At 45.5% G+C, this 72,089-nt stretch overlaps 2 long non-coding RNA genes across 2 annotated transcripts in view; one reads left to right on the top strand and one right to left on the bottom strand.

Moving 5' to 3' along the window:
* Nucleotides 1–422: 422 nt before the first annotated feature.
* On the top strand, nt 423–44,575 carry LOC141987488 (uncharacterized). Its single transcript, XR_012639551.1, has 3 exons — nt 423–519; nt 41,396–41,502; nt 44,504–44,575. It is a non-coding gene; the product is annotated as an uncharacterized LOC141987488 (long non-coding RNA).
* Nucleotides 44,576–56,360: 11,785 nt separating this feature from the next.
* Nucleotides 56,361–72,089, bottom strand: part of LOC141987492 (uncharacterized) — a 30,983-nt gene continuing 15,254 nt past the window's right edge. The window contains exons 2-3 of the long non-coding RNA XR_012639552.1: nt 67,993–68,184; nt 56,361–56,671 (exon numbers count right to left, since the gene is read on the bottom strand). This is a non-coding gene — a long non-coding RNA (uncharacterized LOC141987492). The remainder of the gene's footprint in view (nt 56,672–67,992; nt 68,185–72,089) is intronic.

Consider the following 72,089-nt stretch of genomic DNA (forward strand, 5'->3'; position numbering starts at 1 on the left):
AGCATTTGTCCAGCTCTCGAGGAACCGGTGAAGTAGGAGTTGGCAAGTACTGATTATTTAGTAGCTTCTAAAGTACATAGAACAGGCTTCCCTTTAGCGAGTGAAATGTTAGTTTAAAAAAATGTTTAACTAACTTGGGTATAAATTACTGGAGGGAAGTTCACTAACTCAAACTTGTGAACTGTGCAACCCTGTGATAGGTCTGTGAGCACTTGTGCTCCGAGTGTAGATCTTCAAACATGCTCAGTGTTGACTAACTCACTGATGCCAGTGGAAAGACTTCCATTGCCTTCAAAGAGCTTTGGATCAGGCACTAATTCCAATTTGACCATTTGACCAGTCTGGTTTGTTATGATAAACGACAGTGGATTTAAGTCGCTTCGTGTGTTCCAATTTCCAGGTGAACTCAGAACAAGCCCAAGATTTATCAAGGACCTGATTCTAGTCTTCCTTGGATTGGAACTCCATGATGGTGTCCTGAGGGGGCGAAGGATTCGTCTTGTAATGCTCCCCATTGAGGTATGTTATGTAAATCCCTATGCAGCCCTAGTTAGGTGTGTAGCTTGCACCAACAGGTTTCAAGTGTAAAAGGAACACTTCAGATCCTGGCACATCTGCAGCCTGCGTGTTAGTCCAGTAAATATTAATCTCCATTGTCTAGTCATTAATACCTGATGCATTTGTTTACATCCCTAATTAAGACACTGGATCACATCCCAATCCCTTTGATGTCAGTTTCAAAAATGTCCATACACTTCAATGGGACCACAATTTGACCCATTTTTCAGGGCAGCTGTGCACAAGTCAGCAGTTTTGTTTCACAGGGAGTTGGGAAATATTTTTCTCGTGGACTCTTATTCCCCTTTGGTCTGGAGCTTGAATGAACCCAAAAACTTAAAGAAAAGCTCATCTGAAGCTGCTGAGGTTTGCATGATTTCAGACTGAGGCCAAAAACTGGAGAAGGTTCCCCCAAACTAGATTCATGAAGCTGGCCTTGTAGGTACAGTTTTGTAAAGCATAGCTTCTTGTTAGCACAGTGAACTGCTCCCTGTTCTCAGCACTAACCCACCACTTACTCGCACAGAAGTGATCTCGGCCACTGTTGCTTTAGCTCAGACATGGCTCTTCTTTTAAAAATCACATGCATCCAACTGAATGTTGATTAGACCAGGACCATGGGCAAAGGAAAAGGTGGGCCAGATACAAAAGGAGAAAAGAACGAGATCAAAACTAAAACACAATGTAAAAGGAGGGTCGCAGAGACCCAGTGGACCAGGGAACCCAGTTCCAACACATGTTTAGGGGAAGCCATCACTGAAAACTACTATCAGCATTACTTCAGTTTCCTAGGCCCGGATTCCCAGTGGTACATAGGCTCCTAACTCCCACTGGAACCTCCTTGAGGGGAGTCAATGGGAGTTAGGTGTCTAAATACCTTTGAGGCTCTGGGCCCGAGTGTAGGCAGGGCAGCAATGACAACATGTTGCCAGCTTTTCCTACCCACCCACAAGGTCTTCTAGGTGGAGCATGCTACATTTATTGACAGGATGATATGACGAGGTTGCCTGCAATATCAGGGGACTGGACTTGATGATCCAGGAGGCTTCTTCCAAGTCTTCGTCCTATCTTCCTGAGTTCTCCCTCAAACCCTTTGTGCTTTCTCCTCTGCCTGCCATATGAGTGAGGAGAACTTCTTGACAAAATCCATCTAACTACCGCCTTATTCACCGCCAGATCCCACCTTAAAACTCTCCTGTGCTGGGATGCCTGCAAGACCTGGCCCAGCCAACGGCAAGGCAGGTGGTGGGACATGATCATTGCTCACTGTGCCAAGATTGGCTTATTCTTCGATAGCCCCCATCCTTCAACTCTCCCACACCACGGCTCTCTTTGTTTGGGCTGTCCACCTGTCGGGACAAGAACTGTCATTTCACTGTTCGTACAGCGCCTAACACCTGGGCTGGGATTGCAGCCATTGGACAACACCAATACTATGAACGAACAAGGTCAGCAGAGCTTTCCTACTGTCACAGACAGCCTGGCTGGGGACACAACAGAGTTCATTTGTCACCGTGCGCGGTGACTTCTTTCATTTATCTTGTCACACCTCTGCCAGGAAGTGACTCACTTGGTTTCCCCTCAAGGAGGCTGCTTTCTGACACAGGAGGGTTTTTTATTTTATTTTAATTTATCTTGATGATTTATTTTTCCTCTTCATTGGTACAAACACAGTGACGAAACCTCAACAAATCGTTGCTCGAATCTCCTTCCGTTCATGCAGCCTACACAAATCCTGCCTAGTGTGAAGGGAACAAGAGAACTCCCACTGTCACCCAGATATGACTTAGGCCCAGTAATAGACATTCAGAGGCAGAGGATTAGCCAGAAGGACCAAGGCTCCAGTTCAAAAAGGCACATACCTAACTTTAGGCACATGGAGTAATCCCATTGCTCTTAAAATTAGGCTCATGCTTAAGGACATTGTTAAAACAAGACCCTACAGGACGGGTATGCAAAAGTGTTCAACTTTCGAGAAGAGTTTCGCACCCAGTCGTACCCCTTTGAGAGCAAGGAGGCGAACACTTCTAAAAATCAGGCGGATTAAAGAACCCAGTCTCCACTTATTAGTAGACACATCTGCCCTTTCCGAGCAGCACTGATGAGATACAAGAGCAGTAAAAACAGTGAAACTCCGGGGTTTGGTTCGGCGAAGAAAGAACGTTGTTTCGCTGCCATAGAAACTTACCTGGCAACTGTTGCCTGCAGAATTCTTTTGAAAAATGGGTCTGTAACAGATATAAAACGGGGAGTGGCACTCGATAAAGCAAAGCATGAGCAATCTGATGAATCAAATTTCACTTCTTCTGTTTGCCAGTGACCTTACCACAGATCATATTTCCCTCCTTGTTCGGAGTAAAAGACTGACTCATTTCTGTGACTCATTCTTACTTTGTTCACAAGCCACACACTGTTAGCACCGGCCATTCAAAACGTGAGCTCTCGGGATTGGATGCAGAGATCATACAGTGTGAAAGAGCTCAAACCTGATGACCTGCCACGAAAGCTGTTTCGACAAGGTTTTTGCAGGATGGGGAGAGGTAAATGAGCTGTTTTGTTGCTTTGATTGGCTGGCTGAGTTTATTTATTTGTATATGATTATTTAGTGCCTCGAGCTGTATTTTCATTGTATGATGGACAGCCTAATTAATCTTGCTCACAGCCTTGTTTCTGTCCTCTGACTTCATGAAGTACAGTTGTTACTCCCATTTCCAGTGTGCATATTTGTGACTGCGAATTTCAAATCTGCTTTCTTAGGGCATTGTTTTAATTGATTATTTCAGAAAAGGATCCTGTCAGCAAACTCATTGCTGGAATAAGCATGCAAAATGAACCCCAAAGAACAGAGACTGTGAATTTATTTAAAATTCCAGTGTATCTCCATGTGATGTATTTTATAGTCATCACCATGATCTTATCTGTCTCTTGCTTTATATTGCCTGCCACCTTCACATGTGAGCACTGACGGTAGCTGATACTGGAGTGAAAAGTCATTCCCTTCTAGTCTGTGTTGGAAGTGGCAGAAAGCCATTACCGCCTGACACTTGTTCATTGACCTAAGGAAAACGAGTTGGGGATATCAGTTCATCGCCCAGTGGACAGACATCTCAATGCCAAAAACTCACACCAGTGATTAGCGTCTTTGTTATAAACCCCCTTCAAGAGGCCAGGGACTGTATTGGCCTGGAGAACAATCTCTCCCTCACCACTAGAAGCACGTTTCTTTCCAAGTCATGTCTGAGCATGCCCAGAAAGCTGGAACAGCCACTGCCTATCCTGGACTGTGGTGCAGATAAATATTATTCTTTGTAGGACCCTAGCACCTAGGAGCCCCAGTGATGGACCATGACTCTATTGTGCTAGGCGGTGTACAAAGAGTGAACAAAAAGATGGTCCCTCCCGCTAAGAGTTTACAATGTAGCTATACGACAAGAGACAATGGGTGGATACAGATGGGAGCAACCAGGACTACCCCTTTGGGACATACAGTCCTGAAAAAGCCTGCAGCTCTTTGCAGCATGACCTGAAAGTTGCTCAGCAAACTCGGGCTCTGGTGGACCCAGGAAGGAAGCAATTTCCAAAGTTGTTATTCCCATAAACCCAGGAGTCCCCATTGTGGTAAGCACTGTACGTGCATATCAACAGAGGCAGTCCCCCACCCCCAAAGAGCTGACAAGTGTAATAGGCCAGACAGAGAAAGGGTGGGAGAATGGAAGTATTAGTATCTCCACATTACAGATGGAAAACTAAGACATTAAGTGATTTCCACCAGGTGACAGAGGAAACCTGCAGCAGAACCAGGAAATGGATCTAGATCTCCTTAGCCCTAGTCCACAGCTTTAATCACAAGACCATTTTTCTTCAAGGGGCTGTGGGCCCTTCCGTCCAGACCCTTCCTAAATAAGCCAGGACCAGGGGTCTATTAACTCTCACACTTCAAAGTTGCCTGAAACTGTCTCGGATAAATAGAGAGAATATCAGTCTCTGAGTTGTCTATATGGCACCTTCCAATACCACTACATTCACTCATTAAAATGGAGCCACGTTCCACAGAAATAGCCCAACACGTTGTGATACTGCAAAGACTCTTGTCCCTGTGCTAGGAATTTTGTTGTGGGTTTTTAAAGGTTGGTTTGAAAGGCTCAAGTCAAAGAAAAATATCAGCTACCAAAACAGGAGGTATCATTTTAAAACTCTGTAGTCACCCAACAAGATATATGAAACTGAAAGGGAATATTTCAAGTAAAAGCTTAAATCAACAGGATAGAGATTGGAAGCTAAGTAGGCTAGGTTATCTGGTACACTCCAGCTACTTTGTGCCACTCTGAGTCTGGTATCATTGGAGCAGTCTGGTTAACCTTTAATTTTTTTCAGTGTAAAGACCTCCCTCAGCTAGTCATCATGGATACAGTGTATTGGCACTTGCTGGGACACACCTGTTCTTTGGCCAAAAGTTTTGTCCTGGCGCCCTCTAGTGCCGCATGGATTTTAAAACCTGATTGTTGTAACCTGTGTGTTCCACAAATGAGGACTGGGCCCAAGAAGCATGGCATTAGCAAACAGCCCCAAATCAGTTATGAGTCGAGATGGGCCGTAACCAGAACTTTCCCTCCAAATCACCCCAAACCTGTGGCAGTTTGTCAAAGCCTTTGACAAGGTCCCTCACCAAAGGCTCCTAAGCGAAGTAAGCAGTCCTGGGATAAGAGGGAAAGTTCTCTTGTGGATCAGTCACTGGTTAAAAGACAGGAAAGGAAGCAAAGGGTAGGAATAAAAGGTCAGTTTTCAGATTGGAGAGAGGTAAATCGTGGTGTCTCCCACGGGGTCTGTACTGGGACCAGTGCTGGTCAACATATTCATAGATGATCTGAAAAAAGGAGGAAACAGTGAGATGGCAAAATTTGCAGATGACAAAATTATTAGGGCTGTCGATTAATTGCAGTTCACTCATGTGATTAACTCAAAAAAATTAATTGCGATTAATAGCAGTTTTAATCGCACTGTTAAACAATAGAATGCCAACTGAAATTTTATTAAATATTATGGATGTTTTTCTGCATTTTCATATATATTGTATTCTGTGCTGTAATTGAAATCAAAGTGTGTATTTTTTATTAAAAATATTTGCACTGTAAAAATGATAAAGAAATAGTATTTTTCAATTCGCCTCATAAAAGTACTGTCGTGCAATCTCTTTGTCATGAAAGTACAACTTACAAATGTAAATTTTTTTTTGTTATATAACTGCACTCAAAAACAAAACAATGTAAAACTTTGGAGCCTACAAGTCCAGTCAGTGCCGCTACTTGTTCAGACAATCGCTAAGACGAACAAGTTTGTTTACATTTACAGGAGATAATGCTGCCCTCTCCTTATTTACAATGTCACCAGAAACTGAGAACAGGCGTTTGCATTGTAGCCGGCATTGCAAGGTATTTACATGCCAGATATGCTAAACATTTGTATGCCTCTTCATGCTTCAGCCACTGTTCCAGAGGACATGCTTCCATGCTGATGATGCTCGTTAAAAAAATAATGCGTTAATTAAATTTGTGACTGAACTCCTTGGGGGAGAATTGTATGTCCCCTGATCTATTTTACCTGCATTCTGCCATATGTTTCATGTTATAGCAGTCTTGGATGATGACCCAGCACATGTTGTTCATTTTAAGAACACTTTCACTGCAGATCTGACAAAATGCAAAGAAGATACCTGTCAAGGTTCCTTTCCCCACTCTGAACTCTAGGGTACACATGTGGGGACCTGCATGAAAGACCCCCTAAGTTTATTCTTACCAGCTTAGGTTAAAAACTTCCTCAAGGTACAAACTTTGCCTTGTCCTTGAACCCTATGCTGCCACCACCAAGCATGTTAAACAAAGAACAGGGAAAGAGCTCACTTGGAGACATCTTCCCCCCAAAATATCCCCCCAAGCCCAACACCCCCTTTCCTGGGGAAGGCTTGATAAAAATCCTCACCAGTTTTCATCAGTGAACACAGACCCAAACCCTTGGATCTTAAGAACAAGGAAAAAGCAATCAGGATCTTAAAAGAAGAATTTTAATTAAAGAAAAAGTAAAAGAATCACCTCTGTAAAATCAGGATGGTAAATACCTTATAGGGTAATCAGATTCAAAACATAGAGAATGCCTCTAGGCAAAACCTTAAGTTACAAAAAGACACAAAAACAGGAATATACATTCCATTCAGCACAGCTTATTTACCAGCCATTTAAACAAAAAGAAATCTAACGCATTTCTAGCTAGATTACTTACTAACTTAACAGAAGCTCTGAAGAGCATTCCTGACTTGGTCCCGGCAAAAGCATCACACAGACAGACAGACCCTTCCCTCCCCTCCCCGTCCAGCTTTGAAAGTAACTTGTCTCCTCATTGGTCATTTTGGTCAGGTGCCAGCGAGGTTATCCTAGCTTCTTAACCCTTTACAAGTGAAAGGGTTTTGCCTCTGGCCAGGAAGGATTTTATAGTTCTGTATACAGAAAGGTGATTACCCTTCCCTTTATATTTATGACAATACCAATGTGAGATTTCTAAAAATAGCTACAGCACTCAACCCAAGGTTTAAGAATCTGAAGTGTCTTCTAAAATCAGAGAGGGACGGGGTGTGGAGCATGCTTTTAGAAGTCATGAAAGAGCAACACTCCAATGTGGAAACTACAGAACATGAACCAACAAAACAAAAATCAGGCTTTTGTTGGTGGCATCTGACTCAGATAATGAAAATGAACATGCGTTGGTCCTCACTGCTTTGGATTGTTATCAAGCAGAACCCGTGATCAGCATGGATGCATGTCTCCTGGAATGGTGGTTGAAGCATGAAGGGACATCTGAATCTTTAGTGCACCTGGAAGGTAAATATCTTGCAACGCCAGCTACAACAGTGCCATGAGAACGCCTGTTCTCACTTTCAGGTGACATTGTAAACAAGAAGTGGGCAGCATTATCTCCTGCAAATGTAAACAAACTTGTTTTCTGAGCGATTGGCTGAACAGGAAGTAGGACTGAGTGGACTTGCAAGCTCTAAAGTTTTACATTGTTTTGAATGCAGTTTACATTTTTGAATGCAGTTATTTGTACATAATTCTACATTTGTAAGCTCAACTTTCATGATAAAGAGATTGCACTACAGTACTTGTATGAGGTGAATTGAAAAATACTATTTATTTTGGTTTTTTACAGTGCAAATAATTGTAATAAAAAGAAATAAAGTGAGCAGTGTACACTTTGTATTCTGTGTTGTAATTGAAATCAATATATTTGAAAATGTAGAAAACATCCAAAAATATTTAAATAAATGGTATTCTATTATTGTTTAACTGTGCGATTAATCACGATTAATTTTTTTTAATCACTTGACAGCCCTAAAAATTACTCAAGATAGTTAAGTCCAAAGCAGACTTCAAAGAGTTACAAAGGGACCTCACACAACTCAGTGATTGGGCAACAAAATGGCAGATGAAATTCAATGTTGAAAAATGCAAAGTAATGCACATTGGAAAACAATTCCAACTATACATATAAAATGATGGGGGTCTAAATTACCTGTTACCTCTCAAGAAAGAGATCTTGGCGTCATTGTGGCTAGTTCTCTGAAAGCATCCACTCAATGTGTAGCAGCAGTCAAACAAGCTAACTGAATGTTAGGCACCATTAGGAAAGGGATAAATAATAAGACAGAAAATATCATAATGCCTCTATATAAATCCATGGTACGCTCACACCTTTAATATTGCATGTAGATCGGGTCACCCCATCTCAAACAAAACAGACTAGAATTGGAAAAGGTATAAAAGGGGAGCAAAAATGATTAGGGGTATGGAACAACTTCCATATAAGGAGAGATTTAAAAGATTGGGATTTTTCAGTTTGAAAAGAGACCACTAAGGGGGGGATATGATAGTCACTTTCTTCACACCAGCCAAGATTCTATAGATCTCTAAGAAAGTGTTATTTACTCCTTCTCTTAGGAGTAGGGGTCACCCAATGGAATTAATAGGCAGCAGGTTTAAAACTAATAAAAGGAAGTATTTCTTCACACAACACATAGTGAACCTGTGGAACTCATCAGCCAATGTTCTGAAGGCCAAAACTATAATAGGGTTCAAAAAAGAATTAGATACATTCGTGGATCTAGGTCCATCAATGGCTATTAGCCAGGATGGTCTGGGATGCAACCCCATGCTCTGAGTGTCCCTAGCCTCTGTTTGCAGAAGATGGAAGATGATTGCCTGTTCTGTTCACTCCCTCTGGCGCACCTGGCATTGGCCATTGTCGGAAGACAGGATACTGGGCTAGACGGACCATTGGTCTGACCCCGTCTGGCTGTTCTTATGCTCTTAGATAAAATTTGGATAAAATGGAACCTGGGTTTCGATAACAAAAAACAAAAGCTTACTGATGAGGTTTCCCAAGACCAAAAGCCACCTCACAGTCTGGCTGTTATAGAAAGAACAAAACTAAAACTTTTTACGTGACTGACCTTCCCCTCCCTGAACTTCGGAAGTTTAAATACAATGGAAACACCACTAGTTTTCCTTTTACAAATCCCAAATCGAGACTCCTGGGCCACCTCCTGGTTATTATACAATAATAGCAAGCAAGAACAATTGTATTGCTTGGCTGGCTGGAGTCGGACAGAACACACAATGCATTCTGGGGAATATAGTTTCCATCAGGTAGGGAGGCAGAAAGCTAAGTGCTGTGTAAATGAGGTCAAGACGCTGAAATGCACCACCTTTGCAGGTCTTATTGCTAGGATGTAATGTAATGGTGACATGAAAATGGTGATATCTGCATGCTTAGGACCTGATCCAAAGCTCACTGAAGTCTGTGAAAAGCCTCCAATTGACTCCAATGAGCTATGGATTAGGCCCTCGATAAGCATTATATACGAGAATATCAACGAGGGCAGGGCCAGATTAACCTTTTGAGGGCCCCGGTGCTCGGACTCTGGCCCCACCTCCCTGCATAGCCTCTTCCCCCTGAGGCCCTGACCTCCATGCCACCCTGAGGCCCCGCCCCCACAGCCCCTTCCCCCCAAGGCCCCGCCCACCGCTCTCACATGGAGGAGCGGCGGAGAGGAACGAGCAGCAAGTGGGTGAGGGGGAGAGGGCAGAGAGGAGTGAGCCATGGAAAGGGCCTCAGGAGGGAAGAGGCCAAGCAGGGGCGGGGCCCCGGGGCAGAGCGGAGGGGCAGGATCCCAGTCTGGACACCGGGGCCCCTTCTGAGTGTGGGTCCACCGCCATGGTGCCATTGACACCATTGTAAACCCAGTGCTGACAGAGGGCCATTCAGAAAGCTGTGCTGTTCTCCAGGGGTTGTGCCTGCTCTAACATGTAAGATACTCTGCCCCATCTCTGTGTATCTCCTTGTGGAGAGGAGTCCTGTGAAACAATATTATGCTGGGCCCTCGTATGAAGCCTGATGCACGTCTGGGTCCCCAAAGACTCACCAAGTATTAAGAGTCCTTCAAGAATATGGTTGGAGCTGGTTCTCTCCCGTTTGCACATTTAAATGCCTACATCTCAGGGGGCTGTGTCCAAAGAACCCAGACTCGTGGTGAAGGAGTGACACCGCCAGCCCAGCTGTGCTCAAATCCTGTGGTAATGGGGGTCCAATCGTATGAGGATTTGTCTTATCTCGGTGTCACCACGGGCCTCATGCGCTCGTCACAAATGCACAGGCCATCAGATCAAGCTCTCCTTTATCCAATTCCCTCAACATTCAGCGAGAAAATGGAGAAGTGGCTCTAGCTTTGATCCATCCCTCAGGTAGACAGATTCAGCTATGCACTGTAACATGGGTACAGCTTCTACTACCTCAATGACAGCAGCATCCCTGTAGCTGAGAGCAGGGTTTGGCCTGGGCCCTGTCACTATCCGGGTGCATGGAGAGGTATAAAATTGGTTTGTTTTATTAGAATTTGTTACTTCTGGTGTTTATATCCTAGAGCTTTGGAGGAAACAAAGTCCTTCCTGTATCTGGAGCCTCAGGGGTCTAAACTGACACACCTGTCACTGGACATCATCTATTGTCCACGTGCCCCTCTGGTCTCATTCCCTGCTACCCCCTCTATATAGCCCCTCTACTTCTCTCTTCATCTTCTCCCTCTTTCACAGCTTCACAATGTCATTCATGCTGCCCCCAGTCCTGGCCTAGTCCCCTACTTCTATCCACCAAGTGCCTTCTCTCTCTCCCTCCTTCCTCAGATCCCTCCGTGAGGTCTTCCTTCACTGATCTCCTCCACCTCCATCTCCCCACACCCTCCCTGGGCTGAAATGTTGTCTTGTGTGGTCTCCATTGGATTGTAAGTTCTTACGGGCTGGGACTGAGTCTTCCCCAGCTTTTGTGAAGCCCTGAGTGTGCATTTGCAAGGCTATCAAATCCAACTTCTGCCCCCTGCCCTCCACTGAAATGGCTTCCCCTTTCTTCTTCTGCCCTCTTCCTGGCCACAGCACTGACCCAGTGCTCCATCCTTATCCTTCCTGAGTTGTCAGCCACCTTCGACACTTGTCAGCCATGGTCTTCTTGAAATCTTGTCCTCCCCTTGGATTCTGTGTCTCTGTCCTCTCCTGGTTCTCCTCCTACCTTGCTCATCACTCCTTCAGCACGTCCTGCAGAGAATCTTCCTCGTCTGCCCTCCAGCTTCTTGTGGGGTTCTGCTCCAGGGCTAGGGCTCCCAGGCATTCCTGAAATAGAAATCAATAAAATGAATATAAAAATAGTCTTTTTATTGCAACACTCTGGGCCCCATTCACTTGCAGCTATGCCAGGAGGATGCGTACAAATGTCGCAGCGAGTCACGGCTCCATCAAAGAACATGGGCTGAGCTTTCAGGTCATAACAAAGCACACAACTAGCCTTCTTCCACATGGGGTCTGGCTTTCATCGCAAACATTTGGCACAGCCCCAGGAAAGCAGGTGAGGACGCTGGAGTGAAGGGAATCTCATGAACACACGGCACAAACGATGCAGAGGTTGCAAAGAGCTCTTCTACCTTAATGGTAAGACACGGGTTAGTTGGGCACATTATTTGGAAAGGTCTGATCATAAGATGTTTCTGATCAGCTGTTACATGCGTTATGGGATTAGCTTGGCAGCCTGCATTACTGGCGGTGCCAGAATGATATTTGCTCCTCTTTTAGAAGACAGCACACTGCTCATCCAATTTACTTCTTGTACAAGTGCTTCTGTCCCTTCTCTCATACTGTGTCTACACCTGACGGTCCTCCCTGCCCTCCCCCCACACCCAACAATCTATCATTCCTCCTTAAAGCTCACTCTTCCCCACAATCCCTCCAACAGCAACCCAGATCATGGAAATGTTCATTTGTGGTGGTGGTTAAAGAGGAGCTAACTGTGTGCCACCTTAACAACCCCACAACCAGGTCCACCTTTCTCCTGGTTCCTCTCCCTCTTGCTCGATATTATTGCCCCTTTGGCTGGAGTGGTTAGCCAGTATTTGGAGCCATGCAGGGTTGTTTCCATTAGGATGGAAAATCAGCTATTCCAGTTAAGTATATTCCTGGCGTAATCTTTACTTACAAAAAATATAGACGAAATTCTGTTTCCCTGAAGTCAGTAGAAACAAACTGCAGCAGGCAGTTTCCTTGCTCGAAATCCCCACGTCTGCCACTCCTGCGAGCTCTGTGCCCAAGAAACTCTATCTCTCTGCTTCCTCTCAAGGTCAGGCTCAGAACTCCTTCTCCCTGCTGTCTGCCTCTGGCGTACACAGGCGGCCAACCAATAGCTTAGCCCCTGTGTCTGCAACCAGGGAAACCCTTCAGTCCACTCAGCTTAGCTCTGAGCTGCCATGTGGCCTCAGCCTTGGGCAGTAGCCACCACTGGTTGCAGCTGAATTTACTACATGAAGGGGCTTGATTGCCCCTTCTGTTGAGCCTGAAGGAGTGTTCTTTGCACACCGCTTGGCTGTAACAAGGGCTGGAATTGTCTTTGGATCCAAGACTCATCTGGTGGCCACCATTAATACCTTTCAGCATAACAATGTAGACTGTCTCAGCATCCTGCCTTGGTCACTCTCACTTTGGGTTGCTAGCTCCCCCAGGCAGGGTCTTTGTCTTTAGATATCTATCTGTAAAACACCCGGGGTGCTCCATGGCACTATACACAAATGTGAAATGATGACTATCATTAATCTGCAAAATGATTTTGTAGCAAAATCACTGTGTTACTACAAAAAATAATTTTCCCTCTCTTGATACTCTCACCTTCTTGTCAACTGTTGGGAATGGGCCACATCCACCATGATTGAACTAGCCTCGTTAACACTACAAAAAGTAATTTTCCCTTTGTTGATATTCACCCCTTCTTGTCAACTGTTGGGAATGGGCCACGTCCACCCTAATTGAATTGGCCTCGTTAGCACTGACCCCCCCACGTGGTAAGGCAACTCCCATCTTTTCATGTGCTTTATATTTATACCTGCTTACTGTATTTTTCACTCCATGCATCTGATGAAGTGGGTTCTAGCCCACGAAAGCTTACGCCCAAATAAATTTGTTAGTCTCTAAGGTGCCACAGGACTCCTTAGTTTTTTTGTAGCAATACAGTGGATTATAAAATCTTTTTTAAAATGGGCTGGAATTGCCACTACTTGCGAAAAAAGCTTGATCTCTGGAAGTTCTTGGGCTCAGTACAGAGGTTACTGGATAAAAATTAATGGCCCATGATATACAAAAGATCAGACTAGGTGATCTAATGGTCCCATCTGTCTGTGAAACTCTGTGCACCTAAACTTTGAAGTTGGAAAAGTTCCTTGGGCCTCACATTTTAAAAAACCAGTTTGGAGACTTGTCAGAAATGCTTCATTTGAGCAGGTTTTTGGTAGGTTGATAGCAAAAACAGAAGGATTTCAAGTGATATGAGCAGAACTTACCCCTTGTCAACAGAGAATGCAGCTGTGCAATTGAGAGGGATATGAGCTTGCTAAGGAGGTTGTGTGCGATAGGTGTGTAGCAGGCCAGGACTTCGTCGGTCTCATATTGTGTTTGTGTGTGGCTTGCCCATCTCTTACAGTATTCTAATGCACAGTGGACAGGAGGTCACCATCATTTGAGAATCAATAGACAAAAAAGGTCATACTGTACATTAATGTAATCAGTTGTTTCCAAACATGGGCACTAGATGGCACTATAGCAATACTTATTTGCATGGCTTTTCTGGAGAATCATAGAATCAAAGAAACCATAGGGTTAGAAGGGACAGCAAGGGACATCTAATCTAACCCCAGGGCTGGCCTTACCATGAGGCGAACTGAGGTGCCTCAGGTGCCAGACTGTGTCGGGGGGCTCCACAAGGACTCAGAATGTAGAAAATTGTCTGCTGCTGGTGCATATGTATTCTCTCTGCTCTAGATGCGCAGAGACGGCGGAGTGCTGTGCTGGAGGAGGGAGGGCACAAGAGACATAACAGGCAGGCAGGAGAAAAAATGAGAGGGAATAACAGAAAGCAGCAGGAGCTGCAGGGAGATACAGGAGGAGGAGCCTCTTATGGACCTCTCTAGCACCCCCAGGAGCCTGGACTGATTAACATCCGCTTCTCAGGGAGCTTCCTGTTTCCTGCTGCTTCCCTGAACCCACTTGAGGCGAACAGGCAGTCAACTGACATAGTAGGAGCCAGTTAGGCCCTTAAGACGCTAATATCTTCCCTCACCCAGGCCCTGCTACCAGCCTGCTTATTTGTCCCCTTCACTTGAGTGTTGAGATCCACTATAGCTGGCACAGAACAGCAGTCATGAGTGAAGGAAGAAAACGCCCCTGCTCGGGGGCAGCATTCAGAAAAAGAAAGCAAGCAAAGGAAGCTTTTCTGTCTAAGCAGGAAGGAGCTCTCCTGAGATACATAGACACAAATATTCACGGTGAGCCTTCCGGCCCCAGTGAGGATGTGAGTGGTGAGGAGATGCCTGATCGTCCAGTTTGTCAGAGGGCAGGTGGCCTGGCAGCTACTGCAGCATCCATATCTCCATCTCAAATGGATGTAACCATGCACATTCCTGAAGAAAAGTGTAGATCAAAGAAGAGTGTGGTGGAGGCGCAAGAAACAGCTGCAACTGAGTTTAGTTCCTTAAGTCTAGATGATCCAGGACTGTGGACCCACTTGAGCAGTAGCCTGAGGGACTTCCTTGTACTGCATGGGCCACAGCAAGTGAAAAACTTCATGTTCCTCAAAGACAATGAAAATAGAAGTTTCCATCCAACACATTACCAGTGTGAAATCCCCAATGGTGACAAAGTGGAGAGGCCATGGCTTATGTACTCAAAAACCCAGAATGCTGCACACTATTTTTGTTGCAAACTGTTCCAGTCTAATGTTCCAGCCACCTTGGGTTCTACAGGAACAAAGGACTGGAAAAATCTGGCTAGAATTCTGGCATGCCATGAGAAGGCAGCAAATCACCAGAGAAGATTCCATAGATGGAAAGAGCTTGAGATGAGACTAAGGTTAAAGGCCACCATAGATGATCAGCATCAAGAGAAGATTGCATCAGAGTCTCTTTACTGGCAAAATGTTCTGAAAAGGCTCATTGCCATTGTGAGAATGCTTACTACCCAAAACCTAGCACTGCGCAGCACTTCAGATCAGCTGTATGTGCCAAACAATGGAAACTTCCTTAAAATTGTGGCTGATGGCTGAGTTTGATGCTGTACTCCAGGAGCATAAGAAGGGTCACCACCCAAGAAATGTACACACACCACTACCTTGGAAAAACAATTCAAAATGAGATCATACAGTTACTGGCAACAAAAGTCAAACAGAAGATTGTGGCAGATCTGAAGTCAGCAAGATATTACTCTTCTATTCTGGATTGCACACCTGACATCAGCCATACGGAACAAATGACTTTAATGGTGTGTTTTGTAACAACAGAACCTAGTGAAAATGTCCCTGCAATGGTGACATTTTCTAGAATTTATTGACATTGATGATACTACAGGAGCTGGTATGACAAACGTGCTTCTTAAAAAGCTGGAAGATACAGGAATTGCGATAGCTGACAGGAGAGGTCAGGGCTACGATAATGGTCCCAACATGAGAGGAAAGAACAGAGGAGTGCAGACATGGATGCGAGAGTTAAACCCTCGAGCTTTTTTTTGTCCTATGCAGTTCTCATTCGTTGAACTTGGTGGTCAGTGATGCAGCATCAGCTTCTGGTGAGGCTGCTGAATTTTTTAATGTAATTCAAAGCGTCTATGTATTTTTCTCTGCATCAACGGCAAATTTTGAAGCAACATCTGGGAACATCCTTTCTGACACTGAAACCACACGATGGGAAAGTCAAGTGGAGGCGATAAAGCCTATCAAACACCAAATGGAGAAGATAGATGATGCCATAGTTGCCATTATGGAGGATAATGCTATGACAGGAACTGTTCCTGGGAGAACAGTGGCAGAGGGAAATGGTATCACCAGAAACTTACATAATTTCAAATTTCTGTGTGGCTTAGTGTTGTGGCATGACATACTGTTTGAAATAAATGTTGTAAGCAAGCGACTCCAAGGTGTTGACCTTGATATATCTGGAGCAATGGAACAACTGGACAAAGCAAAGTCATACCTGCAGTCTTACCGGTCAGATGAGGGATTTCAAAACGTTCTGAAGAGTGCACAGAAGTTGGCAGAGGAACTTCACACTGAAGCTATTTTCCCACCCATTCAAGAATAGAAAAGTCACCGAAGACGACATTTTGATTACGAGGCACAGGATAATCCCATAAGAGACCCCAAACAACTATTCAAAGTTGAATTCTTTAACCAGGTGCTAGATTGTGCAATACAGTCAGTTGAACGTTTCATGCAGCTCAAGGAACACAGCAGTATATTTGGGATGTTGTATGATATTCCAAAACTCCTCACTATACCTGAAGAAGACCTACACCAGCAATGCAGGGCACTAGAGACAGTGTTGACACATGATGACATGCGCAATATTGATGCGAGTGATTTAGGTGATGAACTGAAAGCCCTTTCAAGATACATTTTAGCAGGATCAACTCCAAAGGCTGTTCTGGAATATATGTGCACAGATAAGATGACCACCCTCTTTCCAAATGCTTTTGTTGCTCTGCGCATACTTCTAATGCTTCCTGTAACAGTCGCCAGTGGAGAACGCAACTTCTCCAAGCTGAAGTTAATAAAAACACATCTACGCTCCACAATGACACAGGAGAGGCTGGTCGGCCTTGCAACCATCTCAACAGAGCATGAGCTGGCCCAGACTGTGAACCTTCAGCAGGAAGCAGTGCAAATCTTTGCAACCAAGAAGGCACGGAAAGCACCACTTTGATTATTCAAACAGATAAAAATGCCAGTGTTTACTATGCAGACAAGAAAAGTTACATTTGCTGTTTAGGCGTTTGAAAGTTAAGTGTTACTTAAAATTTTTGAACAAGGCATTTTAAGTTAGTTCCCCTTTATTGGGGTAGGTAGCAGAGTAGTACCATGAGAGGAGTAGAACAGGAAGAAGACAGAATTGAGACCTTTCAAAGTTTTGGCCCAAGCAAGGAGGTATGGGGGTTTCATTTGAGCTCCCTGCCTCAGGTCCCAAAATGTTGTGGGTCAGCCCTGTCTAACCCCGTGCCAAGATGCAGGATGTGTTGGGTCTAAACCATCCAGGACAGATGGCTCCAGCCTCCTTTTGAAAACCTCCAGTGGAGGAGCTTCCACAACCTCCCCAGGTAGTCTGCCAACAGCACCTTTACCAACAACCATTCTACACCCGCTGAGAGAGTAATGAAACTTTTTTTTTTTTTGGCCAGGGCCTCTGAAATCAGGATATGGTTTCAAAAGTCAAGAAAAAAAGAGGGTATACCGGGGCCCCCAAATAACAGTGAGGACAGCACCTCAATTTATGACAATGTCATTTGCTGGGAATAGCGTCCCAGCCTGCCCAGGAATGTAGACTCCCGATCAGCAAAAAAAACTCTGAGGTTGTAACTTCTTTAGCGTTGCGGTTTTTTCAATTTTAAATATAAAATGCTTTGGGTCACCATGGTTAAAGATTGCCCAGGAGCAACTGGGATGACAGCAAAACAGCCATTGAAGGGCACTGAACTGGACAGTTCTTCTTCGAGTGCTTGCTGGTGTCAATTCCATTCTAGGTGTGTACGCCCATGTGCACAGTCGTTGGAGATTTTTGCCTTAGCGGCATCCGTAGGGTCGACTGTAGCGCCCCCTTGAGTGCCGCGCTCATGCATTGGTATATTAGGCACTGCCAACCCTACGCCCTCTCGGTTCCTTCTTTCTGCCCACGACGATTGGTCAGAGCATCTTGTCTTGCACGACAAGAGCATTGGCAGTTCTTACAGTCCATTGTTCTGTCTCCTTTGTTGTTAGTTGATAGGTACTTAGTTAGACCATTAAGTTAAGTGTTAGAGTAGTAGTTTAGGAGTTAGTCCCAGCTGGGACTTCGCCTCAGAGCGGGGCATGCCACGTTCCCCAGGCTTTAAGCCATGTTCATCGTGCAGCTGGCCGAACCTATAAGTGACCCCCACGAGAGCTGTTTAAAGTGTTTGGGGGAGTCTCACAGAAAGGAGAAGTGCAGGATCGGCAAAACCTTTCGCCCTCAAACTCAGAAGGAGTGGGATATCCTCTTGAGGGCCTTCCTCCTGGAGGTTGCGCTTCATCCTACCTCAGAGCCCTCTCGATCAGACTCCACGCCTGGTGCCTCGGTGTTGGTGTGCAGCGCACCACTGGCAATGGAATCCACCCAGCACCGTTCCCCCTCCCCAGTGCCTAAGAAGCGGTCGAAGTCGATGGGCCTGCCGGCACCGCAGAAAAAGGGGGTTTCAGGCAAAGGACCTGTGTCAGGTCACATGCCCACCCTGGAGTTGCTCGGGGATACTGCTGAGGTCAGACCTCCCAATCCAGCCAGGGACCCGCCTCTGACTCCTGGGAGGTTGCAGGGGGTCCTGGCTCCTTGTAGTGTCATCTGTGCCTGAAATGGGTCCAGTGGCCAAAGAGCAAGTAGGCTGACTGGCACCACAGAGACCAAGCTTGGCAGTGGACCCAGCAAAGGCCCTGGCATCTACAGGCAAGCCGATTATGGGACTGCCCCCTAAAGTAGCAGAGCATCCCCAATCCCCGAACCACGGGCACCGGTCCCCATCACCGCAGCCTCGGTACCCAGTTAGAAGACACAGTTCCGTGATGCCAAGGTCTCCACCTGCAAGGCATGGGACACCTGAGTCACAATGCCAATCCCCATACCCACGGTATTGTCGGCCTCCCACCAGAGTTCGCCACGGTGCAGATCACCATCGCCTAGGCAGTCTCCTAGGTATTGATTTCCCCCCACCCCCTCCGGCTCCTGGTGCGGGATCATTCCCGGTTGTGGCACCAGTCTCTGGTTCCCCAGTACCGCTCTTCGGACAGTCACCGGTCCTTGCCCTCTCCTTACCGGTCGCCGATGAGGGTCAGTTGGCAGACTCAGGCATCTACAGCCCTGCCCTGGTCACTGGAAGGGCAATGGCCGGAGCCTGACGGGGAGTTCAGCAAATCGCCACCAGGCAGCAGCTTGTAGGCAGGGGCAATGGCCTGCTCAGTGGCAGTACTGGAACCCGTGAGGTGTACCTGTTATGCCGGTCCCGTACTCCCACTGTTCCTCCCAGGCTGCATTGGACAAGCTGCCCTTGGCACAGCTGACACCCGCGTCGGAGCACAATGCCGAATCTGACACAGGGGCGACAGAGCAGGCCACAATGTCCAAGGAGTCATCCCCAGACGAACAAGGGGAAGCTACTCCTCCCCCTGCTGTGCAGTCATCTTCGTCGTCTCCGGACAAAGCGGTGGCAGGCCCCTCACAAACGAGCAGCCCCCTTGAGGACTTCAAGGAGCACCAGACCCTGCTCAAAAGGGTGGCTGCCAACCCAAACTTGGAGGTTGAGGAGCTAGCAGGGGAGTCCAACAATCTCTTTAATGTCATACCCTCCTCCACCCCGACGTAGGTCGCGTTGCCTGTCCACCCAGGGGTCCCTAAAATTGCCAAGTCTGTGTGGCAAACCCCCTCTTCCATCCCGCCTGCCTCCAAGAAGGTGGAAAAGGAGTACTATGTCCCCACAAAGGGGTTTGAGTACCTGTACACCCAATGAAAGTGCCAGGCAGGGCCAGGCCAGTGGCGTGCCAAAAAATAAAGACGCCAAGAGGCTGGACTTGTGTGGCAAGAAAATGTATTCGACAGCGAGCCTGCAATTTCTGGTGTCTAACCATCAGGCCCTACTAAGCAGGTACAACGTCAACCTGTGGGACTCCATCAGCAAGTTCAAGGAGGGCCTCCCACAGGACCGGGCCCTGGCGTTCACCACCTTGGTGAACGAAGGCAAAGTGGAGGCAAGAGGCACCCTCCAGATGGCCTGGGACACTACAGACTCGGCAGCCAGGGTAGTCGCCTCCGCTACAGAAGGTTGTGAGGCGCAGCTCCTGGTTACAATCCTCTGGGCTGTCCCAGGAGATGCAAACTACCCTCTAGGACCTTCCATTTGGGGGAGCAGGGCTCTTTTCAGAGCTGACTGACCGACGGCTCCACATCTTTAAAGACTCCCGCGCCACCCTCCGTTCCTTGGGCCTTCACACCCCTCAGCAGGCTGGAAAGCCTTTCAGTCCCCTGCCGCCTCCGCCTCCGTCGAGGTCCTGGGGTGTCTCCCAGCCCAGCTCCTACAGAAAGAAGGACAGAGACAAGGGACTTAAACAGCATCACTCTTTGTCTTCCCATTCCTCCATCCAGCCTGGCTCTTCCAGAGGTCAAGGAAGCCAGAAGCAGGCATTGTAAGGATGCATCCAACTGGCCCAAGAACGGGGCCCCAGTCACTTCCCAGGATCCACCCCCCTGCTCTTTTCTTAACCACCTGAGCCCCTTCTGGTCAGCCTGGCCTCAGACCGACAGGTACTTGACATAATATCTTCAGGCTACACCCTGCAGTTCTTCAGGGAACCTTCTCATGAGCAACTCCTCATTCACGAAGTCAAGAGCCTCCTACGCCTTGGGGTGGTAAGGGAGGTCCCTCCAGACTTGAGGGGGAGAGGGTTCTACTCCTGGTATTCCTTAATCCCAAAAGCAAAAGGGGGCCTCAGACCCATACTGGATCTGCTGGACCTCTCAGTGGCTGCTCTGTTACAGCTGCCGCTCAGGCCAGACCTGCTGTCCCAAAACCACAGCAGAGTTCTGCATCCAAACCTGCCAGCGCTGCACCTGACAGCTTGGCTGATGCATGATTAAATGCAGAAGAGCAGGAGTGCCCAGCTGCTGTCCAGCAGGTCCTGGTCGTCCGTCCACACACTAACGTCCATTACACACTTGCCCAGCAGGCCCGGGACGATGCTGGCTTCGTTAGAGCAATACTGCAAGCTGTTAGACTGTGAACTCCAAGCCCAGCTCTGAGGATACTGCTTATGTGTAACCTAGAATGGAATCGACCTAAGCAAGCCCTGGAAGAAGGAAAAATGGTTACCTACTGTGGCAGACCTCCGACCTTATCCCCATGGGTCCCACTCTTCCAGGCGGTTTATGCTAGCCTCAGAGGCTCACTGCGGCCCTCCACATAGCCCTTCTCTGTCTAGGACTAGGGTTACAGTCTACTGAGCCCTATTCATAATAAGCCAGCAAGGCGGTTGGTGGGAGAACTCCCAGTCTCTTGTTGTCTCTACAGGCTTATACCAAAACAGTTTAGCCTCCTGTCCTGACAGGGGCCTGTCTTCCCCTCCCAGGAGGTGTTTCTGTAGTGGTGGGTTGGGGGGAACCCAGGCCCACCCTCTTCTCTGGGTTCCAGCCCAGGGACCCTAATGGCAGCAGCTGTTGGCAGCCGACCTTTCACTGCCAGAGTTGCTACATCTCCCTGGGCCACTTCCCCACAGCTCTCCTGCTTCTCTCTTCTTCACCCATACCTGAGGGCTCCCTTACCAATGACTTGAGGGTATCTTCATTACCCAGTCCTTCAGCCACACTTCCTCTCCTCTGGCTCCCTGGCTCTGACTGGAGTGAGCCCTTTTAGAGTAGCAGAGGAGCCTTAATTAGAGTCAGGTGTTCACATTAGCTTCATGGCCTTACCTGACTCTTTGCAGGTTAATAGGAGTCAGGTGTTGACTCTGGCCTGGAGCAGCCCCTGCTCTGGTCAGTCAGGGAACAGAAAACTACTAATCCAGTGGCCAGTATATCTGCCTTCGACTACGCTGCAGTACCCAACTGGCCTGGGTCTATCGCACTACCTTTTTGTAACCATTGTTCTTCAAGATGTGTTGTTCATGTCCATTCCATTACCTGCCCTCCTACCCCACTGTCAGAATTGCCGGCAAGAAGGAACTGAGAGGGCAGCGCCTAATATTCCTGCACATGGGCACAGCACTCAAGGGGGCGCTACAGCTGACTCTAGGGATACCACAAGGGCAGAAATCTCAGAGGTCCATGCACGTGGGTGTGCTCACACCTAGAATGGAATGGACATGAGCAACACATCTTGAAGAACAACAGTTACAAAAGGGTAGGTGGCTGGGGGGTTCTTCTTGTGCTGTCCTCAGGCTGTGCCCTCTGATTTCATAAGCTAGTCAGTATTAAGGTGTGTTAGTGCTTGGATGGCAGATCTTAAAAAGAGTATAAGATGATCTGGAAAGTCATTAGTGGTGCCAATTCAGAGGGGTGGGGAGGTGAACACCCAACCCACAAGGTTTTTGCACTTGCTAGACATGCCCTGTTATCTTCTCTAGAAGCTGGGAGTGGATAACAGAGAATGGATCACTTGATGATTGCCAGTTCTGTTCATTTCCTCTGAAGCACCTGGTATCGGCCGCTGTCGGAAGACAGGCTACTGGGCTAGATGGATTTTTGGTCTGATCCAATATGGCCATTCTTATGTTCCATATAGGCCACAGAGCTGAAGCCATGGTCCAACCCTTTTAAACAGCAGTCCCATATGAAATCAGCTACTGCCAAAGCAATCTGGAGCATCGCTCATGTTGTGTGGTCGCAATACCACTGACATTTGACCCAGTCTCCCCTCCATCTGGGATTTTTCCATCAAAAAATGCAGGTTTTTTGCTCAAAACCAACATTTTTTTGTGGAAAATTTTAGCTTCAATTGACACTTTCAATTTTGTCAGCAAAATACAACAGAAACTGAAAACCAAACCCATTTTCAGTGAATATTATCTGGTTTTGATTCCAGTTTTCATTGGAAAAAAATTAGAGAAAATCTTAAAAAAGAGAACATTTGAAAAAATTTCTTGCAAAATATTATTGGCTTTTTTCAACCAGCTCTGATTATTGTTATTCATTATTTGTATTGCAGTAGGACCTACAGATCCCAGTCAGAGATCAAGGTCCTATTGTGCGAAGGGCTGTGTGCACACATAGCTAAATACAGTTCCTGATCTGAAGAATTTATAAATCTAAGATTACATTTAAAATGTTATTACAAGATTGACAAGACCTGAGGAAGTCAGACTCCTGCGAATCCAAACTTCCCCAAAGTTTCGGGGGGGGCCATGTGATGTTCTAGCACTGGCCTTTTTTTTAGTAGGCCATGTTCTCTATGAAGTTACATCAATTTATAGCAATGGAGGGTCTGTGCCTCCGTGCTGATTTCGTATCACTGCCACTTGTTTGGGGAGATCTGAATAATTCAGAGTGACTGTGATGCACTCATCTGATCCATCTAGATTTTATACCACGCCCTCCCATCTTCTATTTTTATAATGCGCACTATGATTACCACATAAGTATGTACTACGTGAGGGTGTGGTATAAAATCTTTGTTGCCATTTTCTTGGGCACACCCACATAGCTCATGATTATAAAAATATACACAGTGGACTTGGGGAAACTGGTTAAGCAGGTGATTGGGTTATGGAAGAGAAAAAATGGAATGAAAAGTGCTACTGCAATGCATTTAGCTTAGTGTGTTTGTCATGTCTCCCTCTAGCCCTGGCTAAGCCCAGCGAGGGACAGCACCTGCTGTTTACTGACAGCCAGTGGAGTTGTGTCCCTTTTAGTTTAAGTGGTTGGGGCTTGATCCAAATCCCTTTGAAGTTAATGAAAAAACTCCCATTGACTTCAGTGGGTTTTGGATCAGACCCTTAGTGCCTCTCCTTCTTCTTTCGTATGGCAATAGTAGAATAGTGAGAGCATCAGCGTGCCTACAGTTGGATCTTAAGACAGTCCAGAGCAGAGGGGGTAGCTATGTGATTGGCTGCAACACCTCCAGGATGAGCATAATTTGAGCAATCATCCGTGATGTGTCTGACAGCCGATGGTGTCCCTAGCCACTGATTGCCAGAAGCTGGGAATGAATGACAAGGGATGGATCACTTGATGATTACCTGTTCTATTCATTCCCTCTGAAGCATCTGGCATTTGCCACTGTTGGAAGACAGGATACTGGGCTAGATGGACCTTTGGTCTGACCCAGTATGGCCGTCCTTATGTTTTTTTATGACAGTTTTGTTGGATCATATTAAAGAAGTTCTGTATTAAAATCACAAATGAGTTTGATTCCCCATAGTTTAAATTCTAGGGTATTACTAATTAAGAGGTCTCTTGGGTTTTGGTCTCTTGTTTTTACGGTTTCTCTCCCTCTCTGCGTGAAACTTGCAAGCTCCCAATTGTGTTAGTACATCCTAAGACAGAGTCTGTTCTCAAAGCGATAATTTGTAACAACAGAAACAGCACACAGAGACTCCCCGCCCTTTTGTTGTATTTATCTCTTTGTTAACAATTGTGATTAAAATAGAGATAGAGGATGTATGTGGATGGATGCTTGGTGTGGATAATAAATGAATGATCAGGGAGATGCCAGCCTAGGAGTTCAGTATTGATCGGCCGAAGAATGCGCAGAGTGGAGACAACAGATGACTCCCGTAGGGCAGACTGCAATCCACCCAACAGCCTCAAGGATGGGAGAACTGAAGAACAAGATAACATCTGGCAGTGCGGAGCCGTCAAGAATGTGCCATCTGCTGATTGATTCAGCAACAGCATGATGAAGCAATTCCCATAGACTGGCATAGGAATAAATTCCTATAAAAATGGACTCTAGAAAGTGAGAACTTTGGGGTCTGATTCTGCAAACCAACTTCCAGGAGCATCAGATGAGCGTCTGACAAGGCCTTGCTCCCTCCTCGTGTACAGGCCACCAGGCCAGTGGCTTGGCATGAGCAACTCTAAGGCTGGTAACTATGATAACAACCTTGCAGAACCTGTGTGTGTGTGTATGAATGAATGTGTGAATAAATATGAAATTGAATGGAATGTTATAGCTATACCTAACTGCTTACTATGATTCTTTCTGTAGTCACAATAAATGTGGCATTTTGCCTTTTCCCCTTTAATAAGATCCTGCTAGTTTTTATTTTATTGGTATAAAAGTTTGCACCATGCCACAGTCACATTTCGGCAATTCCCTCACTTTCCATCCATGGAGTATGTATGCGCATCTTCCTCATTGGGTGTGGGTACCATTTAGAGCTGCCCATATGCACCAGGAGGAGGAGAAGCCCGGCACTTGCACAGTTGGGTCGTCAATTAGATTTTTGTTTGATACATCAGCAGCCACCTAGGCTTCAGACCATCTTCTGTGAACATCTTTATCTTTAGCAAGGAGGTCTGTGGCACGAAACCAGAAGGGTTTTCCTGATTTAAGTTGGTGTTTTCGGTCACGGAGAAGCGGTAGTGTGGTATTTGCCATGATCTTTATGTACTCCCTAACTGTTGCAGCGTGTCGGCAGATATTTGCTGGAGCAATGTTACCCAGTATCAATAACCATGAAAGTGGCAGCATTGAAGTGAGGGTACTGCTAATTATGCAAAGAGTGGCATTCATTTCAGTATCCACTAAAACGGTGCATGGCCTTTCGCTCCAAACTGGGGCACAGTATTCCACTGTGGAATGGACCGGAGCTAGTGTCAATATTCTGAGTGTGTGGGTGTTGCTTCCCCAAGATGTTCCTGCAAGCTTCTTGACCCAGTCTTTATGGCATGTTTCCTGAGTTCCTAACGCATTTGAGCCCAAGAGCAAAAAATGGCTAGCTGTTTTCTTTACCAACATCCACCCTTCGGGGAGGATACCAAAAGAATGGAAAGCAGCAAAAATTATAGCTGTTCTCAAACTAGGAAAAAAAGCAACCAATGTGAAAAGTTATTGACCGATAGCACTTTTCAGTGGCTGCTGTAAGCTGTTGGAGCAGCTTCTACTTTGCAGAATGAAGGCATTGCTGGAGAAACCGGTCCCCAAGAACAAGCTGACTTCAGAATAGGCAGAAACTGTTGTGACCAAGTCCTTGCGTTGACCAGCTATATAGAAGCTGGCTACCAATGCCGATTTATCAATCTTAATTCCGCATACGAAAGGACCTCTACTGAAACCTGCAATAGCCACATCCCATTGCCCTACAATTAGGATCATCATAGAAATACTGAGCAACCGCAGATGCACAACGTATCTCAGTGGTGCTGTCAACAGCCCACAAAGCAGTGGCATATTTAGAGTTAGTGGGGCCCTGTGCTCAGCTTCATTTTTTGGGGCCCCCTCCACGGGACCCAGCCAAGAAAAAGAACATTCTCTCTTATCTCCACCGCCCCCCATTTTTCATTCTTTTTTTTTTTTTCCTCCTCCTCCTCTATTATAAGTAATAGGAAATAAATGAAAATAAAGTGAGGTACCTTCATTGTTTTTGTAGTCTAACTTTTTTTTCTCAGACCATGTGAAAATCGCGGAGGGTCTCGACGGGCCACTTAATGATCCTTCCAAATACTGTTTGGACTGTTAGCTAACTATTGTAAAGTGCTTTGGATAGAGCGCTTTATAAACAAAAGACATAATAACCTTTCCTCGCTCCACCTTAATGGAGTTCTCGGGCCACAGTTTGAGAACTTCTGGTCTAGATGAATGCTTGTATTTGCATTACGCTAATGTGAAAAATGTGTAAAAATGAAAAGTATAGATGATGCATGAATGGAAAAATACCAGTTAACTTCCTCTGAAGAAACTTATTCAATCTGAAAAAAAATATTTATTCAGGTTGCTTTTTTTCTTACACATTTTCTTTACAAAATCATCAATTAAGTCATCGTAAGTAATATTTTGTAAGGAGGCGTTTTCAATTGTATCTAGCAAAACCACAGCGTGTGTAGTTGCAGCAAAGCGTTGGAGGAGAACTCTCCCAGCGCTCTAAAGAAACCACCCCCCGAGGGGCATAGCTACCAGTGCTTGGAGTGAAACTTGCAGCATTCAGGGGGTGTTTTTTTCACACCCCTGACCGAGAAAGTTGCAGCGCTGTAAAGTGCCAGTGGGGACAAGCCCTAAGACAATCAGTTTAGTCGTAGGAAGGATACACTCTATTCTCTGGAGAAACTCCAAGTAGGTCAGGCTGTGGGGCCAGCATCCCCGGTTCTGCACTGCCGAGCATGGAATCCATGACTTTTGTTGTGTCCTTCCCACATCAGGTATTTTCTTATGTTCAAACATTTGTCTGCACAAAGAGCTGCATTCTGCTCTCTTGGGCTTCACTGGCAGGGGTGAATGAGAACAGCACTGAACACCCACCGCAAGGTGAGCAGGGGGGGCCCAGTTCCATCGGCGGCCACCTGAGCGCCCTGCTGCCTCCACGCGCTCATCTCTGCTCGCCTCCCCCGGCCGGCCCCCCCGCCTGCTCCCCTGAGGCTACAGGTGAGCCTCCCTCCCTGCTCTCCTGGCTAAATGTTAAAAATGTTTGCCTTATTTCCAGTCTGAATTTGTTTAGCTTCAACTACCAGTCATGGGATCATGTTAGACCTTTTGTCTGCTAGACTGAAGAGCCCACTATCAGATTTTTGTTCCCTGTGTATAAACTGAGATCAAGTCACCCCTTAACCTGCTCCTTGTTAAATAGACTCAAGGAGCTCAATCTATTCAATCACTATAAGCAGGGCCGGTGCAACCACTAGGCGAACTAGGCAGTCGCCTAGGGCGCCAAGTGGTTGGGAGTGGCCAAAAGCGCGCTCCGGGGAGGTGGTGGAGCAGAGGTGAGCTGGGGCAGGAGGACGCAGGGAGGGCTGCCTGCAACAAGTAACGGGGTGGGGGGGGCGGCGCCACGCAGAGGAACCGCTCATGAGCACGCCACCTTGCTCTGCTTCTCTCCCTCCCCGGCTTGCGGCGCCAAACAGCTGATTGGCGCCACAAGCCTGGGAGGCGGGAGAAGTGGAGTGGCGGCGGCGTGCTCGGGGTGGAGGTGGAGCAGAGGTGAGCTGGGACAGGGAGCTGCCACACGGCTCCCCGGGCCAAAGGGAGGGAGGGGGCGGCAGCGGGGAGCTGCCCCAGGGGGGCACCTCATGGCGGGGGGGTGCGGGAAACTGCCGCAGGGCTCGGGGTGGAGGGGCGGCAGGCACAAGGTGGAAGTTTCACTTAGGGCGCGAAACATCCTTGCACCGGCCCTGATTATAAGGCATGTTTTCCAATTCTTTAATCATTCTCGTGGCTCTTCCCTGAGCCCTCTCAAATTTATCAACATCCTTCTTGAATTGTGGACACCAGAACTGGACACAGTATTCCAGCAGCAGTTGCATCCGTGACAAATGCAGCGGGAATATAACCTTCCTACTGCTACTCGAGATTCTCCTATTTATACATCCAGGGATCCCATTAGCCTTTTGGCCACAGCGTCGCACTGGGAGGTCATGAGATTAAGTGTGGCCAGATGGCGAAAGGTCACTGTGTCATCAACGCCAGAGGTAAGTAGGAGAAAAAGGACTTCTGTTGCCACAAACCAGCCCAGTGTACAGCATGGAACATCATTGTAGAGCCTTGTGTTTGAGACCAATATGTCCTCCAATCTTTGTACCTCAGTGCTGAGATAATGGTATCAGTAACCTATCCACAATCTGTCACTTTTGCAGGTTTGTTTTACAATCTGTCAGCTTTTAGCTTTCACCTCTCACTGCGTTGAGCATGGCGTGGTATCGTTTTATCATTTGTTTTAAAATAATCATTGTATTAAGTGAATTTTCAGGAACACGCTTAATAAAACCTATCTAAATCCAGACCAAACTCCCAGTTTAAGCTAGGAAGTCGGCTGGATTTGAAAGTAATGTGACTGGATTGTTAGGGCTGGGGTGTGGAGCAGGACTCCTGAGTTCTGTTCCTGGCTGTGCTCCACAAGTGCTGCTTAATCTTCCAAAAGATGCTTAACATAAGATTACCCACCTGTAAATAGAAAGAAGAGCTTAACTAGAGGGAGCTAGGGTTTGTTTGTGGGAATGGGGGGAAATGGGCTTGATTCTGTCCCTATGGTGGTGTCAATGAGAAGCAACTCCACTGAAGTCAACAGAGTCATACTGATGTACAAGAGATCAGAATCCAGCCCAACTCCTATAGAGAGTAATAAGGGAGAGTGGTCACTTTGGATGAGCTATTACCAGCATGAGAGTGAGTTTGTGTGTGTATGGGGGTGGGGCGGTGAGAAAACCTGGATTTGTGCTGGAAATGGCCCACCTTGATTATCATACACATTGTAAAGAGACGTTTCAGAGTAACAGCCGTGTTAGTCTGTATTCGCAAAAAGAAAAGGAGTACTTGTGGCACCTTAGAGACTAACCAATTTATTTGAGCATGAGCTTTCGTGAGCTACAGCTCACTTCATCGGATGCATCCGATGAAGTGAGCTGTAGCTCACGAAAGCTCATGCTCAAATAAATTGGTTAGTCTCTAAGGTGCCACAAGTACTCCTTTTCTTATTGTAAAGAGAGTGGTCACTTTGGATGGGCTATTACCAGCAGGAGAGTGAGTCTGTGTGGCGGGGGGCGGAGGGTGAGAAAACCTGGATTTGTGCTGGAAATGGCCCAACTTGATTATCATACACATTGTAAGGAGAGTGATCACTTTAGATAAGCTATTACCAGCAGGAGAGTGGGATGGGAGGAGGTATTGTTTCATGGTCTCTGTGTATATAATGTCTTCTGCAGTTTCCACAGTATGCATCCGATGAAGTGAGCTGTAGCTCACGAAAGCTTATGCTCAAATAAATTGGTTAGTCTCTAAGGTGCCACAAGTACTCCTTTACTCTGAAGGAAAACGTTTCAAATCTATTGTATAGCTTTAGCCACTAGAGTGCAATCTAAGTTAACACACAAACCTCACACCAGACTGTAAGAGGAGAGCCTACACAGTGGCACTCGATTATCATCCTGCAAGTTAAATTGTGCTAGATCTGCTCAACGTTGTAAAATTGGAGTATCTATGGAAGCTAAAAGGATTCCGTCCCCTGAAAAGACAGATCGTAATAAATCAGGAGAGCACACGCTAGCTATATGGCTGAGCTCAGAACTGAGCTCAGCCATGGAGCTGGAAAGGTGACATGGTGTAAATCAGCATACCTCCAGAGCTGAGGATCTGGCCCACTGTGAAAATGTATCTTTAGCTACACTTGCTGAAGTGCAGGCTCTGATCAATTATCTGTTCCTAACAGCTAGAGCAGTTTAGCTCCGTTGACATCAATGGAGCCATGCGGGTTTACACCAGTGAAGGAGCTGGCCCTATCAAACATGACCTTGCTTGTCTCTTGTGTTATGTCTCTAGGTACTGTGTGAAAACAAACTGCACGAGTTTTGACTGTCCTGTGATAGCCAAAATATGTGTTTTTAAAAAACAGACTGTTTATTTGAAACAAAAATCTAAATAGCTATTTCTGTAGTGATGGGTTAGCCCAGGTCAGGCCAGAGAAGGTCAATACAGAGAGGATGGGCAAAGGGTAGCTGATGGCACCTCAAAGTCATTTACTTTGCTTATGGGTGAAGGAAGCAGTGTTCGAATGGCAGCAAGTCACTTAGGCCAACACTTTCACACTTAGGCTTCCAAGCGTGAAAACCACATGCCAGATTCTCACTGGGTGTAAATAGGTGTAACTCCACTGAAATCAATGGAGCTTTGCCAACTTACTCGCTGAGCTATCCAGTCCCAAAGCCTTCTCTTTGTCTGAAACAAAAGACCAGTTTTTATACCCTCTTGCTAACTTGGCTTCTCAAGACCTTGTACTATATTTGTATTATACCCCTATACTGCTATGTCTGTGTCTCTGACTTGATCCAAAAGGTCAGATTCTTCATTGCCAGTTTTGTGGGGTAGACAGATTATCAGATGATATGAAGCCACGCTTTCTCTTTTGGGACCCTTGTTTTTGATTGCAGATTTTTTTTCTTTCGCAGAAGATTTGTTCCAATCAAAGAATTGCAATAATCATAAATAGTAAAGCAAGAATTTTAGAAAATACTCCAGTCTTCTGGTCTCTTGCATTTTACAAAATGACTTATTTATCCTAATGGATTTTAATCTTTTAAATTCTCTTTACATAAGACCATAAGAATGGCCATACTCGATCAGAGCAAGGTCCATCTAGCCCAGTATGCTGTCTTCTGACTGGGGCCAGTGCCAGATGCTGCAGAGGGGATGTGCAGAACAGGGCAATTATTGAGTGATCCATCCCCTGTTGTCCACTCCCAGCTTCTGGCAGTGAGAGGCTTAGGGACTCCCAGAGCATGGGGTTGCATCCCTGACTATCTTGGCTAATAGCCATTGATGCACTTGTCCTCCATGAACTTATCTCTAACTCTTTTTTGAACCCAGTTATAGTTTTGGCCTTCACAACATCCCCTGGCAACAAGTTCCACAGGTTGACTGTGAATGTATGAAGAAATACTTCCTTCTGTTTATTTTAAACCTGCTGCCTATTAATTTCATTGGGTGACCGCTGGGTTCTTGTGTTTTATGAAAGAGTAAATAACAGTTTCCTATTCACTTTCTCCACACCATTCATGATTTTATAGGCCTCTATCATATCCCCCCTTAGTTGTCTTTTTTCTACACTGAACAGTTCCAGGCTGTTTAATCACTCCTCATATGGAAGCTGTCCATACCCTTAATCATTTGTGTTGGTCTTTTCTGTCCTTTTTCCAATCCTAACATATATTTTTTGAGATGGAGCAACCAGAACTGCACACAATATTCAAGGTGTGCGTGTATCATGGCTTTATATAGTGGCATTATGATACTTTCTGTCTTCTTATCTGTCCCTTTCCTAATGGCTCCCTAAAATTCTGTTAGCTTCTTTGACTGGCACTGCACACTGAGAGATGTTTTCGGAGAACTAATGTTGACTCCGAGATGTCTTTCTTAAGTAATAACAGCTAATTTAGAACCCATCATTTTGTATGTGTAATTGGGATTATTTTTTCCAATGAGCATTACTTTGCAGTTGTCAACAACAAATTTCATCTGCCATTTTGTTGCCCAGTCACCCACTTTCGTGAGATCCTTTTGTAACCCTTCTTAGTCAGCTCTGGATTGAACTATTTTGAGTAAGTTAGTATCATCAGCAAATTTTGCCACCTCACTGTTCACCCCCTTTTCCAGATGATTTATGAATATGGTGAAAATCACAGGTCCCAGTACAGATCCTTTGGTGACCCCGCTATATATCTCTCTCTTGTGAAAACTGACTATTTATTCCAATTTCCTATACTTTGTTTCCTATCTCTTAACCAGTTACTAATCCATGAGATGACCTTCCCTCTTATCCCATGACTGCTTATGAGCCTTTGGTGAGGGATCTTAACAAAGGCTTTCTGAAAGTCCAAGTTCACTATATCCTTTGGATCACCCTTGTCCACCTGTTTGTTGAAACCCTCCAAGAATTCTAATAGATTGATGTGGCATGATTTTTTTAAAAAATCAGCATTACATTAGTTGTCCTCCAGTCATCTGGTACAGAGGCTGATGTAAGCAAGAGGTTCCATAACAAAATTAGTAGTTTTGCAATTTGATATTTGAGTTCCTTCAGAACTGATACTGGTGACTTATTACTGTTTAATTTATCAGTTTGTTCCAAAACCTCCTCTAGTGACCCCTCAATTCCTCAGATTTGTCACCTAAAAAGAAATGGTTCAGGTGTGGGAATTTCCCTCATATCCTCTGCGTGAAGACGGATGCAAAGAATTCATTTAACTTCTCCACAATGGCCTTGTCTTCCTTGAGTGCTTCTTTAGAACCTCATTCACCCAATGGCCCCACTGATTGGTTAGCAGCCTTCCTGCCTCTGATATACTTTAAAAAACATTGCTAGTTTTTGTATCTTTTGCTAGTTGCTCTTCACATTTTTTTAGCCTGCCTAATTATACATTTACGCTGGACTTGCCAGAGTTTGTGCTCTTCTATTTTCTTCAGTAGGATTTAACTTCCAATTTTTAAAGGAGGCCTTTTTGCCTCTAGTCGCCTCTTTTATTCTGCTGTTTAGCCTTGGTGGCATTTTTTTTGCTCCTCTGTCTTTTTTATTTGGGGAATACATTTAGTTCGAGCCTCCATGCAGCTTGCAGGCATTTCTCTCTTTCACAAGCTGCTTCCTTTTCACCCTCGATTCCAACTGCAAATACACATCGGTGGGTGAACTTCAAACAGGTCGCATTGTCTTCCACAAGTTGGTCAGCTCAGTCAATTGTTTAGGGGTGGTCCTGGATTCTTCACTGACACGAACCTGTAAGTAGTGTCCACAAGTAACACTTTCTACCATCTCTGGTTGGCCAGGAAACTCAAACCCACCCTGGTGAATGACAACCTTCTCTCAGTTATACACTTCTTCATCCCCTCCAGTCTGGATTACACCAGTGCAATATTCCTGGGCTTGAAGCCACCAGCCTTTAGGAAACTCCAGCTAGTACAGAAGGATGCAGCACATCTCCTCAGCAACATGGGCTATAGAAGGTGCAAAAGTCCTGTGCTCCACTCCCCACAGAACAGCAAATCAAGTTCAAGGTTGGGTTCTTATCTTCAAGGGGCTCAATGGCCGAGGCCTAGGGTATCTATGGCCTAAAGTCCCAGGATGAAGACTATAGCTGACAACTCTGCTCCTCAGGCACAAAGTAACTTTCTACTGTAAGGGTAAAACTCCTCTGGGCAGGAGACAGAGCTTTCTCAGGGTTGGTGTGAGACTAGAATGAATTCTTGTCATGGATCCCCAGGTCCGGTGCTCTTCAACATCTCTGGAACAGTCCCTGGGGGGACTCCTTCAGTGTGCCACATCTGCTTTAAGGTCACACTCTCACTAGGCTAAGCCACTTGGCTTCACCGCTTCCTTAGACCAAACCTTGGAGCCTTCAGCACCCCTGCTTCACACCATGAGCTCCCTTCAGCGAGTCCACCTAAGTTGGACACCTGAGAGAGACTTGTATGCCCAAAGGGAACAATGCACCCGCCCCCACCCCCCATCTTCTTAATCGGCAGTGACTCTCAGCCAGCGCTGTAAAAGCAGAAGTGTTCATTAGATGGCTACAATACAGCATAGAAAGTCCTTGGTTACAAAAAGTTCCAGCATAGTCCATCTTTGTCAGTCTCAGAGCCCTCTGACCCCTCTTTAGTCCCAGTTTATGAGCATCTCCTGTCCTGCTTCCAGCTGGCCACACTTAACGACCCCATCTGGCCCCTCCTCAGTCCTTTGTCGTTGTCACCTGGCCCTCCTCCTTAGCCCTTTATTCTCCAGCTGGCCACACCCAGCTGGCTTTCTGTGGAGGCTGCCCAATCCATGGTCATTAATTGCTAGGTGCCAAATGTCCGGGTAATTGGAGTGGCCATTGTCTTCTTAGACTCTCCATAGGCATAAAGGCCCAGGCCCCAGGCAGCTAGGTGGCAGTCATACCTGGATCTCTGGGTCTCTGCAAAGTGTAAACAACCTTTTCCCACCCCCTAGTTAACCATGCACCACATAGCAGAAACTGAGGCACGCACAATAGACATACAAAATATTACGGAAAACTTCCACTCTGTCACAACTCCCCCAGGAGCTAAGAACCACCTCAAACCTCACTCCCTTCCACTGCAACTTCAAGGCCTTCTCTGACATAAACACAGAGCAGTGTGTACATACATATTCCGGGGAAAAAACACCTTAAAAGAACAAAAAAGCAAAAAAAGAAAACCCTTCCAAAACAAGACACTCCACTGCATGCACAATTCTACCTCTGGGGAGAAGATAAGAGAGAACAAACCACACGTGACAGAAGTCACATTGTTTAATATACAACTGGAAGGCAGTCAGAGACAGTGGTGACAGGGATGGCATAAGAATCTGTAGAGAACAGAAAAGAATAGGACACACAATTGAATTCAGAGAAAACACAGGATCAGACATCCCCCAAAGTTTATGAAAGCCTCCAAACACTGGGTCTTAGGCCTGTCTCTAGTTTGGATGCTTGTGTGAAAAGTACAAGTCTATTAGGGCCTGAGCCTGCATGTACCGACATCAGTAGAAAGACTGTCATTGACTCCAGTGGGCATTGGACTGGGCCCTTGATTCCGCAGAATTAGACCCTGCTTCTGCTTTCATTGAAATCAATGGAAGTTTTGCCATTGACTTCAATAGGAGCAAATTAGGGCCCTTAGCATGTCTCCATTAGGAGTATGTTCCTGTTCCCCTGAAAGTGAATGGTAAAGCTCCCATTGATTTCAGTGGGTGCAGGAGCGGGCCATCTTTTCTCATGAAGATTATAGTAGTGCCTGTTTCCAGCCACGCCTAAAATATAGTGACATTCATTCCCCTGCTCCCAGAAAACCCCTGCTACCAGTAAAGGCTCACTATTACAAGCACTGTGGTTTACATGGAGTTTCAGTGTAGATGAATTCATTATGAGTGCTTGCCAATGTACTGAGAAAACAGCCTCATGGTATTTGCTAACTCCACTTCCATTCCCAGATGGAACTAGGCAGTGTGGAGACATTCAAAACAAATGGAAAAGAGTGGGCCAGATCCTTCGCTGATATGCACCAGCTGGAGATCTCACCTCTTGTTTTAAAAAAGTTAACCGAACATTTTAGAACCTCAAGAGAGGTTTGCTCTGAATTTTGGCCTGAAATTTCTTCACGTCTTTCCCTTCACCCTTATTCCAGCATTGAGATTTCCCATGCATTCCATGTTATCATGACAGGTTTCAGAGTAGCAGCCGTGTTAGTCTGTATTCACAAAAAGAAAAGGAGTACTTGTGGCACCTTAGAGACTAACAAATTTATTTGAGCATAAGCTTTCGTGAGCTACAGCTCACTTCATCAGATGCATTCAGTGGAATTCATGGATTCATATAAGCACAGCTTCATAGCCTGACCAGAAGGGACCATTGTGATCATCTAGTCTGACCACCTGCCTAACACAGGGCAGACAATTTCACCAAGCAGTTCCTGCATCCAGCCTATAACTTCTGGGAGGACTGGAGCATACGTTGTGGAAAGACATTTAGTCTTGCTTTAAAGACTTCATGTAATGGAGAATCCACTACAGCCCTACATAAGTTTTTTCAAAGGTTAATTATTCTCACTTTTAAAAAAAAAGTGCCTTATTTTTTATCTGAATTGGTCTAGCTTCAGCATGTAGCTGCTGAATCTTGTTATGGCTTTGTCTGCTACATTAATGGGCCTTCTACTATCAGAAATCTTCTTCTCATATAAATACATACTGCCTATAATCAAGTTCTCTCAACCTTCTCTTTAAGCCAAATAGATTGTTTTGTTCGTCTCTCCCAGTAAGGCAGGTTTTTCAGACCTTGACTCATTCTGGTAGCTCTTTCTGAACACTTTCCAGTTTGCTAACATCCTTTTTAAAGTGTGGACACCAGAACGAGACATGGTATTCCAGTAATGCCATACTGCCATATTCAGTTGTAATACCACCCTCTACTCCAACTCAATATTCTTTCCGTATATGCTTTGGTGAGATGAGATCCGTACGCAGATTTCACTCTTGAATGGTTGATGATATGCACTAACCAGCCCTAACAGTTGTTCTGGACAAACCCCTGTGGGTGCTAGATACAACTTGTTGAATCTGTTAGCTGTGGAGGCTGGCAAGCAATGGAAGACCCTTGAGCAGAGCTGACATTCCAACCAACAGAGGGTAGTGCTGCACAGACTGACAAGCCAGTGCAGTTTTCATTGCCTTATAATAATTTTCCATCTGCAGAGCTGCATCGAAGGGTATGTCTACACTATGAAATTAGGTCGATTTTATAGAAGTCGATTTTTAGAAATTGATTTTATACAGTCGATTGTGTATGTCCCCACTAAGCGCATTAAGTCGGTGGAGTGTGTCCTCAATGCCATGGCTAGCATCGACTTATGGAGCGGTGCACTGTGGGTAGCTATCCCACAGTTTCTGCACTCTCCACTGCCGATTGAAATTCTGGATTAAGCTCCCAATGTCTGATGGGGCAAAAATATTGTTGAGAGTGGTTTTGGGTACATGTCATCAGTCGCTCCTCCCTCCCTCCCTCCCTCTGTAAAAGCAACAGCAGACAATCGTTTCACGCCTTTTTTCCTGGGTTACCCATGCAGATGCCATACCACGGCAAGCATGGAGCCCGCTCAGCTCACCACTGCTGTTGTGAGCATTGTAAACACCTCGCACATTATCCTGGAGTATGTGCAGAACCAGGCTAAGAGATGCCAGCATGAGGATGATTGTGATGAGGACATGGACACAGACATTCCTGAAAGCACGGGATGTGGCAATTTGGACATCATGGCGGCAGTGGGGCTGGTTGATACAGTGGAATGCCGATTCTGGGCCCGGCAAACAAGCACAGACTGGTGGGACCGCATAGTGTTGCAGTTATGGGATGATTCACAGTGGCTGTGAAACTTTCACATGCATAAGGCCACTTTCCTTGAACTTTGTGAATTGCTTTCCCCTGCCCTGAAGCGCAGGAATACCAAGATGAGAGCTGCCCTGACAGCTGAGAAGCGAGTGGCGATAGCCCTGTGGAAGCTTGCAATGCCTGACTGCTACCGGTCAGTCGGGAATCAATTTGGAGTGGGCAAGTCTACTGTGGGGACTGCTGTGTTCCAAGTAGCCAATGCAATCACTGATGTTCTGCTATGAAGGGCAGTGACTCTGGGAAATGTGCAGGTCATACTGGATGGCTTTGCTGCAGTGGGGTTCCCTAACTGTGGTGGGGCGATAGACAGAACACATATCCCTATCTTGACACCGGACCACCTTGCCAACCAGCACGTAAACTGCAAGGGGTACTTCTCAATGGTGCTGCAAGTACTGGTGGATCACGAGGGACGTTTCACCAACATCAGCATGGGATGGCCAGGAAAGGTGCATGACGCTCGCATCTTTAGGAACTCCAGGCTGTTCGAGCAGTTGCAAGAAGGGACTTACTTCCCAGACCAGAAAATTACCATTGGGGATGTTGAAATGCCAATAGCTATCCTTGGGGACCCAGCCTACCCCTTGCTCCCATGACTCATGAAGCCATACACAGGCAGCCTGGACAGTAGTAAGGAGCAGTTCAACTATAGGCTGAGCAAGTGCAGAATGGTGGTAGAATGTGCTTTTGGACATTTAAAAGGTCGCTGGCGCTGTTTGCTGACTAGGTTAGACCTTAGCGCAACCAACATTCCCATTGTTATTCCTGCTTGCTGTGTGCTCCATAATATCTGTGAGAGTAAGGGGAAGATGTTTATGGCGGGGTGGGAGGTTGAGGCAAATCGCCTGGCGGCCGATTTTGAGCAGCCAGACACCAGAGCGATTAGAAGAGCACACCTAAGCACGCTGCACATCAGAGAGGCTTTGAAAACCAGTTTCATGACTGGCCAGGCTACGGTGTGACAGTTGCATGTGTTTCTCCTTGCTGCAAACCCACCCCCTTTGTTGATTTTAGTTCTCTGTAAGCCAACCACCCTCCCCCCTTCGATCACAGCTGGCAAAGGAAATAAAGTAACTATTGTTCTGAAACCATGCATTCTTTCTTTATTCATTAAAAAAAAAGTGAGATAACTGGCAAGGTAGCCTGGGTGGGGCGGGGTGCGGGAGGAGAGAAGGACAAGGCCACATTGCTTATTGTAGCCCCACTACAAATCAAAACTGTTTGAATGACAGCCTTCTGTTGCATGGGCCATCCTCTGGAGTGGAGTGGCTGGGTGCCCGGAGCCTCCCCTACCGCGTTCTTGGGCATCTGGGTGAGGAGGATATGAAACATGGGGAGGAGGGTAGGCAGTTATACAGTAGATGCAGCAGGGGGTCTGTGCTCTTGTTGGCTTTTCTGCAGCTCCAACAGATGCATCATGATGTCCAGTTGCTCCCCCATTAGCCTCAGCATCGCCTCCTGCCTCTGCTGTTTGGGTTCACTTAATGCTTCCCTGGCCTCTGCCACTGAATGCCTCCATGCATTAAGCTGTGCCCTATCAATGCGGGAGGACTGCATGAGCTCGGAAAACATGTCATCGCGAGTGCATTTTTTTCGCCATCTAATCTGCGATAACTTCAGGGACAGAGATGATAGGGGGAGCATAGAAACATTTGCACCTGGGGGGAGATAGAAAGGGAAAGTAAAATTTAATATGATACATTTCTGAGAACAAAAGGGAGACTCTTTCACAGAGAATCAAGCAATTCACAGCAGACAGCACATGTGCTTTAGGTACAAGGTTGCATTTTGCCTTTTATATTGAGCGCCTGCCAATATGGTGACACATCACAAATGGCTGGGCAACAGAATTCAGTTTCCAGGCAGCCATGGTAAGCCTTTTGATAAGCGGGGTTGGCTTCTTACGCCTTCAGAACATGTGGGAATGGTTTCAAACTGCAGCGCCATCCTTTCCCATAGCAAGCAATGCCGGTTGGATTTCACATTTAAAAGGAGGCACTGTGGTTTTCGGGTGGATGTGCAGCACACACCGTCCCCCACCCCACCGCGTGGCTATTCTCTGGGATGATCCCTTCACCCCTCCCCTCGCCGCATGGCTATTCTCCAGGATGATCCCTTTTAGCCAAGCGCAAACAACCCAGCATGAACGGGGTCCTTTTACTGTTCCCTTAGAAAAATTCCCCTATTTCAACCAGGTGACCATGAATGATATCACTCTCCTGAGGCTAACATAGAAAGATAAAGACCGAATGTTGCTTGAATGCAACCAAAACCCAGGACCATTCGCTGCCATGCTTTGTGCTGCAATGATCCCAGACTATTTGCTACTGGCTTGGCGTGGTAAAGTGTCCTACCATGGAGGACAAAATAAGGCAGCCCTCCCCAGAAACCTTCTGCAAAGGCTTTCAGAGTACCTTCAAGAGAGCTTCATGGAGATGTCCCTGGAGGATTCCCGCTCCATCCCCAGACACGTTAACAGACTTTTCCAGTATCTGTACTGGCCGTGAATGCATCCCAATTCTTCAGGGCAAATCAAACATTAAACACGATTGGTTTTAAACCCTGTACAGTAGTTACAAATGTGTACGCACCAGAGCTGCCTTCTCCAGCTTCAGGGTTGGGGATCCCGCCTTGGGAGGGTATTGGCTCCAGGGTGATGAAAAGGTCCTGGCTGCCAGGGACAACAGATTAACTGCTTGCCTGCTGCACATTCTCCTCCTCCTCCTCCTCTTCCTCATCCACAAAATCTTCCTCCCTGTTGCGTGAGACTCCCCCCTTGCAGGTGTCCACGGACAGTGGTGGGGTATGGTAGGGTCCCCCGCTAGAATGCCATGCAGCTGATCACAGAAGCGGCATGTATGGGGCTCTGACTCGGAGCACCCGTTTGCCTCCTTGGCTTTTGCCTGAGCTCCTTAACTTTCATGCAGCACTGCTGTGTGTTCCTGTTGTAGCCTCTCTCCACCATGCTCTGTGCGATTTTGGCACATATATATTAGCATTTCTTCTTTTTGATCCGAGTTCGGCCTGCACAGATTCTTCTCCCCATACAGCAATCAGATCCAGTGTCTCCCTTTCGGTCCATGCTGGAGCTTGTTTTTGATTCTGGGCGGACCAGCATGGTCACCTGTGCTGCTGAGCTCGCCACGCTGACCAAACAGGAAATGAAATTCAAAATTTCCTGGGGCTTTTCCTGTGTACCTGGCTAGTGCATCGGAGTTCAAAGTGCTGTCCAGAGCGGCCACATTGCAGCACTCTGGGATAGCTCCCGGAGGCCAGTACCATCAAATTGCGTCTGCACTACCCCAAATTTGACCCAGCAAGGTCAATTTTAGCGTTACTCCCCTCACCAGGAGGAGTACAGAAGTCGATTTTAAGAGCCCTTTAGTTCGACGGAACGGGGTTGGTTGTGTAGACGCATTCATTTTAAAATCGACCTAACGCGGCTAAGTTCAACCTAACCCATTGTGCAGACCAGGGCTCAGACACCAGAGGGAGGGAGAGATTTAAGTTAGTGGCCTTGCAACTGCAGAACAAACAGAAGGGTGGTCTGATTCCATTCACCTCCTCTATGCAGCTTCATGTAAAATGAGGAGGGAAATGGGAAAACTAGAGGGGGAAAGGAAAAGGAGGACAGTGAAGGTGAGGTGAGGGCAGGAAGGGAGAGACAAGACAGAGGAAGAGAGAAAGAAGGAGCAAAAGAACGGAAAGAAGTCTCTCCTGCTGCATAAAAGATTATGCAAAAAGAAAAGGAGTGCTTGTGGCACCTTAGAGACTAATCAATTTATTTGAGCATGAGCTTTCGTGCTGGAAATGGCCCAACTAAATGGCCCGACTTGATGATCCCTTTAGATAAGCTATTACCAGCAGGAGAGTGGCGGGGGGGGAGGTATTGTTTCATGGTCTCTGTGTATATAATGTCTTCTGCAGTTTCCACAGTATGCATCCGATGAAGTGAGCTGTAGCTCACGAAAGCTTATGCTCAAATAAATTGGTTAGTCTCTAAGGTGCCACAAGTACTCCTTTTCTTTTTGCGAATACAGACTAACACGGCTGTTACTCTGAAAAGATTATGACATTATTATTATTATACCTAGTTCTTTACTTCAGTAGCTCTCAAAGGGTTTTGCAAGGGACATCAGTGTCATTGTTGTCATTTTACAGATGGGGAAACTGAGTCACAGAGTGGGGAAGTGACTTGCCCAAAGTGTCCAGGCAAGCCAGTGGCAGATATATCCAATCTACTGAGCCTCAGTCCAGCCGACTGTCCAGTAAGTCACACCCTCTCTTTAGGAATTGCTGCTTTTTCCAAAATATGTGTACCCTATTCACTGGGAAAGAAGGGGGTCTTCATTAAATTCCAAGGAGAGATTTTTTTGGTTTATTTGTTTTTTGAAGGGTAGATGGTGGGGGTTGTTTGACTGGGTTTTTTTTTAAGGACACCGGCAAACTTCTTGAGTCTGTGATATTACAGAGCTGGAGCAAGCAGGAGACACGCTGGGTATGCAGCTATGTTCCCTCCAGCTTTCATGATAACTTACAGATGGCTGGCACCAGCTGGAGAACTGGATCAAGTCACTGCCCTTTATGTGAGCGTTGGAAGATGCTGCATATAAAATTGCTACACAGGAAAATGCTTGCAGTTTTGGGTACACACCTGCTAAGCCCTGGCAGGCATTTTAATTATTTCTCTTTTTAAAAAGTGTGTTTGGGGAAAATCATGGTTAGAGAACAAGATAGGATCCATGAACTCCTGAATTTTCATCTCATCTTTGACATCCTGTTCCAGCAGTCTTCTACAAGCCATCTCTAGGAAAGGAGGATAATATTTATTTAGTTCACCGGGGTGATGTGTATTTTAATTCCTTAGTGTTTGTTAATTAGTCAATCTTTCTAAAGTGCTTTGAAGATTCCATGTTACCTGAGTGCAATTCCTCATCATTTTTCAATTGGTAGGAGCCTACACAAACTCCAAAAATCTTGAACATGTCTATGCATTATTAATAATAATAATAATAATAAATAATCATCATTGTACATGGATCAAGACTCTGTTGCAGTAGTCAGAGTACAAACATATAATAAAAAGACCCCCCTCTGTCCCAAAGAGCTTACAATCTAAATAATGATGCTATATTATCAATAATAACTAATGCATTATTGTTGCTATTACCACAGCACCCAGAAATCCCAGACAGAATCCCAGTGCACTGGTAATAGGCGCTGTGCAGCCATATAAAAAGACCTGGTGCCCTGCCCCCAAAGAGTTTACTATCTAATCTGAAACCAACATTGAGTGAGACAGTGAAAAGACAGGCCCTTGGATGGAGGATGAGGTTATGATCATCTAGTTACACAGCATAACAATTTGCTCAATTTGATGGTGGCCAAATCTTTGGAAAGTTTGATGGTTTTTTTAACCTCTAAATAAAGAACATCATCTTTCTCCAGATGCCTCACATCCTGTTCAACATTAGTTAGCTGATTACTTGTAGGCAGCTCCCCCAAAACGAGAGTACTGAGGAGCTGTCTATCTAGGACCTATGTGACCCCCATTAATGTCACATCTGAGCACCTCACAATTATTAATGCATGTTTCCTCTCAACTCCCCTGGAAGGAAGGGAAGGGTATTATACCCAGTGTGGATCGAGCCCTGCACTGGCACTTAAGAGATCTGAGCTCTGTCCCTGGCTCTGCTACTGGCCTGCAGGGTGACCTTGGGCAAGTCCCTTCCTTTCTCCATTTCCATGTCTATAAAATGAGGGTAATGACACTGCTGTCCTCTGTAAAGTGCTTTCAGATCTACTGCTGGAAAGCGCTATACAACAGCTAGGTATTATTATATTACAAATGGGGAACTGAGGCACAGAGAGGCTAAGTGACTTACCCAAGATCACACAGGAAGTCTGTGTCAGAGCAGGGGATTGAACCTGGATCTCCTAAGTCCCACCTAACCACTGGGCTGTCCTTCATCTGGGAAGGCTTCAAAGGAGGCTATATGGGGTCTATATGTAAAGGGTGGTATAGAAGAAACCTTCAAAACTGTTTGTCGGAAAAGCCACCAAATGGGCCTTTCAGGTTGGCAATACAGGTAGACAGCAAGGGCCAGAATATGGCCAGACACATGATTTTGAAGGAGTCGTCAGTGTGTAGGATCTATATCCATTGTCCCTTGTAAACTCCAGCACTTCTTGCCATGAATGCTTGAAAGACCATGCAGATGGGACACCCCCCGGGAGAAGGAAAAGTTTGAGTTTGAAAGTCATTCCATGCAAAGTGGAAATCTCCTCTGGGGAGTGGAGCAGGATTCTGAGGCCACTTCTTGACAGCACAAATGTTCTCCACAGGAGAAACTTTCCATTCTCTTTCTCCCACCAGATAAGATCAAGAGGACACAACAGCGGCTATTGACTAACCTCATTGTAAATCTGTCTGAACCTTGTTAATCTTAGGTGTGTTCCACATGACAATTCAAGGCTTATGCAGGAGGGGTTGTTTTGGCTTGTTCCTGTTTATTTGCGAGCTGCTGAGAATGATTTTGAAGCAGCTGGGGTAACTCACTGGAGACAGAACACGATGTACACAGCTAGTTTCTGTCTCTGCCCAGGAGCAGCTTATTGTTAAACTGAGCAAAGGGCTGGGAGCTAAACACCAATCCCAGCTCAGCTGCTGAAATGGTACAAGTCATTTCACTGCTCCATGTGTGCCTCAGATTCCCCCATTATTAAAGCAAAAGTAATAATGTTGAGGGAGGAGGGGGGGAATGACTCACTGCAGACTGCGAGAAATACTGCAGAGTGAGCAGTTTCCTACAGTGCGATGTGTATGGGGATTAACAACACCACTGTGTGAAATGCGTCCAACAGAAAAGCCATTGGCTTCCAAAGGGAGGAAAAAATGACCGGGATGAATGGGAACATGTCCTGCAATAATCTTGTGGCTCTTCCCTCACACAGCTGACTTTTTTTCCCTTTCCTTGGGGGCTTTACACACACACACACACACTTAGAAACAATAATCAGAGGCGGGGTGATTGAATGCCACCTGTCTGCTCTCTGGCCGGGCATCTTTTCTTGGGATTGACTGTGCTCATCTTGTGTTGGTTTTAAGGGTGGCCTGCAAACTGGGCTACCAGAAATCCAGCCACTTGGGAAATATGCCCAGGTTGCCCCCCCTGCCCCCGTAAAATGGAAAGGGAGGGCAGGGTATTCCCAAGGGAATTGCATTTCAAAGAGCCTCTCCCTTCCGTTTTCATATTTCCTCCATTGCAGATCACCGATGTCTACTCGTTGTGATGCCCCCACTTGGCTCTATGGGTCAGAGCCAAAGCCCAGTGAAGCCAAAGGAAGGACTCCCTTTAATTTAAATAAGCTTTGGATTAAGCCCTTTGCTGGTAACGCCCCACTCATCACTGAAGGCTGGAGGCTGGCTGCTGAGAGACGCATGAGTTAATGGCCTGATCATAGGACAAGTTGCCAGAATCTGCTGTGTCCTAATCCTAGTACTGATACTGATTTATTATCTGACTATGGGAAAGCTAGTGAAACTCTCTGCCCCCAGACGCTCCATCTATAAAATGGAGATAATCCACAGTGGCAATGAAAGCATTCACTAGTTAGTGTTTGAAATATGCTAGTGTTTGGTAACACTTGTTAGTAGATTGCATAGTTTTGCAAAATCATTATTGTATTAATACGTCTGGCATCGTAGCTGCCAGTGACTTTTTACAGGCAAATGAAATTCAAGTCCCCTGCTTTGAAGAGCTCACAATCTAATATTTTAAAGCATTTCACATAACAAAGGTGTTAAAATGGACACTTAGCAAAACTGTTTGAAAGCAAAAGCATCCCCTGTGAAGGGCCCTCAGCTTTCAATCTTCCTTTCCCGCTTGGTCCGAAATAGCCCACATTTGTAAATCTTCTGAGGACGGTGCAAAATTCACCTTTTCTCTCAGGCTTTGAAGGAAGTTCTGGGTGAAAAGTTGGGGAATTTGGTGGATATTTATTGGTGAGCAATCATTTCTGTTATATTGTGTGGTTTTATTTTAGGGGACAGGAACCCAGAGTCTAGGACAGGTGACGATAGATATAATACACAGTGTTCTGCAGCAATGAAACCTGCCATAATACTGTGTTCTGTTCTCTTCTGTTCAGGTTCTCAGCCCTCATTACCATAGCATCCATGGACCAGATCCTCAAAGATATTTAGGTGCCTAACTCTGACAGGAGTTAGGCACCTAAATACCTTTGAAGATCTGGGCCCAAATACCTTTCAGAAGTTCATTACATGATGTAGCATCTGTCATATGTGGTTTGTTCTTTTCCCCTGCCCTGCCCCTGGGGGAAATTGTGTAGGAATGTAATGTTATATGTACACTGTTCTTTGTGTTTATATCAACAATGGCAAGGCTGGAGAAAGAGCACCTTGCCCTTGGAGCAGAAGGGGGTGAGGTTTGAGGTGGCTTTTAACTCCTGTGAGAGTTCACTCCACTGTCTTGAACTGGACCTGAGAAAGCACTTGTCCACAATGCAGACAAGCTTTATCCTTGCTGTAGACAAGTCCACTGTGCCTGAGGGGTGGAGCTGTAAATGATAGGCCTTTCCCGGAAGCTATAGTGATCTGTTAGGTACACTGGCCCCAGATCAATCAGTACCTTGAAGTTAAGTGTAAGCAGAGTCAGGATGAGCTCCACCCTGACATCTGGTGGTGAGGTATGGCAGTTATGGCCTCGTTCTAGGCGGGATGGGTGTGCCTATGCAAATGAGATCAGCCCCTGAAGTTCTTTTCCACAACTTGCCATACCTCACCACCAGAGATGTAAGCAGAGTCAGGATGAGCTCCACCCTGACATCTGGTGGTGAGGTATGGCAAGTTGTGGAAAAGAACTTCAGGGGCTGATCTCATTTGCATAGGCACATGCACCCCGCCTAGAATGAGGCCATAACTGCCCAAATGGTCACTTTGGCTGTTGTGGGATCCCCAGTGTCTCTGTTATTGGGGCGGGAAGAATAAATTGTTATTACCCTGATTATGGGAACTGTGCTTGGAACTGTACTTGGCCTTTTGTTATGATGGAGGGACTCACCATCAACTAAGTAGCACTCGCTAGGCAGGGGACATGGGTTCCAAAACTCTGTGAATTGAGAGAGGCTTGAGACAGGTATTTGTACCTGGTGGTGTGGGCCCCTTTGTGAGGGCCTGAAATGCCAATTGCACCTCTGTCTCTCTCCACTGTGGAATGTCAGAGCTAATTTTGGGTCTATTAAGAGTCTTGCTACAGGTACTGTGCTGAATTCACTTTGGCCTTATGGTGCACCAGCACTAAGGCTCCCACTACTATGAGTTGAAATCACTGAGAGCTGGAATCACTGAGCACTGTGTCAAGTAGGGGGGAGCCGGAAGAACTAGAGTGCAGTGGTGCTGTTCGTGGATAGGCTGGCGGAGTGTTCATGAGACAGCGAGGTGAGCTGTGCAGAGCGGAGCCGTTCGTGAGACAGCGGAGTGTTCGTGAGACGGCGAGCTGAGCAGAGCTGTTCGTGAGACGGCGGAGTGAAGTGTTCGTGAGATGGCGAGCTGTGCAGAGCAGAGCCGGTCATGGTGGAGCGGAGCCCTGTGGGGCAGTCAGCTTCAGGACACGTAAGGTGCCCCTTACCTCTTTCCCCCACACACAGGCACATTTTAGCCAGACTGGGGAGTAACACTCTGCAGATGAACTTTTGAACTCTGGGGCTGGACTTTTTGAACTTTGGGTGATTTGTGGATTGCTGGACTCAAGAGACGTTTGGGTTCTGGGACTCAAGAACCCGAGGGAAAGGGTGTGGCCCAATTTGCTGGGGTGGGTCTTTGCTCATGGTTTGGTTAATGAACACTAGTTCATGAACACTAGTTGTGGTGTTTCCCCAATTTAATGCTGATGTCGTTTACCTCATGTTATTAAAGATCTCTGCTACACCGAGACTCTGTGCTTGCGAGAGGGGAAGTATTGCCTCTTTGAGGCGCCCAGGGGGTGTGTAAGATTTTCCCAGGTCACTGGGTGGGGGCTCGAGCCAGTTTTGCATTTGCTTTGATGAGAGGGAACCCCTGTATACCGAACCCTGCCCTTGCTGCTATCAACTTGTCCTGGCAGAAGGGTTACATAAGGATCAAGACCTTGAATTTGACATGACATTCTATGAGAGGGCAGTGTAGAGCATGGTGGAAGGTTTGAGGTGCTTGCAGTTGCCCACGTCACTGAGGAGATGCACGGCAATTCCCTACCTAGTTGTAGTTTCCCGCGGGCTGATGGCTTCATGCCCAGGTAGTTTGCATTGTTGGCTCAGGTAGGTAGCATTACAGGACGGTAGTGCCTACTGCCAGGTGTAGTGTTTGGAACCACTACAGAATACTGCGGTGTTTGTAAGGGTGAGTTCTTCACTGGCTTCCTGGGATGCAGGGCCTAGAGTGGAAATGACCCAGATGGTCCCTGACACTTGTGCAGGCCCACGGAAGGGAGGGGGAAAGCATGCAAAGAGCTTTCCCCTGTTTTTGCACATTCGGTGCAAGGGCCAGGGACAATCACGTTTCTTGCACTAGGGTGTGTCCAGAGGCTGCTTGGTCCACGTGCCTCAGAGTGTTTATCAGAACCACAAAGTTAAACTTGCCTTGAAACAGAGGGATCCTAAAGGGCTTGATGGGAGGTCACCATTATGGGAGTTTGACATTACAGGAACTCTGTCTTCTTCTTTCTTGGCACTTCCCTATTCGGGGTCGGCAACTTTTATAGCCCTCTTTCAAAACTCACTATTGTACGCCAGGCTGTCATGCCGATTGATCTGTCTGAGGTCCGCTGATATCCAGTCTTTGTGCCTAGTCTTTGGTCTCCCATTTGGTTGTCTCTCATCCACAATCATTGCAGAGCCATCCTACTGATGTCTCCACTGGATATGCCTATACCAATATCGCCAAGCCTTGCTCAATTTGTCTTCAATTGGAGCAGCTCATATTAAGCCTCTTACACCCTTGTTTCATTTTCTATTATGGAATGTCCAACCATTTGACCATCTCTACATCTTCCGTTCCATGGTGAAAAGCATACTGATTCCCTGTCTTGTGTATGGCCAACTCTCAATTATGTACATTAGGATTGGTCAAATTACAGTTTTATACATCTACCTTTTAACTTTATTGCCATCTTTTTGTCACAGAGAACTAGGGTCAGCTCCCACCATTTAGATTTAGTATGATGCTGGGCAACACTCAAGTGAACACCATCATCAGCAACCATTGATCTTGGTATTTAAGTTATTTTACTATTCAAAGCCCTCTGCCTGTGAACTCCTTTATGCTGAGTCCTCATCCTTCAGGAATCATAGCTTCAGTCTCACCAGTGTTCACTCTAAGCCCAGCCTGCCTATGTTGCCAGTGTTCAAAGTTGGCTTGCGGGGTCTCACAATCTTTTGCACATATCATTAAGTCATTGGCAAACAACAAGTTCAAATTCTCACTTATCACATCCATGATAACAAAAAGGGGCTCGGAGCTGACCCCTGGTGGAGGCCATAATTTAAGAGAAATTCTCTTCTATAGCCCCATTTAGTTTTAATTACAGTACTCATCCATCATACATATCCTGGTTAAGATGGACATATCCTTCTGTCACGCCTCTCTGTCACAAACTTGACCAAACTAATTCTCTTGGTACATGATTGTACGCCTTCTCCAGGTCCACAAAGACCATGCCCAGTAGCCATCTCTTTTCTCTGGACTCATAGATTCATAGACTTTAAGGCCAGAAGCAGCCATCATGATCATTTAGTCTGATCTGCTGAACAGCGCAGGCTACAGAACCTCAGCCACCCACTCCTGTAATAGACCCCTAACCTCTGGCTGAGTTATTGAAGTCCTCAAATCATGATTTAAAGACTTCAAGTTACAGAGAATTCACCATTTACTCTAATTCAAACCAGCAAGTGACGCATGCCCCATGCAGCGGAGGAAAGTGAAAACCCCTACGGTCTCTGCCTATTTGACCTGGGGGGAAATTCCTTCCCAGCCTCAAATATGACGATCACTTGGACCCAGTATATGAGTGAAACCCACCAGCCCAGACACCTGGGAAAGAATTCACTGTAGTCATCCTGTGATAGACCAATACACCCAGATCTTTCTCCTCCTCAGTCACTTCCAACTGGTATGTCTGTAGCTTATAGCAAAAATTCTTGTTGTTAGTCCCTAAGTGTTGACTTTGCACTATTTAATGTCATCCCATTTCTATTACTCCAGTTTTCAAAGTCACCCAAATCTTGTCCATGAGGTTACATAGTACAAATATGGCATCACTCCTTCCCGTCATGAATCCATACTGACTCTTCCAAATTTCATCCATTCCAGTCAGATGTTTTTCAATAATCTTCTCCCATATTTCCATAGCATGTGACGTAAGCTTCATTGGGTGATCATTAGCATGCACTGTAATATCTCCTTTATGTTTAAAAATAGGCACCACAAAACTTTTACACCATTCATCCAGCATTTTCCCTTTCTTAACAATATCATTGAAGAAACTTGTAAGACACTTGATGCCTTCCCTTCCCAATGACTTCACCGCATCCACTGGTACTTTATCTGACCCAGATGCTATCTCTTTTTACTTTTTCTGAAGTGCCTCTGCAAACTCTTCCATCTAGGTTCAATCTGTCATGCCCTGGTTCGGCTTACATGTTCTTAATTCCTCCCATGGGTTCTCCTCATTTATCACCCTTTCAAAGTAATCACTCCAAACTTTGTTTATTGACTCACCATCCGTTTGCAAAATACCATGTTCTTTTCCAATGTTAGCAAACACACTCACATCCGTCACCATTTTCTCTCTTGCCTTATATAGCTTATTACAAGCCAGGCCTTCAGCAACACTTCTTTTGGCCTCCTTTTTGCTTCCATGTACGTCATCTTATCATGGCTTGAGCCACTGGCCTGACATTTTTGAAGGTTACCTTTTTTTTTTTTTCAACAGATTCTTTAACTTGAGGATCCCACACCATGTCTCCCTTCTTATCCTTTTCAGCACTTGTTCTATCACTCCTCGGACTTCATGTGCCATTTCCAGAAAAGTTGACTTTAGTTTGAACCAACTGTCCTCCACATATCCCTACATGTATTTACGAAGTCTACACATTTCTCCTTGTTTGAAGGTTTTTTTCATTCTCATCTTTAAGCTTCCAACACTTGGGCCTCCAGGGTCCCGGAGTTCAGATGCTTCCAAGCTCTCTGTTTTCTGAAGTCCATAAGGAGAAGTCTGTGCTGTCTCACAATGCCCTTACCAAGTATTGCCTTAAAACTGATCATTCATAATCTATGTGTTTGTGATCCCCAAGTCCAATGCTAGTGTAGGACCGTTACCCTCTCGGAGTTTCTGGTTCCAATGCTGTGGCCTCCATGGACAGTTTCATACCCAGTCTTCCCAGTTCCAACATGTGCGTTTAGATCTGCTCTGATAATTATCTTCCCATTGGATGGCATGTTACCCATAAGGCACAACAACTCATCAGAAAACTCCCCTTTTACCTTTTGATCCTCTCTTAACTGTGGTGCACACCCACTTACCACACGGATAGTTACCTTTTCCCAACACAGTTTAATGCTCAGCAGTTGGTCTGAGCTTCTGGCGATCTCTGTCACATGCCTCTGCGTGATTTCATCCAGAATAACTCCAAGACTGTTTTGAGACATAACTCCCTGAATAGTAGATTTTGTAACCCTCCTGTAGCATCTTGGCTTTGCAACTTTTCCATTTAGTCTCTGTAGCGGCGTGGTCACCCCGTTCTGGCCCTGAAGGGGTTAAAAGCAGTCCTGGAGAGGGCTGCGGCTGGGAAAAGCTGAGTGAGTGGCTGACCACAGGTGTGGCCAGCTCAATCAGGGCCCCGCTGACAATTATAAGAGGGCAGTGGGCCAGGAAACAGACTCTGTCTCTCTCTGCCTTTAGAGGGAGAAGGGCCTGGCTGCTGGGGAGTGTACCTGGGTACCTAAGGTGGATCAGGGCTGGGGGAAGGCCAGTGAGCTGGGGAGCTCTGGCCTGGAAACCCCCCAGGCTGCAGGCCTAGGATAAGGCCAAAAAGGGTACTAGGGTTGTAGGGGGCAGCCCACGGGTAGGCAGAGGCAGCAAGTCCAAACCCCCCTTGCCTGTGATGAGTGGCTTATATACTGCAGTCTGCCCCAGGGAACAGGGGCTAGTTGATGACTGGCAGTGGCCAAAGACTGAGGCGAAGTGGGGATAGAGGGCGGGGGTTCCTCTGGGAGGGGGAGACCCAGATCTGTGGGCGTACTGCCAGGGGGCAGCACCCCGAGGAAAGGGGCACCAGGGTCCGGAAGGGACATGGGGGCCAGCAGCAGCGAGATACTGGCCTGCAGAGGGCGCTCCGGAGGCTGGAAGAGCTAATTCCCTGAGAGACCAGCAGGAGGGGCCACAGGGGTAAGTGGTCGCCCGGTCATGGTCTCTTATACATATGCCACATTTACTCTTCTCCTGTTTAAGATCTCACATAGCTCCAAAACTCTGGGGTACATTTGACATGGACATCAGTTCACATGAGCATATCTATTGAATGAGCTTTACAGGTCAGCTGTCCGAGCCTGACACTAAAGTGCTGATGGGAATTCACCATTACGGGATTCTGACATTATGGGAACTCTGTCCTTCCCTGAAATCAGGACACAGTGTCAACAGCTGAGAAATATTTTCATCTTTCCTTGGACTCCGACACTGTCAATATCTGGGAAGTTAACATATTTCTGACTCCACTGGGGCTCTTCAGTTATCCAGAAATGGCAGTTTTGGATCCAGATATATGACTAGTCAGAGAACAAGCAGGAACATGAAGCAAGGTCCGGTCCTCATGGATTGGGAACCCCGGAACTTGGAGAGTTGGGGAAACTGACTTCAGATCTTCCGCATTACTGCATACCATGTGATGAAGAGCCGGTGCCTGTGACTTATCCATGGCTCTATGTTTATTGCCCTTGTTTGCTTAGCTGCAATCCTTTGCTTTCCTGAAGGTGAGGATCTAATTGGCTTGGCTAGAAATTCAGTTCATATCTCATAACCTTTAAAATTAGAGATGCGACTGTAACAGGCTGTAACAGGGTGTTCTGTCCTTTTAAAGGCTAATGGGCCTGGGGCAGCCAGCCCTGTTCATTTAAGAGCCCCAGCTGGGAAGGGGTCAAGAGATTATAAAAGCCAGCAAGTATCTCAGCTGGGGAGCTGCAGGTGGGAGATGGCCTCCTGCAGTAGACCCAGCAGCAGGGATTGAAGGGCAGGTGTGCCCTTTCAGCACTCGGGGAGACAATGGTAAATGTCTCTGGAGCTGTAGCCCACGAGGGCAGTGGAACTGCTTTTTGTTCTTAGGTTTTTGCTTGTTTTATGTTAAATAAAACTGTGCCCCTGAATGAGACTTGGGCATGGCAGTGAGTTCTCCCTGGACGGAGGAGACAGGCCAGCAGCCCACAATCTCACATGTGAACGGCTTAAAAAGCCAGCAACACCAAACGACAGACCAACAGTGCAGCACTCTGATCAAGCCAAATATGGAAAATCAGTCAGTTTACGCTTTTGGAGCTGGTTCTTAGAGTAACTCCCACCCACTCACCCCAGGAGAATTTATTGGCACTATTTCATATACATGTTGCCTTGATAACAGCATCATAGGGCCAACAAGTCTCTGTTGCAGCAGGTGGGGTTACTCTACAAATCTATGTAGTCCATCCATTTCTGTAGACACTTGCACCAGAAACACCCCTCAAAATAGTAATATTGGGACCCTGGTTATGTTTTCAAAATGTGTCTAAACCAACTTCTGCCGGCTAAGTTGTATTACGTAATGAGTTGAATGGAAGTAGAAACCACCAGGGGACTGGTTATTGTTTATTATGTGTATTACTATAATGCCTGGAGGCCCAGCCAAGATTGGGCCCCATTGTGCTAGTGACAGTCCCTGCCCCAAAAAGATTACAGCCTAAATATAAGAGGGAGATAAATCGTGGGGGACAAGGGGCACAATGAGATGAAGTGACTTATGCACGCAAGGGTCTACAGAAGGCCCAATGGACGCACACGTCACTGAGGTTTTCACCTCAGTAGTTAGTTCTACATATGCATTCAGCATGATGGGATAGGTTCAGTCCTAGTTCTTTATAGAGGTGGGACGGAGTAGAGGTGGGTTAGGTTCTGTGAATTCTCTAGACCTTTAGAACTATTTTTTAAAAGTTTTGTTTTGTGTGATTGTTGGAGTTTCATGAACCGTGCCTTCCCAGAAGTGTTTTTTCAAATGTCATACTGATGGATTGATTTGTATTTTTAACTGAAGGCAAAGCTGTGCTATGCAAACCATAATGATTCTTTGTTGGAAACAATTTTGTAACCTACTTCGGAGACTATTATGGGAACGTGAGGCTGCTCAGAACAACACAGCTTGCCAAAGGTCAATACCCCAAATCTAAATCTGGAGCCCGCAGATTCTGAGTGGATTTTAAATTTGGCAAAACAAGTTCTCCTCTCACAATCTTTACCTTGATATTCAGTCAGATCCTGCATTATTTACCGAGGCTACAGAGTAACAGCCGTGTTAGTCTGTATTTGCAAAAAGAAAAGGAGTACTTGTGGCACCTTAGAGACTAACCAATTTATTTGAGCATAAGCTTTTGTGAGCTACAGCTCACTTCATCGGATGCATACTGTGGAAAGTACAGAAGATGTTTTTATACACACAAACCATGAAAAAATGGGTGATTATCACTACAAAAGGTTTTCTCTCTCCCCACCCCACTCTCCTGCTGGTAATAGCTTATGTAAAATGATCACTCTCCTTACAATGTGTATGATAATCAAGGTGGGCCATTTCCAGCACAAATCCAGGTTTTCTCCCCCCCCAACACCCCTCCCCCCCACAAAAAAACACTCTCCTCTTGGTAATAGCTTATCTAAAGTGATCACTCTCCTTACAATGTGTATGATAATCAAGGTGGGCCATTTCCAGCACAAATCCAGGTTTTCTCCCCACCCCCCTCCCCCAAACACACACACAAACCCACTCTCCTGTTGGTAATACCTTATCTAAAGTGATGACTCTTCTTACAATGTGTATGATAATCAAGGTGGGCCATTTCCAGCACAAATCCAGGGTTTAACAAGAACGTCTGGGGGGGGGGGGGTGGAGGGGGGAGGAAAAAACAAGGGGAAATAGCAAAAACAAAAGGAGTACTTGTGGCACCTTAGAGACTAACCAATTTATTTGAGCATAAGCTTTCGTGAGCTACAGCTCACTTCATCGGATGCATACTGTGGAAAGTGTAGAAGATCTTTTTATACACACAAAGCATGAAAAAATACCTCCTCCCACCCCACTCTTCTGCTGGTAATAGCTTATCTAAAGTGATCACTCTCCTTACAATGTGTATGATAATCAAGTTGGGCCATTTCCAGCACAAATCCAGGTTTTCTCTACCCCTCCCCCCACCCACGCACACACAAACCCACTCTCCTGCTGGTAATAGCTTATCTAAAGTTGTTAAACCCTGGATTTGTGCTGGAAATGGCCCACCTTGATTGTCATACACATTGTAAGGAGAGTGGTCACTTTAGATAAGCTATTACCAGCAGGAGAGTATGCATCCGATGAAGTGAGCTGTAGCTCACAAAAGCTTATGCTCAAATAAATTGGTTAGTCTCTAAGGTGCCACAAGTACTCCTTTTCTTTTTACCGAGGTTAAACTTTCCCTGAAGTCACTGGGAATTTTACCTAAGTTATTGCCTAAGAATTGTTCCACTTCATCTCAGCAGACTAACTCAAGGTTCTCAAAGATCTGAGACCTAGTTTATTAATTTTAGGTCCATACATTTGACAAGAAAAACAAAGACATAGAAGCTCTCTAGCTGGCTTGTAATTCAGCCAGCTATCCTGGATGAGTGGTTATTTGCATGGACATTCCGAGATTGCATAAACATTTGTACTAACACACTGCAGTTTGAAACAGAAAACTCCTGACTGCCTTGTCACATGATAGATTGGCTTGAAATCAAGAACTGGCACTGCACTTATTGTTGAACAAGTCATGGGGCTTGCAGTGTAATTCCGACTATGAGTATGAGCTGTCTTTTCTTTTTCATGTTAGATATTAGCTGATCCATTATGTTAAACATATGCATGTTGGCTACTTCAGGTTCCACACAGATGCCTTGTCTACACTAGACTTTTTTTTTTCTTAAAATTTCTCTTTGATAGCACCATTATTTGAGCTCTGGTGGTGGCAACAGAAGCCCTTCTGGAGACAGCCACCAACATTTACACCACCACGTCAGTGTCAGTTGTTATCTTTGAGGCACTCAATGTTGGCTTGAAGGAACCACCTGGAGAATGGAAGACGCATATTTCAGTCTCTGTGTTTATTGAGTGCTTCCTCTTATGGCTGGTCTGTATAAGAGTATGTGAATCAACTGCATCTGTCAGTTGGAGGAGTTAGGCTTTTAGGTAAAGTGGTAAAGGGTCAAGTTAGTACTGAAGGTCCCAGATTCAAATCCCACTATTGAGCTAAATGGGATTGTTATTAGACCTGACTGGCAAATGGATTTTCTGTCCCATGAAAAATTTCAAGATTTTGAAATCAGGGTGAAAAGCCAAAATTTCGAATTGTTTCATGAGATGAAATTCTAGGAAAAAAAAACTTATTTGGGGTCAATTGACAGCTTTCATTTCAATTTCAACCCATTTTATTTCCATTTTTTTTAATGTAAAATAAAGTACATTTCAAAACGAAAAATCAAAATATTTTGATCGGAAAATGTCAACATAGGAGGTTACGATATTTTTGAAATGTTCTTTTTACAACTTTTCTCAAAATGAAATGCCATCAAAATTGATACTATTTTGCACAAAGAAATCAGTTTCACCAAAACTGCATTTACCAAGGGGAAACTGCGAGGGACAAAAACTTTCTGATGAGCTCTACTTCTTATATTTGGTTAACAAGTTTTTTAAAAGAAATGGGCTTGACCAAAACCCAAGGTGCAGAAGTAACCCGCTGCTGTTACACATCCCCCTCTGCATCCAGTCCGCAAAGGATATGGCTCTGTTACCTCTCTACGTTCTAGTAGGTAGCTCTTTAGCTGACCTGTAGACTCACATGTTCATCTTTGGAGCTTCCTGGTTCAATCCCTGCTGTTGGCACAGATGGTGGTCATCACATAGACAGCTGTGAAACTTTGGAGTCAAAAACTATCTGGATTTTGCAGCATGAGCGCCCTATCTTGTTTCTTTTTTCAATCTTCATAATTTTTCCTTTTCTCTGGCTTCCAATCTTCCAAATTCTGGCTGGAACTGGCAGCAGGAGAGTTTAACTCCTGCCAAAAAGATACTCTCCTGTTCTTTCTAGATTGACAGACTGCAGCAAGTCGTAGACTATCACAACTAACCCTGCATTGGAGAGATTGCAGAAAATGTGCTGATTTAAGAAGGTCGGGTATAGGACCTGATTTTTCACTCTATAACATGAGTGTTATGCTGACTATACTAGCTTCAGCGGAGTCAGACTGGCATACAGTGGAGGATCTGACCAAGAGTTGGGATCAGAGATGGGCTTCAGCTGCAAAGTTTGGATCCAAATTCCACTGTGTGCTCACATCCACTGATTTGGTTCAGGCCCATCTGCCGTTTGGATAAATTTTGGATCAGCATCCAAACTTTGGGGGCCAAATTCTCCCCATTGAAATCAACACACAAGGCAAAAGTCAGCCTTTGAGCACCCATACAAACCAAATCCAAATTCCACATCTGTAGTATTTTTCCCACCACTAGATATTGAAACCAAATATTCCTCAGAAATGGATTCATCATTAGGTTCTATCTTAATCTCCTTCCTACAAGGAAAAATTACATTACTGTAGACGATTCAACCTCACGAATAAATGGGATTTAACAGACCCAAAGGAAACAGCTGATGCAGCTATAGCTCATCAACAATGAAGGCCCACATGTATATGGAGGCATGATCTACCTCTGCTGTCATGTCCTCCTTTGCCAGTGATTATTGTTTGCATCTCTTAATTGAAGGAATATACACAATTGTACAAATATATATCTATATACTGCTACATTAAGCTACAGTTCTGTGCGATGGCAAGTGTGACGCTGCTGCCTTTGCAAACATTATTGTCTCGCTTTAAATGACCTAATGCGACGTGAAAATATAGCACGTGTCTGGGGGTGTGTTCTGACCAAGACAGTTGCATGTACATAATATTTTTTCAAGTATGTCATTTTAATTGCAGTCGATTATTCTTTATTATCTAAAGGTCATGTGTGTAAGGCTACTCCTTGCTCACATGAAGATGGACGTGTCAAGCTTTCTGTGTTTGCATGTTCTTTTTAGCCAAGCCAACTGTGCTGAATGAACTTTCCTGCTGCAAAGTCAAGCTCTCCAAAGCCAAGAAATGCCAGAATTAAGGTTGCCCGTGCCACTTTAATTTGTCCTCCTTATGTGTATGCATTATGATACAGTCTTTGATTACATGATCACACACTGTTGTTCCACAGGACCCCTGAGTCATTCAGTGCATAGGATAGAGCTGATCTGGAGATGAACTGGGGTTGTGTAGTGAAGGAGATTGTGGTCTGTAGGACCCCTGCCTTATTTGTTCCAGAAGCTGGAAGTTGCATAGTGAATGAGGCAGGGGACTGCAGAAGAGAAATGATGTTCTCCTGGTTAAGTAAGTTGAATGCCCCACTGCAAGTTCTATCTACAGTACAGTTGTTTTCAGTGAGTTTTACATTGTTGCCAATATTATTCCCATCTCAATTTTTCAAAGCATTCGAAGCTCTCAGTTACTCCTGTGTAAATCTGGACAATTCCAGGGAGATCAGTGAACCACATTCAGTCCTGGTGTGAGTGGTGCAACTTCCCTTACGTTAATGGAGCTGTACCCATGTTTGCTAGGGCTGACTGGCTCAATGGAGTAACTTTGGATCACGCCCGCAGTATTTAGCCTCAAGGACTACAAGCCCCGTGGTCCTTATTCAGTATGACCCTGTTGTCAGCCATTGTTCAAAGTCAGGCAAACAGGAAAGGAGGAAACTGGATTTATTGGGTTACCACCAAACAAACCATTTCTCAAAGCAGCTGTGAAGACAGCAGCTAGCAACGCAGCCCTTGTTGTAGAAGTGCTTGCATACGGCTCGGAGAACTGCACCTTTGTGAGTCTAATAAGCAAGCAACAAACCAAGACAATACTGTAGGGCCTGAATTTTATTATCACTGTCTCTTCCACCAAATGTGGCACAAATTCTACAACAAAACAACCTGTACATAAAGAGGACCAGCACTCGGTCAAAGGCTGTCACTAGGGACAAGTTGGTGGCTGGGTTGCAGGCAAAACAGCACAGAACTGAAAGAGGAACCAACTTCTTAATTATACATGTCCCCTTATATAAGACCAGGTATAGTTAATCTGGTGTATTTATGCAGATTGTCAGCAAGGAATGGGGGATTGATCATGGGCCTTGGAACTAGAAACTTCTGACTGATGTTGGAAAGTCACATGATCATAAGTAAAATTCTGCTCCTAATTACCCTTGTGTAAATCCAGAGTCACTCCACTCGGGTCAAAGGGGGACAGTGTAGCCCTATGGATAGGAGTTGAGAGATGTTGAGAGATACTAAACTAGGAGGAGTGGTAGATACGCTGGAGGGCAGGGATAGGATACAGAGGGACCTAGACAAATTGGAGGATTGGGCCAAAAGAAATCTGATGAGGTTCAATAAGGATAAGTGCAGGGTCCTGCACTTAGGACGGAAGAACCCAATGCACCGCTACAGACTAGGGACCGAATGGCTAGGCAGCAGTTCTGCGGAAAAGGACCTAGGGGTGACAGTGGACGAGAAGCTGGATATGAGTCAGCAGTGTGCCCTTGTTGCCAAGAAGGCCAATGGCATTTTGGGATGTATAAGTAGGGGCATAGCAAGCAGATCGAGGGACGTGATCGTTCCCCTCTATTCGACATTGGTGAGGCCTCATCTGGAGTACTGTGTCCAGTTTTGGGCCCCACACTACAAGAGGGATGTGGATAAATTGGAGAGAGTCCAGCGAAGGGCAACAAAAATGATTAGGGGTCTGGAACACATGACTTATGAGGAGAGGCTGAGGGAACTGGGATTGTTTAGTCTGCAGAAGAGAAGAATGAGGAGGGATTTGATAGCTACTTTCAACTACCTGAGAGGTGGTTCCAGAGAGGATGGTTCAGACTATTCTCAGTGGTAGAAGAGGACAGGACAAGGAGTAATGGTCTCAGGTTGCAGTGGGGGAGGTTTAGGTTGGATATTAGGAAAAACTTTTTCACCAAGAGGGTGGTGAAACACTGGAATGTGTTACCTAGGGAGGTGGTAGAATCTCCTTCCTTAGAAGTTTTTAAGGTCAGGCTTGACAAAGCCCTGGCTGGGATGATTTAATTGGGGATTGGTCCTGCTTTGAGCAGGGGGTTGGACTAGATGACCTCCTGAGGTCCCTTCCAACCCTGATATTCTATGATTCTATGATTCTGTGTGGTGCCTAGTGCTGTCTCTGCCATTGACTCACTGTGTGATGATGGGCAAGTCATTGACTCATAGACTTTAAGGTCAGAAGGGACCATCATGGTCATCTGGTCTGACCTCCTGCACATTGCAGGCCACAGAACCTCACCCACCCACTCCTGTAATAGACCCCTAACCTCTGGCTGAGTTACTGAAGCCCTCAGATCATGATTTAAAGACTTCAAGCTACCATATATACTAGTTTAAACCTGCAAGTGCCCCATGCAGCAGAGGAAGGCGAAAAACCCCTGGGGTCCCTGCCAATCTGACCTGGGGGGAAACTCCTTTCTGACCCCAAATATGGTGATCAGTTAGACCCTGAGCATAGGGGCAAGAACCACGAGCCAGACGCCTGGGAAAAAATTCTCTGCAGTAACTTAGAGCCCTCCGCATCCAGTGTCCCGTCTCTGGCCATTGGAGATATTTGCTGCTAGCAGTCACAGATCAGCTACATGCCAGTGTAGACGGTCTCATCATACCATCCCATTCATAAACTTATCAAGCTCAGTCTTGAAGCCAGTTAAGCTTTTTGCCCACACTGCTCCCTTGGAAGGCTGTTATAGAATTTCACGCCTCTGATGCTTAGAAAACCTTTGCCTAATTTCAAGCCTAAACTTGTGGATGGCCAGTTTATAGCCATTCGTTCTTGTGCCAGCATTGGCCTTTAACTTAAATAACTCCTCTCCCTCCCTGGTATTTATCCCTCTGATGTATTTATAGAGAGCAATCATATCTCCCCTCAGCCTTCTTTTGGTTAGGCTAAACAAGCCAAGCTCTTTGAGTCTCCTCTCCTAAGGTAAAAAGAAAAGGAGGACTTGTGGCACCTTAGAGACTAACAAATTTATTTGAGCATAAACTTTCGTGAGTCTCTAAGGTGCCACAAGTACTCCTTTTTCTTTTTGCGGATACAGACTAACACAGCTGCTACTCTAAAACCTCTCCTAAGGTAGGTTTTCCATTCCTCGGATCATCCTACTAGCCCTTCTCTGCACCTATTCCAGTTTGAATTCATCTCAGTATTCCAGATGAGGTCTCACCAAGTGCCTTGTATAAAAGTTCTAACATTTCCCTGTCTCTGCTGGAAATACCTTACCTCATGCATCCTAGGACTGCATCAATCACTTGAGTCTCAGTTTTCCTATGTGTAAAATGGCATTAATAATACTTATATACAACATGGGGTTGTTGTGAGGGTTAATTAGTTAATAAACTAAAATCGTCCTTGGTGTATCTCAGGTCAGTGGAGTTATACCAAGGATGCATTTGGGCCAGACTCTGATGGTAGTTACATCAGCATAAATCTGGAAGAGTTACTCCACTTTCAGACCCCATTCTCCAAGCAGATGTGCCAATATACCCCTTCTGGGGTCCCACTGACTCCAGTGGGACTTTGCCTGGATGCATCTGCTTGCAGGATTGGAGCCAAAGCACTGTCAGAATCTGACCCACACTCTATAAAGTGTTCTGAAAATGGAAAGTACTAAATAACACTCTTCTGGGATGAAACAGGCAGGAATCCTACAAAGAAGAGATGAGAAGCCAGGCTTCCAAATAGTCGTATGCCATGGGCTCTTGTTCTGGAATCCCATTTATGCTTTTCCTGAGAAACATCTTCCTTCAGATAGCTCTCTCTTCTGAGTGAGTCACAGCCAGTGAGTGAAGCAGTTGCATCAGATGGTATTTTTCCATCCTTTCCCCGTTGTTACATAACGCTGCACATTTTAGAAACACAGTTCAAGGGCAGCTTCTGTGCTGAAGCCCTTGTCTATTGTTGATTTCTTCAGCCCTCACATTTATGATTTGGGAGTATCAGAATATTCTCTTGGAGGGTTTGTCACTATAATCGGGTGGATGAGTTCTTCACATATACTTTACTTTCAAGTGAGCTCTGTAATGTGCACTGCAATAGAATTAATGCTACGAAATCAGGTCTACACCAGATTTCTGACCCAATAGCCTCCATCCCTTTGCATCCATAAACACCCAAATAATATGCCTGCATGGGAGGGGACAGGCAGAGAGGAAAGAGGAGGGAGGGAATATCAGTCTCATCCCCTCAGTCCCCTCGGGGGGAGGGGGCGGAAACAGGCAGGGCAGAGGCAGAACAGGGGTGGAAAGAGGCAGGGCGGAGGCTGGGGGTGGGGTCGAGCACCCCCCCGAGTAGAGGGGAAGTCGGCGCCTATGGAGAGACTGGCTGTATTTGTAAAGCAAACGAGCGTCCAGAGTCACTTAATCAAAAGCACTTGCAACCAACCCTCTCCTAGGCCTCCTTGTGCCAAGTCTGTATGGCTAGCAATCTTGACACAGCTACACTGCAGTGAAACACCCACGGCACCAAGTCGCAGAGCCCAGGTCAGCTGACTCAGGCTCATGGGGCTCAGGCTGCGGGGTTAAAAATAGCAGGGTAGATGTTTTGACCCAGGCTGGAGCCCAGGATCTGAGACCTATTCCCCCTGTAGGGTTTCAGAGCCCTGGCTCCAGCCTGAGCCCGGACATCTACACTGTAATTTGTAGCCCGCAGCCTGATCCCCACAAGCCCAAGTCAGCTGACTGCAGCTGTGCTATGGGTCTTTTATTGCAGGGGAGACATGCTCATAGGAGCTAGCTGATGAGTGCAGACAGCTCTCCCACAAAGAAAGAAGCGAACTTCCCAGGAACAATCCTCAGGGATCATAACAGTAATTTCAAACCATCCATTTGCTTGGAAAAGGCAAACAGTAGCAGTTTGGAAAAAACACACATCGCTGGGGAGATCAATGGGAATTTCAGGGGTGTAGTTAATACAGGTTTGTTATCTATTCATTATATTCAATGATTTGTTTAGTTCTGTGGCACCTTAGGAGCAAGGCCTCAGCTATCAGGAACATTGCTAATGTCAGACATCTAATATAATGGACTGAGCATGGGGTTTGGAGTCAGGAGACCTGGGTTTTATTCTTGGCTCTGTCACCTTGATCTGATCACTTAACCTCTCAGTTCCTGAGTCTTTTCAATGGAGATAATAATCCTTACCCACATTGTTTGTTTAAAGTGCTTTGCGACCGACCAATGAAAAGTGCGATGGAAACACCACGTATTATTTGCATCAAGCTAACGTGGGAACATCTTGGGAGCAGGTAAATAAATCAGACTCTTAATGGTATTGGTATTCACAGCATCAAAGAAACCTCATGCAGAATCTGACACACACCAGGGTGGGGAGGCTTAACTTTAGCAGCCTGCAGCGTGCACTGACCTAGGTCCAGAACAGCTGTGTGAACTAACCACCATAGCCACCAATGACCCTGGGGTTTCTTATCAGCTCCTGCTTTCCCACAAGCTTTTGTATCAGTGCCAGTTTATCTATGCAGGCTAGAAATAAGGCAAACATTTTGAACAGTGAGGGTTATTAGCCATTGGAATAACTTTCCAACGGTTGTGGTGGATTCTCCATCACTGTCTATTTTTAAATTGAGTGGATTTTTTTTTGTAATCATTCAAATGGACCGCAGTTCAGGGAAGTCCTATAGCCTGTGTGATGCAGGAGGTCAGACGAGTTGATCACAATGGTCCCTTCTGGACTTATCTGTAAATCTTGCTCTCTCTTAGGGTGTTATAAGGCCGCCCATCACCATAGTATCTGAGCGCCTTCCATGTAAAAGCAGTAGCAAAATCTTTGGTGGACTTCATGGAGTACCTTGCACTGATCCTTTTGGGGGGGTCAAGACACTGCTTGGCGTAGGGTTTTATGGTTTGTTTGGTTTTTGTTGTTGGATTTTGGGGGGGGGGGTTGGCTGCATGGTTGGGGTTCTGGGATAACAGAGCATGTCAGTGTGAAGTGACAGTCTTCTGATGGAAAGGCATTTGTCTGAGGCAGAACGACTTAGGAGGGTGTGATGGAATACACACCCATATTCACTTTCCACACACTATTGTAATAATCGTTGTACATGGTATGCCTTGGAAGGTATCATTTGAAAACTCGTAATTTGCTGGTCAGTATTGTCCTGATAACACGTATGTGGCCACTCTGTAATGTGAAGTTATAAGATTGTATGATGTTATTAACACATGGTCCAAACCCCACCCAGGCAGAAGTTGGTAAACAGGTCTGTCCTATACAAAGGAATGTGTGCTTGCACTAATTTACATTTAAGCAGTAAACAGAGTCATCAGACAGGAAGGGGAAACAAAGGAAGCTCCAACAGGTGGGGAAAACAGCAGGGAACATCATTCCACATAGACACTTTGTCTCCTGGTTCTCAACCAGAAATGTTTTTCAAGAGGGGGACTGAAACTATAAAAAGCAGGGGTGTATATCTCTCTCCCTGTCTCTCTCTGCCATCGCACTTAAGAAGACAAAGGAAAGCAGCCGTCGGACTTTGGGGGGAGGGGTCCTGACCTGATGAGTTTGGTCAGTAACCTTACTGGAAGCATGTGACGAGAAAATGTACTTGACTCTAATATAGTTTGTTAAATTAGGCACTAGTGAGCATTTGATCTTTATTTTTCTTGTAACCATTCCTGATTTTTATGCCTCATTACTTGTACTCACTTAAAATCTATCTCTTTGTCATTAATAAACTTGTTTTATTGTTTTATCTAATCCAGTGTGTTTAAGATGAAGAGTTTTGGTAACTCTATTTAAAATAATAAGGTGGTATATTATTCCCTTAAATGAATAATGGATTTAAAATATTTGTATTGTCCAGGAGAGGGCTGGGCAGTACAGGATATACATTTCTGGAGGGAAATCCAGGGCTGGAGGTGTTTTGCGGTCACCCTGCAGTATAACCAAGGCTGATGAGAACCAGGCTATAACTGGCAGGGTGCAGTTACACACAGACACTCAGGGTGTGGCTTGCATGCTGGAAGGCTGTGAGCAGCCCAGGTGGCAGCTACTTCAGCAAGGCATTGTAAGGCACCCAAAGTTGCAGGGCAGGGGTGACACAGCCCTCCACCAGTCAGAATTATAGCCAAGTATGTCATAGAGGGTTATCAGAAAAAGGGTAAATGTTGTATTGCATGGTGGGCCAATTTAAAGCGGTATGCTGGTATTTTTGTTGGTGTGAGAAGTTCCTTGTAAATTCTGAAGCATGATTCTCACGTGAGCATGATCATTACATGCAGAAGGACAGTGCTGGTCATTACACAGCACCTTTCATGCTCAAGGTATGGCATAGTTCCATGATTCTACAAAGTAACTTGGCAGCCATTTTGAATTGGGCAGTGGGTCACACACAGCCTTGCACATTAGAATCTGTGCGTTGGAGAGGAATTTCAGGATGGCCCTCTATTGTAGTCCCCCTTCCATTCCCCATCATAGGCCCTCCATGGTAAATTTCAACAATTCTGAAACCTTCCTTTTTGATTTCAACATTTCTTTTTTCTTTTTTTTTTCTTTTTTTTAATTTTTTCACTAGAATTAGTTCAAGTTTTGAAACAAAAAGTCATTTCCAACAGGGAAACCAGAATTCTTCATTTTGAAAATGCCGGGATGGGACATTTCAACTATTTAAAAATATTTTTTTAACATTTTTTGTGAAATTTGTTGTAACTGACCCTCTCCTGGCAATAATTTCTATTTACACTGATTATCATTTTCCAGCAGGTATGTGCTGCACAATACTCAACCAGCTCTTGGCATAAGAAGGTTCAATGGGCATCTTTATGAGAAGTAACAAGGCCCTTTGTACTCTGGTCCCGCTCCTCTCCGTAGCTTCCTTGTTCCAGCTGGTTTTTTATTTCCTTGGGAAAATTACTAGACAAATACCAGCACAAAACTCAGCTGAAGCTATAAATCTTCCAATCATTAAATCCCTTCTACTGAATGACAGCTCTTACCACATTCTTTGGATTAACTGAGTAATAAAATAAGACACCGTTTATTGCTTGTGTAGTATATAGATCTGGGAGTGGTAGGGGGAAGCTAAATCAGTTTACAAAACTGGCCTCAATCAAAATGGATGGATTAGGAGCTTAGAAATGGGGTAGGTAGTTTGGTTACTGGTACTGGGATAGGTAGTTTGAAGTTAGCCCAGGTGGATAGTGACTGTATGTTCTTACTACATGATGGCTATCTTGTGTGGGTCTTAGGCTGGTTTCTAAGTAGACAGGAGTCCCAACCACAAAACTGCCTTTACAATTCACATGTTTGCTTGACTCAGGACTAGACAGGCATAAGGCATGAGATAGCCCCTTCCCCTCAGAGGCTCAGTCAATCAGGCAGCTTTCACCAGCTCTAAATTCACCCCTGTGCAGGGACGCAGCACAAAGTCCATGCGCCACTTAAGTCTCCCTGAGGGTTTAGGAGAAAGTGGCGCTGTACAGGCTTGGCCTGAGGTTGGATTTCACCCTATAAGAAAGAAGCCCCTCGTGTGAAAAGTACTCAATCTGTTATGGCTGGTGCTGGGCAAACAATTCCCAATGAACAATTTAGTAAGCAAATGTCACCCTTTTTCCTCTCTGGCAATTACTGACAGAAAGTGAGTTCCTGTTCACACAGAGGAGGCAATGTGACCTAGTGGACAGCATGCTGGACTAGGGCATGGTAAGAAAAAATGAAAAAAATTCAGTTTCAATTTGAAACTTTTTCTTTTTTTTTAATTTTCTCAATGGCCACTAAACTGAAAAATTCAGTATTGCTCAGCTCTAATGACAAGGGTAAATTTTTGGACATAAGTGGATGACAGTTGCCCTTTAATTTGACTTGTTCTCTGTTAAACCACTGCTTGAGACAGTCTAATGAGGGTATAGCATGTCAGGTTGCCTGGAGAGCCAGTCTCTCTATGCAATCTACTATAAATTCCTTCTGACTGAATGTAGCATTATTTATCATAAGCAGCAAACAAGTAGACTGTGAGAAAACTCACATACACTTAAAGATTTCTTTAAAACATAGGAGTAGCAAGTTAAAGGAGTTGCCAAGTGCATTAACAGTAAAACACTCTGGACATTAATAACAAGTGCCTTAAGTACAAGTGATCATGACTTTGATCACATTTATAATGTGCAAACAAAATAAAGTCCAGATTACTGATATCAGATAATAGGCACTGTAGAAAATTGATAAGGGAGCCAAAGGAACACAAGGAGAACACTATGGCCAGAAGAGTTAAGGACATTAAACAAGCATTTTTGAAGTGTATTAGGAATAAAAAGAATCCTAACAATGGCACTGGTCCATTACTAGATGGAAATGATAGACTTATCAAAGGCAGAAGTGTTCCATAAGTATTTCTGTTCTGTATTTGGGGGAAAAAACAGATGATGTAGTCATAACATATGATAACACTCTTTCCATTCCACTAGTATCTCAGGAAGATGTTAAACAGCAGCTTCTAAAATTAGCCATTTTAATATAATCAGATTCAGATAACTTATATCCAACAGTTCTAAAAGAGCTGGCTGAGGAGATCACTGGACCATTTCTGTTGAGTTTTAAGAAGTCTTGAAACACCGGGGAAGTTCCAGAAGACTCAAAGAAAGCTAAAGTTGTGCCAATATTTTAAAAGGACAAATGGGACAGCCCAGATAATTATAGGCCTGTCAGTCTGACATTAATCCTGGGCAAGATAATGGAGTGGAGGATACGGGTCTTGATTAATAAAGAATTAAAAGAAGGGAATATAATTAATGCCCATCAACATTCGTTTATGGAAAATAAATCCTGTCAAACTAACTTATTATATTTTTATGAGCTTACAAGTTTGGTTGATAAAGGTAATAGGGCTGATGTAATATACTTACACTTGTGTAAGGCATTTGACTTAGTACCATATGATATTTTGATTAAAAAATTAGAAAGATATAAAATTAACATGGCACACATTCAGTGGATTAAAAGGTGGCTAACTGATAGGGCTCAAAATGTAATGTCAATATGGAGTCATCATTGAATGGGTGTGTTTCTAGTGGGGTGCAACAGGTTCTTGGCCCTGTGCTTTTTTACATTTTAATTAATGACCTGGAAGAAAATATAAAATCATCACTGATAAAGTTTGCAGATCACACAAAAAGTTTGCAGATCACACAAAAATTGGGGGGAGTAGTCAATAATGAAGAGGACAGTCACCAATACAGAGCAATCTGGACCATTTGGTAAGCTGGGCACAAGCAAACAATATGCATTTTAAATATGGCTAAATGTAAAAATATTCATCTAGGAACAAAGAATGTCGGCCAGACTTACAGGATGAGGGACTCTATCCTAGGAAGCAGTGACACTGAAAAAGATTTGAGGGTCGTGGAGGATAATCAGCTGAACATGAGCTCTCAGTGAAACTGTTGAGGAGTATCTCTGTCTGCTGCCATTGTGTGTCCCAGCTCCAATGTAGAATCTTTCAGAGTGACCACTGTGTGCTCTCTCGTTGTTTTCCTTAGTCTGAAAAAAAAAAACATATAAACTGACAAATACATGTGCTGTTACTCGTGTATAGGGTAATACATAACAATGTTTGTTTAAATAAACTTGAAATTCCTCACATAATGGAAAGATTACTGTATATTTCTGATAAAAACTTCTAGAATGTCTGTAACGTTACCTGATTTCAGGTTCCAGGGTGAGATTTTTCAAAAGAGCCCTCTATGACTTAGGAGCACAAGTCCCTTGGACTTTCAATGGGACTTTAGCTCCAAGATGCTTTTAAATATTTCACCCTCAGCAAACACATTTATTTTGCCCCAAAGTAAATTCAGATATTTAGGCTGAAATTTCGAAAGGAGCCTCAAAGAGTTAGGTGTCCGACTAAATCAGTAGGAGTTGGGTACCTAGCTCCCATGGCTCCTTTAAAAATCCCATCCTCATTAAGAAATGCTATTGCCTACCAGATAGTACACTGGGTTAGGACTCAGGAGACCGGGTTTCAAGTACCCATCTCTGTCACTAGCCTGCTGGGTGACCTTGGGCAAGTCACGTAATATCTCTGTGCCTCAGTTTCCCCCTCTGTAAATGAGGATAATGATACTGCCCTTGTTTGTAAAGTGCTTTGAGATCTCCTGATGAAACGTGCTAGATAAGAGCCAGGTGTTATTATTACTCATAGAGCTGCAAAATGCTGACACAAATGGGAAGCTGGATAAGGCCCATATCATGCAAAGATTACACCTGTGCTTAACTAACTGGCTGTTCAAGGAAACAGACTGTATATAAAAGTGCTGCCAAATGCACAAAAGAAGCAAATTGCAAAACGCAAGAGTTTTTTTCCTCTAATCTCCATTAATTACAACAATCGTGTGCATTTCTTGTAATATAAACAGGCAAAAAAAAAAAGAATTCAGACAGACATGCTTTTTAAAATTGACAGTGTCTTTCTAATTTTACTTCAGATTTAGGGAAATACATTAGGAATTACACTGCTTTATTCATATTACTATATGGGGAAATTATAGTTGCCAAATTTTATGTATTTTATTTAAAAGCTAATAAAGTATCCAGTGAAAAAGCCTGAGTAAATTAAATGTTCCAATCCAAAAATGCCTTAACATACTGGGCAGTGAAACATCATCTATGTTTTTATCAGCTGTCTTTGCAGCAGTGGCTAAATATGGCTTGTACGTGCATGGCATTTTTCCCCGTTTGTGTAGATCCTTTCTGTTATGTAAGGCAATCCTCTGCATTACAGGCTTTATGTGCAACCACAAACTCATTTTGCCCCCAGTTCTTCCCTTTGTCCTCAGATGACTGAGCTCTGATTCCAGATTTGTGCATGCAAATTAAATTATTAAAACTAACAGTGCATCTGTCTTCTCTTATTTATTGTATCCAATGCCATGGGGGATACGCTTCCAATTATAAAATAGGAAAAGGTAAATTTAGCCAAACGAGCACTTTATACTGTAAACCGGCATAGTCCCTTGTGCCTCATGGACAGCAGTAGGGCTGAGCATTCTCCAGTTAACAAAATTGGGCTAGCTTCCCAGATGGCATAAATCAGAACAGCTCCAATCAATGGAGCTATCTGATTTATACCAGCTGAGGATATATCCCAAACTCTGTTAAAGTCAGCAGAGCTGTGCCAAGTTACATCTGGCAAGGTTCTGGCCTTTCATGTTTTATATTTCAATGTTGATTCATCCATAGTACAGCCTAGAAGAATATGTTTTTTTTTTCAGTTTTAAAATAAACAGGAACAGCTCCATGAGTTTCAAAGCTATGATTTAATCTGAGCAGGGGGGAAAATATCAGCCCCAACCTGAAACAAATGTAAATATCAAACAACCGTATTCAAACACAGACTAAACAATGGGGAAGATAGAAGGAAATGCAATGCCCTGCATGGTTCATGTCAACTTCTGAGAAGCAGGTTTATGGCCATGTGAAATCTTGCCAACCCAATTCACAAGTCAGCCGCCATTAACTATTTACAATCATTATTGCCCTCTGCAATCTACTAGAAGGTGGTGGGCAGGGAGTATTCCCTTTGCCCTGGTTGTGTGGTATTATTTTTAGCTGTTCTTATTCAGGATCACATAGAGATGGAGGAGTTAATTCACATTTTAAAAGTACATAAAATCATGACGTATTATTACACTGCAATTCATTAATAAATAGACGTTCTGATTCTCATTTACAATTAAGCCCCTTTATGCCCCCCGCCCGTGTAAAGATAAGCTGGAAGTTGCTAGTAGAACTGAACACACAGGCCAATGCACAGATCCAAGACATCCGCTATATGATCTAACACAGGGGTGGGTAAACTTTTTGGCCCTAGGGCCACATCGGGTACAGAAATTGTATGGAGGGCCAGGAAGGGAAGGCTGGGGGAGGCTATGCCTCCCCAAACAGCGAGGCGTGGCCTGGCCCCTGGCCCCATTCTGGCCCCCCGGAACTCCCACCCCCATCCAACCCCCCCTGCTCCCCACCCCTCACTACCCCCCAGGACTCCTGTATCCTATCCAAACACTCCTGCCCTCTGCCACCTGACCGTCCCCCTGGGACGCCCATCCCCTATCCAATCTCCCCTGCTCCCCACCCCCTGACTGCCCCCCTGGGGCCCCTCCGTCCCCTATCCAACCCTCCCTGCTCTCCCTGCCCCACGTTACCTGTGGGGTGGGGGAAAGGGGGGCCTCAGTCCTTTCTCTGTGTGTTTGCCCTGCTCGTTTGGCTGCTCTCCCTGGCAGTCGGGCAGGGCTCGCTCCCTGTCTGGGCTTGGCTGCTGTGGACAGGGGCCAAGCATGCTGGAGGTGGAGGGGGGACCTGGTTTACTCTGCCCCTGGCCCCGGCAGCAGGACCCAGGCCCCTCAACCACCCCTCTGAAACCCTCCCCTGCTCCTCGCCTCCCACCCCCCGCCCCGGAACTCCTCCTGACCACGCCGCCCTGGAGCACGAGGTCTGGCTGTGCTACAGCCGTGCCACCCGGCTGGAGAGGCAGCCATGCTGCCCAGGTGCCCCCCAGCAAACTGTGACTGCGAGGGAGGCAGGGAGGGAGGGGAGCAGAAGGGGAGGGGCCAGGGGCTAGGCTCTGCCCCGCTCACCACGCTGCCGGGGAGTTGGGCTGGCGCCTCTGCAAGCCTGTCCTGCCCCCACTCCCTGGCAGGAGCTCGGGGGCCAGAGGGAAGGGACCTGCGGGCTGGCTGTGGCCTGTGGGCCGTAGTTTGCCCCCCCCCTGATCTAACACCACTGACATCTCAGCCAAGATTTCTTGCCACCATTAAACCCCTCACGTTGTCACCCAAACAGACAAGAGATCAGTTATGGCAAATGAGTAGAGAACAATCCTATAGCCTCTGGACTCTGGCTCCAATCAGTCGAGCCCCTGTCGCCCGGTGCAGATCAGCCTGGGACAGTGTGACACTGCCTCAGTCAACTCCACCGTGGAGTTGCCTGGTTTAGAGATGTGATGATCAAGTGGGGCTACATCACTGGCCCCAATACCTGTGACTGCGGCAGAGAGCCTCAAAATATGAAGCACCTCCTGCAATGCCACCTGCTTGAGCGCGAATGCTCTGCCAGTGACCGGGCGCCACTGAGTGCAGTGATCCGGCAACCGTGACAAGAAGCATACACCCACTTTAAGCCCCCTTTATACTGCCAGACAGGGATAAAGTGGTCTTAGAGTAAATAAGAAGCAGGCACTTATGCACCTAAATAGCCAGAGATTCCCAGGACAGGGGCTGAAAAGTCAAATCCCTTTCACGCAGCTAAGCACAGACACTCCCACCAGAGTGTCTGGGAATGTTGACTTTACTGCAGACAGCTCGGACCAGAGCAGACTGGATGCAGCAATGTAATGCGTGTGAAAGTGGCTGGTGAACGGATGCAGGGGACCCAGCAATTCCCAACCTCAC

Source organism: Natator depressus, chromosome 1 (genome assembly GCF_965152275.1).
Source record: "Natator depressus isolate rNatDep1 chromosome 1, rNatDep2.hap1, whole genome shotgun sequence".
In the NCBI taxonomy this organism is placed as follows: Eukaryota; Metazoa; Chordata; order Testudines; family Cheloniidae; genus Natator; species Natator depressus.